This window comes from Seriola aureovittata, chromosome 23 (genome assembly GCF_021018895.1).
Source record: "Seriola aureovittata isolate HTS-2021-v1 ecotype China chromosome 23, ASM2101889v1, whole genome shotgun sequence".
Taxonomy (NCBI): Eukaryota; Metazoa; Chordata; class Actinopteri; order Carangiformes; family Carangidae; genus Seriola; species Seriola aureovittata.
In genome coordinates, this window is record NC_079386.1 from 13457450 (window position 1) to 13526299 (window position 68850).

The 68850-nt window shown below is 41.2% G+C and overlaps 8 protein-coding genes and 1 non-coding gene across 11 annotated transcripts in view; 5 read left to right on the forward strand and 4 right to left on the reverse strand.

Annotated features, from left to right (window-relative positions):
* Positions 1-10500: 10500 nt before the first annotated feature.
* Positions 10501-19286, reverse strand: si:dkey-185m8.2 (trichohyalin). Of its 2 annotated transcripts, none has more exons than XM_056368762.1 (3): positions 19074-19286; positions 17942-18718; positions 10501-17540 (listed from the first exon to the last, which is right to left on the reverse strand). In XM_056368762.1, exons 1-3 carry the CDS (start codon positions 19120-19122, stop codon positions 12010-12012), a joined length of 6357 nt encoding a protein of 2118 aa, XP_056224737.1. In that variant the 5' UTR covers positions 19123-19286; the 3' UTR covers positions 10501-12009. The 2 variants fall into 2 exon arrangements, with proteins under 2 accessions (XP_056224737.1, XP_056224736.1); XM_056368761.1 differs by having other exon boundaries at positions 17942-18766.
* A 3604-nt stretch (positions 19287-22890) lies between these two features.
* Positions 22891-33300, forward strand: f13a1b (coagulation factor XIII, A1 polypeptide b). Its single transcript, XM_056368764.1, has 15 exons — positions 22891-23002; positions 25722-25945; positions 26829-27017; positions 27344-27592; positions 27726-27844; positions 27930-28037; positions 28420-28594; positions 28912-29050; positions 29597-29700; positions 29865-29953; positions 30131-30284; positions 30427-30702; positions 30849-31009; positions 31244-31380; positions 32178-33300. Exons 2-15 carry the CDS (start codon positions 25759-25761, stop codon positions 32317-32319), a joined length of 2229 nt encoding a protein of 742 aa, XP_056224739.1. The 5' UTR covers positions 22891-23002; positions 25722-25758; the 3' UTR covers positions 32320-33300.
* A 55-nt stretch (positions 33301-33355) lies between these two features.
* On the reverse strand, positions 33356-40840 carry LOC130164203 (protein mono-ADP-ribosyltransferase PARP14-like). The gene is made up of 14 exons (XM_056368763.1): positions 40558-40840; positions 40373-40479; positions 38637-40157; positions 38304-38540; positions 37897-38121; positions 37739-37793; positions 37450-37596; positions 36868-36930; positions 36602-36778; positions 36319-36501; positions 35576-36205; positions 35001-35137; positions 34512-34689; positions 33356-34005 (listed from the first exon to the last, which is right to left on the reverse strand). The coding sequence occupies exons 1-14, from the start codon at positions 40727-40729 to the stop codon at positions 33719-33721; spliced, it is 4119 nt and encodes a 1372-aa protein (XP_056224738.1). The 5' UTR covers positions 40730-40840; the 3' UTR covers positions 33356-33718.
* A 681-nt stretch (positions 40841-41521) lies between these two features.
* On the reverse strand, positions 41522-47116 carry LOC130164884 (protein mono-ADP-ribosyltransferase PARP14-like). The gene is made up of 13 exons (XM_056369877.1): positions 46637-47116; positions 46202-46516; positions 45880-46116; positions 45377-45601; positions 45190-45244; positions 44695-44841; positions 44494-44556; positions 44188-44364; positions 43777-43959; positions 43038-43646; positions 42813-42949; positions 42492-42669; positions 41522-42098 (listed from the first exon to the last, which is right to left on the reverse strand). Exons 1-13 carry the CDS (start codon positions 47114-47116, stop codon positions 41812-41814), a joined length of 3093 nt encoding a protein of 1030 aa, XP_056225852.1. The 3' UTR covers positions 41522-41811.
* A 5438-nt stretch (positions 47117-52554) lies between these two features.
* LOC130164677 (interleukin-8-like) lies at positions 52555-54549 on the forward strand. The gene is made up of 4 exons (XM_056369561.1): positions 52555-52689; positions 52839-52947; positions 53106-53186; positions 53766-54549. The coding sequence occupies exons 1-4, from the start codon at positions 52629-52631 to the stop codon at positions 53860-53862; spliced, it is 348 nt and encodes a 115-aa protein (XP_056225536.1). The 5' UTR covers positions 52555-52628; the 3' UTR covers positions 53863-54549.
* A 2027-nt stretch (positions 54550-56576) lies between these two features.
* Positions 56577-60388, forward strand: cxcl19 (chemokine (C-X-C motif) ligand 19). The gene is made up of 3 exons (XM_056370006.1): positions 56577-56716; positions 58272-58407; positions 59844-60388. The coding sequence occupies exons 1-3, from the start codon at positions 56665-56667 to the stop codon at positions 59968-59970; spliced, it is 315 nt and encodes a 104-aa protein (XP_056225981.1). The 5' UTR covers positions 56577-56664; the 3' UTR covers positions 59971-60388.
* Positions 60389-61274: 886 nt separating this feature from the next.
* On the reverse strand, positions 61275-65827 carry trmt10b (tRNA methyltransferase 10B). Of its 2 annotated transcripts, XM_056370005.1 has the most exons (9): positions 65791-65827; positions 65243-65406; positions 64863-64971; positions 64600-64733; positions 64246-64398; positions 63898-63976; positions 63349-63416; positions 63106-63229; positions 61275-63024 (listed from the first exon to the last, which is right to left on the reverse strand). In XM_056370005.1, exons 2-9 carry the CDS (start codon positions 65372-65374, stop codon positions 62888-62890), a joined length of 936 nt encoding a protein of 311 aa, XP_056225980.1. In that variant the 5' UTR covers positions 65375-65406; positions 65791-65827; the 3' UTR covers positions 61275-62887. The 2 variants fall into 2 exon arrangements, with proteins under 2 accessions (XP_056225980.1, XP_056225979.1); XM_056370004.1 differs by lacking the exon at positions 65791-65827 and having other exon boundaries at positions 65243-65437.
* A 1459-nt stretch (positions 65828-67286) lies between these two features.
* On the forward strand, positions 67287-67503 carry LOC130165000 (small nucleolar RNA U3). Its single transcript, XR_008826692.1, has one exon. It is a non-coding gene; the product is annotated as a small nucleolar RNA U3 (small nucleolar RNA).
* The window catches only part of intu (inturned planar cell polarity protein), an 18660-nt gene continuing 17115 nt past the window's right edge, over positions 67306-68850 (forward strand). Inside the window, exon 1 of the mRNA XM_056369203.1 lies at positions 67306-68673. Coding sequence (XP_056225178.1) covers positions 68408-68673 — 266 coding nt within the window. The 5' untranslated portion in view covers positions 67306-68407. The remainder of the gene's footprint in view (positions 68674-68850) is intronic.

Sequence of the window (68850 nt, forward strand, 5' to 3'; positions counted from 1 at the left end):
TTAAGTATTAATTTGTATAATAGCTCAATTTATTTGCCAGTGGAGATATGGTAATGTTTCTTTTCAAACTAGTCTAGAGGAGAGGTGTTTCAACAGAGGTTACAATAAAACAATAATGGAACTAAAATTATAAACAAATTCTGATCAAATTATTGGTTTTATGTGTACTGCTCTATTTGAGAAAAACTAGAAGTTATTTTTCTGCAATAGTCAGATAGTTGTCATTAAATCCCCTCTATTGTACTTTTTAAAATTTCATGTCCATTGGATATTTTTTTTTTTTATGAATTCCAGTTGTGCACACACAACAGTGGCCCTTACAGCTGTGTGTGTGTGTGTGTGTGTGTGTGTGTGTGCGCGTGCATGTGTGCTCCTTTAAAACAGCCAGGAGGAGAGTGTGCGCCTTTACAGTGAAGCGGTTAAACGAAGGTTAATACGCACTGAGGCAGCATACAAACATAATTAGGTCACATTAAGTTCATGACTGAGTAAATATTTTTCCCTAAATGTATTTTCCCTCCTTTTGGATTTCTCAGATGTCATCGGGGTGTGAGGTTTGAATCCGGGTCAAGGTTGTTGAAACAAAAAACACACTTTGAAGTTCCATTTAAAATTGATGCAACACTTACTACTTCATGCTCAAGGCCCACTGGTTTACTACCTCTTTCTGCATGCACAGTTAAACAACTCACTAGTTGCATGAATTTCGAAGTGTATTCCAGCCTTGCTAAGAGTTTCTTATTCTTCATTAATGATGCCTCTTTTTTTTTTTTCAACAATAAATAAATAAATGGTCCTGTAGTGTTGTAGTATCATCTAAACACAGACTGAGAAGTTATCAGATGCTAAACAGACCTCATTTAGAGCTCATTTAATATTCAGTTGCAATGCACAGTGTTTTATGTGTGACAAGGGTCACGTAAGTATTTCGGTCAGTTACTAGGACTGAGTGTTAAATCACGAAAAAGATTTGTTCAGTACTAGATGCTGTTTCTAGAAAAGTGTCCAAAGTTCAAGAGCATTCATTTATATTTTATAGAGTATTCTCAAATGGAAGTTCTACAGTATTCTGAATGTTGTACAACTGTATCCATGGTTACAACGGTGTATTTTAGATAAAGACGGTATTCTAGAATAAAATCGTTCAGGCTGTTCCATTCTAGAATACTCGATTCTATTCCAGAGTATTCTAAAATTAAATTACGTTTTCCACAATAGAAATTCTCATGTATTTATTTATGTCCTACAGTACTCTACAGCGCAGGATAACAAATTCATTGATCACATTACCTGCTTTAATATACACAGTATGGCTACTCTCAATCCACTGGTCTATACTGCTGTGGTTCCTTGATGTTCAGGGCTGTGCAGAGTCACGGAGGTCACCTCTGGACGCCTCTTTCCCCCAGGAGCAGGTGAATAAGATGTGTTCCGATGTGCTGGAAAAACACTTGTAATAGTCCAGGTGTGTGAGAGAATTGAGCACGGAGAGGACTGAGAGCTGCAGGGCTCCTGAAAAGCAGACGTCGCTGCTCTACAGTTTGCGTCCAAACGCGTTTAAATTCACCTGTAGCGATTTCAAAAAAGACAAACTTTCTCTTTTTTGCTTCTGTCTCCATCTGTCAGGCAGCAGCAGTGGCAGAAGGCAGTTGCCATGACAACAGAAGCAGATGTTGAAGGGGTTTCTCCAGTGTGACAGGACGTGAACTATTGACCTCTGCCTTTAAGAAAGGAAAAAAGAAAAAGAGAAACGGCAGTCATGGATATGGATTTATGAGAGTATGGACTGAAGCTATATTGCCTCTAACGTAGCTTGGCACACCATATGCCACAGTATGCATTTTTTATGAAGAGGGCCGACTTACTTGCAGTGGCAGGGCAATTTACTTCGCTCAGGAGCTCTGGGGGTTTTGCAGCAGTACACATACAGACTATGTTGAAACTACACAGTATAAAGTGTATCTCTACCTCCTGTGTATATATGTTTGATGATATTTCAACAGTTGTGCATCTTTTATTAGCAACAGGTTTCACAGGCAAGACAAATCTCACTGCAGACAGGAACTAACACAAGAAAGTATTTACAGATATTAAATAGAGCACACTGCAGTCCTTGCTTAACCTACATATGAATAAAATGGCCTAACCTGCTGAACGTGACTCATTCACACAGCTGAACCAGCTGTAGATTGGATTTGACAGACAAGGATGCATGTATGCATTTACGGCTTCGGGCACAACGTGAGTCACGCTAGTGCCACAGTAACCACAAGGGCGCAGTTCTGCATGCTCTCCACGGGCTACAACATGCAGGCTCTGACGCTTTACATACACAGACATCTACTTGACCAGCTGTTTTTTTGCATGGCTGCCTCCTTTTTGTTGAGCGTTTATGTTGCTGTTTTTGCAGCAGACCAACACTGTATTCTGTCATGTAGCACTTTATTCTTTTCTACAGAGCGTTCACCTGGTGTTGGCCTCAGGCTGCACTATAGATATAAACAACGGATGAACTAATGACTGAGAGAGTCCTGGCAAATTTTGCACAGCAAAGCAGAGACAGCTACTTCATAACAATAATACAATGAACAGTTTAAAGGCATAAAAGTATTAAACACATTATTTCTCATCAAAGAACTAAAACTATAATTTATAAAAAAAATTAAAAAAAATCATGTGACCAGTTGTCCATGGTCACTGGATGTAACGGACTTTTGTCTCTTCTTTGTGGCTGAACAAAATCAAATGAACGTAAGTGAGTTGCTAAAATGTTCATTTGAAATGCTGCATTCATGCGCTGAGCGGTAGGATGGGTGCTTGTCTACTGAACGGGTCCTGTTCTGGTCGCTGGCCCACTCGTGCGGTCAGTATGTTCGTCTGCAACAAATGCACAAAGAGACAAACAACCATCATCTCGGCTACTGAGCCAATTACATCGTCCCTCCCATCAGCCGAAAAATACAGGACAGGCCACATGTGCCTTTCAATTTAAACTCGGTGGTTCAGGGATTTGTTTTTATATTCTTTGAGCTCATGTAGCGGAGCAACATCTTGAGCAAGGACAGGAGCCGCTGCAAAGATTGGAAACAGTAATCTGACTTTACAGGATCCTTTCATTACCCATGAGGTCACCCTGCTAGATGTGCTAAACATGACTTTTAGTTCTTTTTTTACCTTCCTGACAGTGGCCTTGTCCTGGGTACAGATCCAAACGGGGAATGAAGAGTGTGGTGATATTCATCGGGGGTGGGGGGTGGGGGGTGGGGGGTGGCATTGACTCAAAAGTAGTTGATGTCATCAAATTAAACTCAGTTGAATCATTTAAACGTGGAGGATAACTTAAAGTCCTAGTTTGCAAATTCTAACATAAACCCATATTTGTCTAGGTCAGGTTTAGTCAAGGTTTACAGTGATTTTACCCTGGAATATTTGAATAGCATTTACATTACATCTCAGGAGGAGGAGAGTAACTGAAACACTCTAACAGTATATGAATGCTAAGCAGCTCATAAGCATTAAGGTCACTGTTTTGCCTGCAGAACAGCTTCCGTCCTAATTGAATAGTGTAAATCAAACATGAACTGTGTGTAGTTGGACATTGGACCTTTCGCCTTGTAGAAAAAGCCTCCTGGTGTTTGAGGAATAAAGAAAACTTCTGTCATTTTCTGTTTCTTTCCATGAGTAAACCAATCTGTCGCACATATGAAAAGCCTGATAATCTTATAGCAGCAACAAGTGTAGCAGCAACGTAAGGGAAAGTGTCATGGAGTCCTGAAAAATGGCTGCACACACAGAGAAATCATCTGACCTGATGGCATCCTTTAGTTCTCCGAGGATGCAACCTGTTCTCCAGTTGGGAGAAACGCTGAACAGCTCATCAGATCGTGTTTCTGTATTTTTACTGCTCGAGAGTTTCCAGGTTTTTGCTCGACAGCGCAGGTTGTGTTTCAGGTTACGAATCTTTGTGGCTTTGGATTCAAGTTCGGCTCAAAGCGCACAGTTTTGATGCTGAGACACAGAGGTGTAAGGGCAGCGCTGCGGTTAATCTTGTGAGTTCAGTCCATTGACTGTCTGTGTCTGTCAACTTGTGATGGCTGAATAATGCAGTTGGTTTATGCACTGGTCAAGCACTGCAAAAAATTCTTCACCTGTTGATATAAAGTCATTTTTAGTTGTCCAGCAAGAAAGTGAAGGAATCTGTTCGATCAATAAGATTATTTCAAGTTGGTCACAATAGTTGCCTCTTTTTATTTTCACACACACACACACACACACACACTCTAACACACACACACACTCCCACCCACCCACCCATTGATGCACTTACTTCTACAGACAGCATACAGGCTGCAAACGTGGCCTTTCAGACCGGTATTCACACACACACAAACACACACACACACACACTTGACCTAAGTAGGAGAAAAACAGTCCTTCCAAGACTTGACTTCATTATACATACACAATTAATCTTTAATCTGCTCATCACCTCCATCCAGAGCTGGGGCTCCCGCTCTCTGCCAGCCCATCAAACTTTCATAAGAGTAATTGAGATAAAGCTGAAATGGAATAACTGCTCCTTCCATATAATCCCAGAGGAAAGGTGAAAGAAAACGTTTCCAAGGTGTTACAAGGTGCCAGACGGCACTCTGAATGAGCCTCTCTGCCCAAATGTGCAGCCTGGACGGCCTTTGAATGGTGTGGAGTGTAAGTGTGTTTTCCAATAGAATATTCTACAGGGGCCTGAGGGAGCGGTTGAGGTGTGTGTGTGTGTGTGTGTGTGTTAGTATGTTGTGTAGTGTAGTGTGTTTCAAGATGTATGGAGTTAAGTCTATCCTGCATAAATCTGGATATGTTGTACTTGAGAGAGATTGAGAAAGTGAAGAGTTCAGATAAGGTAAAAAAAAAAAAAAATCTCTTGTTCTATTGCAGCGGTTGACCTGTGTGTGTGTGTGTGTGTGTGTGTGTGTGTGTGTGTGTGTGTGTGTGTGTGTGTGTGTGTGTGTGTGTGTGTGTGTGTGTGTAATAAGTTTGTACGGCCATGTAATTCGCTGCTAGTCCGTCATACAAATCTTTTTTTCTCAGTCTTATATAATGTAGCTCACATAAGGTGAACAGGTCATTCAAGGATCTCCTGGATTTGGCTCCATGTGAGCGTTGTGTTTGTGTGTGTGTGTGTGTGTGTGTGTGTGTGTGTGTGTGTGTGTGTGTGTGTCAGCACACAGGAAGACGCAGTGTACAGAGGAGAGAAGAAGAATACATGGAGGAAACACCAAAGCATGATGCAAATACACCAAAGTAAACATTGCCCGAGGTTGTGCGTTCATGCATCTGTGCAGTGTTTACATCCGTATGCATTGAATAATGAGCAAACCGCAGCCCAGAGGACTGAGAGGACAAACTGTACAGACACTGTTCACCACTAGAGAGCGCTCATCCTCTGTGAACTTCTGACCCCTGCTGCCGGGCATTCAGATGATATCACATCTGCTACTACATGATCTAGCATTGATTAATTAGACAAGTACAATGGCACACACTGACTGTATGACTATCTAAACGAGGACAGAGCCTCCGCCGGACAATTAAAGGAGCAAAGCAAACAGAGCGCGTGAAGTGATGCAAATTGACAAACTATGAAACGGAGGAGAAAGAGAGAGAGAGAAAGGAGAGAGATGGGGGACGTGGGAGGAGAAGGGCGAGAGGAGCTGACAGGAGTTGTAATACATGTGAACGTGTCCAGTCGATGCACTTAATGACTGTGTGGATTAATATACACAGCAGCTTCCTGTCTGTCAGAGCTGACCCCCACATCTGTGTATATATCTTACCCTCTGCTTTAATCAGTCTTTTCCTTTTTATCCCTTTTTACCATGGATGGATGACTGAATGGGCCTCAGGGGCCCAAAGGGGTCGGGGAGTCCCTCGGCCTGAGCCTCTTTCTCTGTGTGACTGAACATTTCTTGTTGGAAATTCAATCAAATGACGACAAAGAGATGCATAAATGACTGCAACCAAATGCAACCTGCTCCTATGAGTGAGTGAGTGAAGGGATTTTAACACGTCTCAGAACCTGTAATCTGTCCTGTCCTGCTTTCTGCCCCATATTCTTCCCTGCCAGGCCGAAGTCGTGGCTTCGATTTTCCCTTTCCCTTTATTTCCCTCTCGGTTGTCGTTGTACCCTCCTCCTCTTCCTCTTCCTCCTCCTCCTCCTCCTCCTGCTCTCTTTTTTTTCCTGCCGTTTCACCAGCCTTCGGGCATCTGCCACCATGAGCTGATCAGAGGGCCCTCACTTGCGATCAGATAATGTTCATCAACCGCTCTTCTTGCGTCTTGACCTTCAGCTGAACTCGCCTCACGGCTCCGAGGCCACTGAGACAGAGAGGCAAGATGTCAAAGATGGGGTGAAAAAGCAGAAGGTTTGACGCATCCCTTGTTGGACTGTAGTACTTCTCTAATGTCTTCAACTTGTCTTGCACCCTTTTGGTTGTGCTCTTGGGCAAAATACTGAAAATGTGTGTTTAAGATAAATTCCATATAATGTATAAGATTTTCAACATGGGTCAATAAGGCTGAAGATGACGCTCCTCTCTGCAGGGAGTGTCCACATCATGTTTAGGACAGCTCATCTCAGTCAAAGTGCAACTAAAAATATTTGTAGGACATTCCAGATGAGTGGATCTGCCTTTTGCACGTAGTAAAAAATACAATATTTTATTCATGCTGCAAGATACACAGCTTGTCATTGTCAAAGCCTCCGCTCAGATATCTCACTGAATAAATAAAATCTTTATGTATATAAATATATATATTTTTTTAACAGTGAATGGAAGTTGGCAATCATATCTGGATGTTGTGATGGGACCTTGACAAAAGAGTGAATTACAGCCCTGAAAGATGATTCTCTGTGGAGGCATCATAACTCATTCAGCCCTAAGAGGAAAGCTAAACACATCAAAGATCAAGTACAATAATTCTGCTGTAGATGCAGAGTTAAAGGTGATGTGTGAAATGTATTACACGGGATGAATAAAAATGTAAATGTTTAAAATACGTTAAAAAATGATGGCCTGAGCGTAAGGCAGATTCCCTCACATACATCATCACGTGAAAATCCTTCATCATCTGCACATGTGGTCACATCAAATATATGTTATAGAGATGCAGCTTCAGATTCAACCTGTAGTTTTTGTAATTTTAGGAAATGTTAGTTTGAGTATAGATTTCACTCCGCTCATTTAGCTTCTTTACTGCATGCCATGCTGGATATGAATACTGTGACTTTGATTTACAACACACTCAGACAGCTGCTCGCACAGGACTCCGTCGGCCAATCGTCTCGGCTGCCGCCAGCCTCTCAGCCAATGGGACAGCACGGAGCCCTCGGGGGGTGTGTCTCATTAGCTAGATTCCAGGACCTGGCTCTGGCCCACTGGACGCACTCAGCCGGAAAGGATGCAGTCCAGAGGGGGATTCATCATCTACTGCGTCGTCTCCTCTTCCTCGCTCTCTCTCTCTCTCTCTCTCTCTCTCTCCCTCCTCCCTCCTTCTTCAGGAGAGGACAGAGCAGGCGATGCGAGGAAGTAAAACACACAGAAACCCCAAACTGCAAGAATCCGGTAATAAATCTTTCAAATCCTAATTGAAAGGAAATTCTAATATTTGTTGAATTTTTGTTTGTCATCTTCTAATCATCAGTCGATGCTTCTTTCAATATTCAGCTGATCTTCTGGCCTCCTCTTTACCAGGAACATGCACTACAGTTATTGTGGGCACAGACCGAAGAATTGTTTTTGAGGATAAAACAATTTCTGTTTTTCCAAACTACGGCTAAATAACACCGCAGATATTTGTCCTCACAGTGGATGTGCATTTTTTTTTAACTTGGACAACTGTTTTGAGTTCAGTCTCCAGAGGGCAGGTTTAGGACCATGGGTGGTTTACGTAACTGGTTGAAATGGGCTATCCAAATTCTGAAAGGCTAATGTTATCTAAATACCCCTGGGACGTGGTCGAGTTGGAGAAGGGGGAAGGGATTGTGGGACAGATCTAGAATTCTTACGGTCCATCAGGTCCAATATAAATCTCTGTCCTCGAGGGACGATTGTTGACCATGGCAGCCACGATCATGAAGGTTGATGAGATTTTATTGACACCAATGCCTTTATCAATTCAGTCTGATTCTTTATTGATTGTTTATGTGTGTGTGTGTGTGTGTGTGTGGGGGGGGAGTAGGCATCAACACAACTGTTTATAATCTCAGTCTGAACGCTGTAGAAACTGAGTTGTGGAAAAGGTATGCATGAGACTCAGGTGTGCAAAGGCTCCACTGTTTAACCCCTGTGTTAATTCCAAGCCTGTCTGTGCAGCACTAATGTTATTATAACATAGGATTTATACCCTTGGTGTAATGGTTGTGCTGCCTGGGAAGCAGCGGCACTTCTTTGCAGTGTCAAATGGTATCAGGTTGTTCGTTTCCTCGTCTCCACCATGACTCCTTCTTGTTGAAAGTTTCCAGCAGCATGGACGCATGAGTTGGACGTCATTGTTTTTGCAACTGTCAGGAAAAACATGCCGTTATCGATTTATAGGACATAATAAACTTAGACATACCGATTCCAATTCAGAACCGGTTCTCGATCCCCACCCCCTACCTGTCCTTGTGACCAGACGCCACCAAAGATGCGCCGCTTTATTAGCTGGAACTGATGGCTTTTCTTTTTTTTTTAATGGTTAATGGATCATTTACTGATGCTTTATGATCAGTTATAAGCTATTAATAAGAGCAGATGTGGGGTTTCCAAGTTGTGGAAAACCGTCATCCAGCATTTCATTTGCCTTTTTCTTTTCATCTGGTGCTTTATTTATTAGTAAGTGCCACTTTCATCTAAACCAAAATCCATTTATTAACAACTTATTAACATCAACTTATAAAGTGGTTGAACAGTCCACTTGAGGGGACTTGCTGATGAATTAAAGAGCTGTCTAACACTATATGTAGCCCACATAGTTTAAGGCTAAATCAACAACTCGCATGCGACGAGAGCAGATTTTGTGTTACACTGAATCAACCTCAAACACAACATATATTATAATTGTGTCTTTCATGACCAAATCAGTTTTGTTTTTTGAATACTGACTGCTATGTAGTCTCTCCTAACAATAGCCATGCATTTTTTTTTTGCAATGAAACTCATTCATTTTCCACCACCACCCATACGCACAATCAGAACATGATTTATCATAAACTAGCGCCAGACTGCTGTGCTAATTATGGTGTGTCAGAAATAAACCTGGAGTATTAAAGCCACTTGTATATTAATGGACGTGTTAAAGCGGAATCACATTTATTTCCTTCCTGGGTCAAGTACTGAAAAGAAACAACATTGTTGGAAAGACCATTATTCAAATGAGAGTGCACAGTCCTTAATAAAAATCAGCCCAACCATTAACTTCTGTTTTAACACAGCCCAGTAATTTTGTTTCCAACATTTGTAGACATGATTGACTGTGATGTTCCTGTCTATTGTGGTGCATGTAAATGTGGCCCCATCCATATTTCCCAAAAAGCCTAATTCAGGACCTTAAAAGGCTTCAAATAAAGATAAATTAGGGTTACCATGTTGCCTTAATCTGAACTAATGCCAGCTAAAACCGAAATGAGTGCCCAAGAGTGGTTTTATCATTCACTGTTTGCACCATTCAGCGTGACAATGTTGATATGGAGCAAGGATTCACCTGTGAACCCACACATATGGCAGTGATTTTTTTTTTGTTTCCTGAATGTCCTTGAATGGAGAGAAGAAAGTGTGGGATGGATTTTCGGATCATAGTTCACTTAAAACACACATTTTTACACGCTTGTACTTTTGAAATCCTCCTGCCTGAACCTGTGCGACCTTGGTATTAATGAACTTTGGGATGACCTCGCCGGGGTTAAGGAATGTGTTTTGTTTTTGTTTTTTTTTCTCAAAACAACTTCTTAAAATGTTGTGCAGTTTAAAGGTTTTTTTTAGATTAAATTAAATTCTCAATACCTAATGCATCATTCAAAGAGGTAGTTTGACATTTTGCTAAGATGATGATACGAACACTGTTACCGCTCTCCTGCCTGTGCATTAAGTTACACCCAGCAGCCGGTTAGCTCATCACAAAGACTGGAAAGAGAGGAAAACACAAATGTAACACATTCATTTTGTTACGCTAAGCTAACAGGCTACTGGCTGTAGTTTCATATTTACTGTACATACATGAGAAAGGTATTAATCTTATGTTGTTGTTAGCAATACAGCAAATATGCATAGTTACAGAAATGTTGAACTATCCATTTAAACACATTCTATCTATATATCTGTCTCCACAGCGATATCTATATATGTATATCTATCTATAACATTTCTAAACTAAACCATTAGTAACCAGGTCTTTGTAATCAATCCAAGCTTATAATAAATAAATCAAGTGTTGTGATGCTATAAATGAGCTATGTAATGATAAATCGACGGATTTAAACATGAAAAAGGCCATTGCTTATGACATATTATGGCTGAGTGAGTGTTGGATACCTGATATCTTTAAAACATTATGCTTAAAATGAATGAAAATTATGTCTGCATCAACTGCAATTTGACAACTTTTTTTTTTCTTTCTTTTTTTTTCTCTTAATTTCTCCCCAGACGCTTTGAAAACAGAGATGATCAAAGAAGCAGGGATCCATCTTGACACAACACCCTCTCATCTTGCCTCTAAAGGCAGCTCACATTGAATGGACAGATTAAAAAACATTGCTGCCATGTGAGATACAGACCAGCACTCACAGTCCATAATTATTAGCCTGATGATTGCACACGAGTGTTTTTGGATGTTGCATCTGGCTCCGCGGATGATGGAAGTTGTTGTATGTATCCACCCGCATTTTCCTGGCTGTCAAAAATTGCATTCTGAGAAAGCCGTACTCCTCTCATCAAGAGTCATAATTTACTTGTCAAAGCAGGAGTCCTCTCAGCATGCGGGAGGCTCCCTGGGGTTATAATTGCGAGATGGTTTGGTTCTCCTGAAATACCTCCAGTCAAGACGGAGCACAGGCCTGCTAGTCGGGCTTTGTGTACTCTTCCTTTTTTAAAAAGTAGCCATTTACACAGAAAATTGTAAAACACGGTTTTAAAAAAAATATATATTTGACTATCTTCACTATACTTTCACCATCAACTCCTTGTCATCAGTGACTTTCAACACTGATTACTCAGGCAGCTCCACACTGACACAAGGTCCCCATCTTGTGGAAGAAGTATGAAAGTCACCCTGACGCCAGTGGTGACAGCGCAGGTCAGATGAGGTTTGTCTGAAAAATCATGTCGGCGTTGCGGCTCATTCGGAATCTTAAATTACTGTTTTTTGAAGTAATAATTAATTTATGAGTGTTTACATGAATCATTCAGTAAGCAGGATGTTAAATGCAATGCTCGAGAGGTACTTCCACTTGTATTTTGTATTTTCTGCTACTTTGTACTTTTGTTTTACAAAATTTCAAAGTAAAATATTATATTCTTACTCCACTACATTTATTTGACAGCTGTAGTTACTGGTTACTTTTCAGATCCGCATTAAAAAACACATGATAGGCTTATAAAATACAATATGTTCTTCGAGATTAAACCAGCCCCTTGTAATTTTTCAGACGTTTTAATTGTTAGCTGTTTAACCAAAAAGTGATTTCCCCTCTAAACTTCTCAGATGGTTTTACTTTTGATATTTTTTTGATGCCCAAAGAGGTTAATGTCTCCAATATTTCAACAAAAAACCATGTTGAGATCCACTGGACTAAAATTGTTTCTGTTAAAATTCAGTACTTTTCCTTGCAATTGGGGATTTTTACACTGTTATTAATACTTCTGCATAAATTAAAAGATCTGAGTACTTCTTCCTTAAATTTATTAGACAATATTCACATGACGACATGAAAAAACACAGTATTTACACAATAAATTCAGACACAGTCTGATCACAGAGCTACACCAAACACTGCTCCCTGTTGTTCAAAGCCACTATTTCCTCCATCTTTTCAAACAGTCCTTCAATCACAGAGTTGGTTCTCTTGCTGGTCAGCACATGGTACCTGCCGCCACATCTCTCTACGAGCCCCATCAGCTCCCCGTTCCTCAGGATGTGCTGCTCTGCGCTCACCCCTAAAGTTTCCCCCCATGTGAACAACACCAAGGCGCGCTGCCAGATCTCTTCCCCAAGCAAACTCATGTGCTCCTCCACAGCTCTCCTGTACCTCTGCGTGCAGGTTAAGAAGGCCGGCATGAGCAGGAGGACGACGTGAGGTCCTGGGTGACACCAGGAGATGCTGTCGAGAAGGCTTTTCCTCAGCGATATGTTTGTTGGGTCCGGTCCATCTCGCCACCTCAAACCTAGCGGCTCTACAACCGCGAGGTGTCTCCCGGCAATCTGACCTCTCCAAGACCTGAAGGTAGATCCATCGAGTTCGGACGCTTCCCCACCCAGGATGGTGACTCCAGCGGGGGAGCGAGATGACCAGCACTCCCCTAACACCATCACTTTGAAATCCAATCCAGGAGAGTCTTTGTGGTTTGAGCGTCCTTGACCCCGACTCTGAGAAAACAACCTCATATCCTCGATGACCTTTTCCATTTCCAGGTCCCCTCTGCCTTTCTTCCCTTCCTTAAAATCAGCCATGTCCATCTCTTTTAGTGTTTCAAGATGACAGTTATTGCTCTCCGCGGCTGACGATGCAGTTTTCATCGTCTGATCCTCCCCATTCTTTGTGCTTTCTGACTCTCTTCCTCTTCCCTCTTCCCTTCTCTCTCTGACCTCTTGGTATCTCATATGGATGTCGTCTCCCGAGCTCCCAACTGCAGCTTCGAGATTGAACGCACTCACCTCGTTCTCCAAATCCCTTTGCTCCCTCTCACGCAATCCTGCCTCTCGTGCTTCGAGACTCTGCTCCCAATCGTTGAGTCTTTTGAGTGAGATCTTTAAGTTTTTCTCTTTTTGGTGAAGTTCTTCTTTCAGTAAAGCCAAGTCTCTCCCCATCTCGTCTAACTGCTGAGTCGTCGAGTTTACATGCTCGTTTCGTATCTGCAACTCCGACTTCCAGTTGATCAACTCCTGTTCTTCATTTTTTAAATAGTGCTCCCTATCTTTTAGCTCTTTCCCCTGGTCCTTCAGACCTCTTACCTTCTTCTGAAGGTCTTGACCGTGACAGCTTAACTCTTTCTGTTTCCCTTCCAGAGCTCGAAGCAAGCTTTCTAGCTCCCTCTCCTTTTTCTCAATAATCTGCGCTTTCACTCTCACATCTTGCTCGCACTGATCTCTTCCCTCTTGTTCTTGTTGTTGTATCTCTAGATTCACCTCCAGTTTTCTAAGCTCTTGTTCCTTACTTTCTAGCTTTTCTTCTCTTTCAACAAGTTCTAGCTCTTTCACATCTAACTTACTTCCTCTTTCGCTCAACTCTTCTTCGTTTCTACTCAGCTCCTGTTCCCTTTGCCTTACTTCTTTTTCCCTTTTCAAGAATTTCTGTTCAATCTCTTCATCCTTAATTCTGAACTCATTTTGTTTCTCCTCCAGCTGCCTCTCAAAATGCTCTCTCTGCTCGTTCATCAGCGTTTTCGCCTCATCGTCCCTTTCCTTCATCCTTTCTATCTGTACTTGCAGTTTGTCATTTGCCTCTTTAAGTTCCCTGACCTCCAGATCTCTCTCTTCAAAAACACTTTGGATTTCAGATTCTTTGCTCTTTGCCTGCTCTTCCCATCCACTGAGATGTTTCCTAACTTCTTCTTCACTCTCCGTCTTCAGCTCCTCATACTTTATTTTAAGATTTTCCGTCTCCTTTCTCATCTTCTCATTTTGCTCCTGCAGCTCCTCAACTTTCTTGAGACTTTGCTCGTATTTCTCTGTAATGTTCGAAATACTTTGCCGACTTTCCTCCTCCAAAAGACTTAAAGCGTCGTCCTTCTCCTTTGCCAGTGATTCTATGTTCTCATTTCTTCTTGCAATCTCCTTTTCGTATTCTTGGATCATGCTCGTCATCTCCCTTTCCATCTTGTTGGTGAGATCCTTCAGTTCGGACTTTGTCTGCTCGATCGTTAGCCTCAAATGGACGATCTCTTTCTCGTTTTCTCTGTCTCTTTGCCTCAGTTGCTCAAGCTCCGCTTCTTTCTCCTGCAGTTTTTCCATAATTTCACTATCTTTCTTCTTTTCCTGCTCTGTGTGACGTTGTTGTATCTCAATGATGCTGGAGGTCTGGATTTGATTGGTTTCTTTCAGATCTTCAATATCTTTTAAGTAGTTTGCACATGTCTTTCTTGCCTCATCCACCTCACGGTCTCTCTCTGCAAGAAGACACTTTGCTTGTGTTATCTCTTTAGTTTTTGCATCGATGATTTCTATCAGCTTGTTCATCTCGTTTTCTCCTCTCTCATCCTTCTTCTTCTGCTCTTCCCTCCATGTCATCTCCCTGGAGTCGGCCTGCTGTTTAATGCTTTCAATCTCACTTTCCTTTTCTTTTACCATTCTCTCCATTTCATTTAAAAGCTGCTCTTTCATCTCCTCCATCTCCCTCTCTCTGTCTAGCAGTCGCTGCTCTGCCTCTTTCTTTTGGTTTAGAATAATTTCTCCTCTCTCGTCTTCTTTCCTTTGCAGGATCTCTTCGATATCCTTTAAAAGCTGGTTCAACTTTTCTATCACTCGCTCTTTTTCTTCCAGTTTTTGCTCCATCTGTCTCTTGTGATTTAATTGATCCTTTTCTCTTTGTTCAAGTTGTTTTAAATGTTCTTTGGTCGCCTCTATTTCTCTTTCTTTTTCTTCCAGTCTTTGCTCCGTTTCTTTCTTGTTATTTTCGTGTACTTTTTCTGCCTCTTCTTTTTGTTTCAGTTTCTCTTTAATCTCTTTGACATTTACTTTAATCTCCTCAATTTCTCTTTCTTTTTCTTCCAGTGTTTGCTCTGTTTCTTTTTTGTAATTAGCGTGATCCATTTCTTTCTCCTCCTTGTGTTGCAGCTTTTTCTTCAGATCTTTGACATTCAGTTTCACCTCCTCAATCTCCTTTTCCTTTTCCTCCACCTTTTTCTCCATCTCTGTCTCGTATCTTTCTTTTTCTTTTTCACTTTCGTGCATTTTTTCTTCAATTTCATCAGTGTGCTGACGTTTTAACTCCTCTGTTAGTCTGTCTTTCTCTTGCAGTTTTTCCAAAGTGTATTTTTCATTGGATTGATGAATCATTTCTTTCTCTTTCTCATTCTCTAGCACTTTTTCTTCTATCTGTGCAGCATATTTTTGTTCTAACTCTCTTATCTGTGTTTGTCTTTCCTGCAATTGTCTCTCAGTTTCTTTTGCAAACTGCTCTTTCAGCTCTTCAGTCTCTCTTTTTCTTTCTTCTTCCATCTCCTTCATTTTTTCCAGGTACTGTTGTTGGACTCTTTCTACATCTTCCTTGTTTTCTTTCATTTTTCTATCCATCTCATCCTGTTGTTCAGCTCTCATCGCCTCCATCAGTTTTTCCATTTCATTCGTTTTTCTTGCCATTTCTTCCCAATGCTGCAGTTTTAAAGCTTCTATTTCATTTTCTTTCTCTTGCATCTTCTGTGCCACTTCTTTTTTGTGATTTAAATGAATCTGTTCCTTGTCTTTCTCATTTTCTAGCATTTTTTCTGTTATTTGGGCGTGATACATTTGTTCTAGCTCAGCTATCTCTTTCTCTTTCGCTTGCTTATGTTCCTCGTTTTCTTTTGCAAACTGCTCTTTCAGATCTGTAATCTCTCTCTGGTTTTCTTGCTGTATGTTCCTAATTTCGTTCTCATGCCGCTGTTGGATGCTTTCCATATCATGTGCTTTTTCTTTCAAATTCTGATCAATCTCTTCTCGATGTTGAACTTTTGTTCTCACCATCATTTGTTCTTTCTCACTGATTTTTCTAGCGATCTCCTCCTGATGCTTCACCTTCATGTCTTGTATTGCTGTTTCTTTCTCTTGGGTTTTTCTCTCTATCTCTTTCTCGTGTTGTGATTTCATTTCCTCAACTTTCCTTTCCATTTCTTTTTCATGTTGTTTTAAATTATCGAGAGTTATCTGCTTTTCATCCGAGGCTTTCTTTCTCAGCTCATCCTTCTCTTTGTCTTTTTCAAACAGTTTTATTTCCATCTCTTCTTTTAGTTTTTCTTCCAGCTTTGTCATCTCTCTGTTATTTTCTCGTTCTTTTCTCTCAAGAACATCATCATAGTGTCTTTTTGTCTCGTCCATTTCTGCTTTTAAAGAATCGACTTTTTCCATCCACTCTGCTCTTTCTCTCTCCTGCAGCTTTACAGTTTCCTCCAATTTCTCCACTTTTTTCCTCCACTCTTGTTTCTCCGCTCTAATGGCGTCCTCCCTCTGTTTTCTCTCATGTTCATTTTCTACACCGGCACATTCAAGGTCGAGCAGCTTCAGTTGCTGCTCGTCAATTCTTTCTGTCAGCTCCTCAATCTCACTCTCTTTTAGCTCCAGTTTAAGCATCACCTCATCCCTGTCTCGTCTACTTTGGTTTAGTGCTACTTGGATTCTCTCGTTTTCTATGCCCATATCCTGAATTTCTCTCTCTTTATCCTCAGTCAGCCATCGTATCCTGTCCTCTAGTTCGCCAATATCATTCTTCCTCTCCCCGAGGCTCCTCCTGTCCTCATCCTCCTCTTCTTCCCTTTGAATGTCGGCCTTCCCAGGTGATTTTACCTTCTTCCTCCTATCAAAGAACCATCTGATGCTCTTCATCTCTCTGTCTCTCATATTCTTCAACTCCCCCTCCTGACGAAGCATCTTATCTCCCACCTCCTTCAGGCGCTGGTTGAACTTTTCGTTCCTTTGTCGGCTCAGATCCCTGACCTCCTGAACCAGACAGGAGAAAGCCTCACACCTGTTTGTTGTCGCCATCTTTTCCACTTTTTCCAGGAGCTCTGTCACCTTAGTGGAGCCTCCACTTCTTCTTCCTCCTCCATCTACACTGCTGATGACATGGTACCTGCTCCTGCATTTGTCCAGCAGCCACTGCAGGTCTCTGCCCCCACCCTGGACGTGCTGTTCAATATCCACCCCCTCTCGCAGCTGATCGCCGTGGGTGAACAGCAAGATTGTGTGTCTCCACACACCCTCGCCCAAAAGCTCCAGATGTTCCCTCACATGTCCCACCCTCACCAGTGTGTCCACTCTCAGAGTCAGCAGGAGTGCGTGGGGCCCTGGTGGACACAAAGCCACGCTACCCGCAATTTCCCTCTTCACCCTCTCCGGTGTAGCACCCGCCACACCTGCCTCCCAGCCCGGTGTGTCCACCACCGTCACCAGCCGCGCGGCCACCTCTGCTTGCTGACGGAAGCACTCCTCTGTTACTGCCCCGGCTTGGAAGAAGCCTGTTTTCCCGAGGATTGTATTCCCAGCAGAACTCTTCCCAGTTTCGCGCTCACCCAGGAGAACCAGCCTGACCTCGGGGAGACGTCGCGGAGCCTTGGAGAAAGACTGATGAGCATCGAGCTCGGAGCCCTGAGGACCATCACCTGGCAGGGACAAAGGTGCAGATTTTCAGTGAAACAACAATTTTTACTCAGTCAGTCAACTATTTTGTGTTTGATGAAATAAGTGAAATTAGACGATACAGAAAATATCAAGATATAAGACTAAAGTAATGAGGTTAAATGAGGCTAAAGAAGCTCTGTAGAGTGGTCCTTTCAAATTACAGTCTCGTCCGTTTGATTAAGTATTACAATAAAGAAAATACTGATTACATGTTTGCGTTATATTTACATATTCCTATAAAGATGCAGTCAACATGTTTTGGAGAATCCGATTAAGCTGCATGGCACCGAACACTGTCTGCGCCTTATTATGAAATGAAATGATTGCACGTACTTGAGAGGACTTGAGAAGTTCTACAAATCAAACAGACTGAAGAACTCACTTGTGAGAGCTGCTTTGATGGTCCCTCTCTGCATCTGTGCCTCCATCTGCCTCTGTTTCTTCCTCCTCTCCCTCGCTCTCCTCTTCCCGTCTGCTTCCAATCCCAGCAGCAATGTGTTGTCCATCTCCAGATGACTGTTTCCACCTTTCTTCGCCTCCACCATCTGCTCCAGCTTCCTTATCAGCTCTTTGACCTGCGTCCCGTCTCCTTTGCTGCGATTGTTCACAACATGGTATCTGTTCCCACACTTCTGGAGGAGTCTCTGGAGAGGTGGGCCGCTGGTCAGAATCCGTTGCTCCATGGTGGTCAGGCCCAGTTCGTCTCCCCTGGTGAACAGCAGCATGGTGTGCTCCCAGACTCCTTTTCCCAGCGGCTCCAGGTGCTCCTCTATCTCAGAGATGTAGGCGTCAGTGACTGAGGCGCAGGACCGAACCACCAGAAGCACAGCGTGGGGTCCGGGAGGACAAAGCGATACACTCCGTAAAGTTTCTCTCCTCACCCAGTTGGGGGTGCTGTTGAGCGGGTAGTACCACTCCCACCCGGGTGTGTCCACCACCGTGACTTTTCTCGCTGCCACGTCAGCTCGTCTTTTCACGCACTCCTCCGTGGGCTTCCCGCTCTCGAACCCTCCCACTCCTCCCAGGATGGTGTTGCCTGCCGCGCTCTTCCCGGTTCCTTTCCTGCCCAGGAGGACCAGTCTGAGTTCTGGGAGAGCAGGAGGGACGCTGGTTGAAGCAGGAGGGCGTCTGGAGTCCATTGCAGCCTGCAGACTCTCATCTGTGAAGAAAGGGAGAAGTACTTCCTCAGTGCACCGCACCGGATAAGCTGAATGACACAAAACACAGAGTTACAGAGCAGTCAGTCGTCTAGTCTCTGCTTTATACTTGAATTTATTCCATTTTTTTTATTGTCTTATCTCAAGAACTGAAACTAGATGATTATACTTTTCTTGTCAAATATTTTTTTTAATTTTTTTTAATGTTTTTATTATGAAAATCCTCAACGTACAATTACAATTTGCTGTCAGAAAGTACAAACTTACGAAATTATTCTCTTTGCTGTAGCCAAAGCTTATTTCAGATTTAAAGAATTTAAATAAACAGATAATGGAAGAGCTCAACAATACACTCACCACCATTCGCCACCGTGACTAGACTGCCGTTCTCATCTGTCGTGTCCATCGCCTCTCTCTGTCCACTTTTCTTCCTCTTCCTCTTTTTGGTTCCTGTGCGACCTTTAAAGGAAGAATTTCTTCAGCGTCATTGTGAAAGAGAACAGAAACACTCTTGATAGTTATTTGATTCAAAACGAGGATCCGTGCTGCACAAGCTGCAGACAGAAAGTGGAAAGTTTTTCCGTGTCATGTGACCCACCTGTGGTTTTCTAACGTATGTTCAATGAAGATGACAGGAAGTTAAGAGGTGGCACAGTGAGGCTTTTCTGACACAGTTGAATATGCACATGCTTCCAAAACACACCAGTGCATACACTCATGCTGCACACAGCTGCAAGGATTCATTCATTCATGCACATGTTGTACATACACAGAACAAATGGCTGAAACACACATGCAGGCTTCATGTTGAGAGCTGCAGAGCTCTTTACCGTCAGACGCTGTCCTGTGGTAAATGTGTGGCAGCTCTGTTTCCTCTCCCAGCAAGCAAATTCATACAGCGCTAACTTAGCCCTGTGGTGAAGAGTTCCTTCCTCACATCGCATTGTCTGCGTGCTTGAAAGGACCGTGTGACTTCAGTGAGAAAACAGCACAGAGAAGTCGGTTTTATACAAAGTGCAAATGAAATGAGTGTTTTTCGAAAAAAAAAATGCAAAACTCTTAATTTTGTGATGAAAATTTCCCACAATGTAGAAGCTGAAAGAAACATGAGCGTCGAATGAGGAAGAACATCTGGCAATAAGTTTATCTGAGCATCAAAGTACACACTGCATGTTCCTTCATTTATTGACTGTTACATAATAAAATCATGATTCTCACAAACGGCAGTTTGTCACAATGTCCATTTAGTAACTGTTCTTGAGTTTTTGATCATATCGCATGATCTTCACCATTTGATATGTTGATTTTCATGGTCAAGAATGAACTTTTAAACTCGTCTTTTGCATCTACACTTCAGCTGATGAGGATGATGATGTACAATAGAAAGATCCAGAACAGCTACAAAATGGACCGCGACCTTGGTGAGATTATTTTTTCCAATTACTCAAATTGCATGCCAAAACGTGTTGATGTGTTCATCATTATGTAGTGAAGGGATTAAGTCCAATATTTTTCACTCCATCAGTTCTGGTTTTGTGGTATTTGTGTTGTACAGAAAATACTAAATCAACACCAAAACAGAACAAAACAGAACAGCTAATGATAGATGAAGTCTGTGGTTGTAACTCATCGTAATCTAAAATAGAGATATATGTGTTGTGCAACAGACGTCGCATTGTGTGAAGAGCCAGCATCCTTTCATCATGCTTGTGGTCAGAGCTGCTTGCTGTCACCGCCACACCTTGGCTGTGTGGCGTCCCTGGCTGCATACATGGTACAACACGTTCTCATGTCCAGCCCAGTGAGTCTCACAAAAACACACACACACGCACACACACATTAGATCACGTCCTTTATGATTCACCCTTTCCTTCAGCACCAGTCAGGGTTAATAAAAACAAACCCTGTTTATGGAAAGGACTGAATCAGCCGCGCTGATTTGGCGCCATTAACCCAAGCAGAGTTGTTTTGAGGCCTGTTAAGTGTTTGGTGAATATTACCATGATGGATGCCTTTTCACATGTGTGAGGCTTTTTGTAAATGTCAAATGAATTACTTTTTTATTGGATTCCCTGCAGCACTTCCCTCCAAATGTGAGGCTGCCTGGCATCTAAAAGACTCCATATCATGAATAAAAAAACAGACACCCCCCACCCCACCCACCACCACCACCACCACCATCACCACCACTTCCACCACCATCAGCACTGAAGCTCACAGTTATTCTTTTTAATATAACATATACATTCGACTTGGCCTTTGCTGATCAGTTTGTCCCTGAAATTAACTGGTCGATAAAGAAGATAACGCTAGTGGTGGAAAGGGGAGCCACAGAAACTTACAGTGGTGTGTGTGTGTGTGTGTGTGTGTGTGTGTGTGTGTGTGTATTTGTAGCTGTAACAGACTTAGAATCAGGTCTGAACTGAAGGTTGTACACACACCTCTCTGCTTCAGAGGGAAATTAAACTCTTTTATGTTCTTGTATTGGGTCGTGCTGATGGAAACTCTTGGTCGCAGCAGATGATTGAGGGGAATCTGCTGCACTGGCTCTTCAGCAGAGGGACTTTTTGTGTCCTTTATTATGTTTGGACTCATTTCTTGCTCTTTACTACTCCTTCAACACCGTATCACTGCCAATATGGAAAACTGTATACATGCAAGAGTGGATGCAGAGAGAGCGGTCTGAGTATCAGCGGCGGTAACGCAGGTGTAATGATACGAGCAGTGAAGCTGTAGCAGGAAAGGTGGCAGCAATACATGTAGTAATACTGGCACGAACAGTAAAAGTAATAGAAGTATAAAGTCATTTTAACTCCAATCATGATCTGTCCCTGAACCGAACTTTAACCACAGCGTTGCCACGATATTCGACCGTGATTTGTGACATGATGATTTCCTGTCAAGAGAGGCGTCCAATGGGAAAACGCCTCTCTGCGTTGCCTCTCTGCAGTGGAGTTGTTTGATTTGGAGGACTTGTTGCATAATTGGCTATTTATTAACAACAAAAACCAAAACCATGACCAGAAGCCAAACAACCCAGCGGTGAAGCGCTGGGAGTGTCCTTCCCCATGGAAACAATAACACAAACCGAAAACCAACCCTTAAAATAAAAATCACTGCGTTGGTAAATAAGTAATGACAAACCACAGCAACCATCAAAAGCGAGTGGACGGCCAGCGCACCAAACACACACCTGTGCCCGGTATTCAAACAGAACTAAAATGAGCAGAACTACAAAGAACGCTGAGATAAATAACGCTTAGATCAACAATAGTGAAACCAACACACTGAAATAGAGATCAGTCAGCGCTGCGTCTGTGAACAAACAATTACAAAGATAAACACGAATCATTGGCAATACTAAATGAATACATCACATACCGTATGTTGCACAATGTTACAGACAATTTTCCTTTTCAGCTTCTCAGAATTGAAGCACTGGCAGACACACTTACAATAATAATGAATTTAACAAGAATAGCAATTCAGTGAGGCTTTGCTTAAGGACAGGGGAGTTAATTCGCTGACATGCAGATGTTTATCAGTCATGATGTTCTTGGTTTGAACCTGCCGACTGACCGGGGGCCTCTCTGAACTCCAGCTTCCTCCCACAGTCCAAAGACGAGCAGGTTAATTCTGAATTGCCTGTAAGTGTGGAGAGGAGCATGAATGGTTGTTTGTCTCTACATGTCAGCCCCTGATCGAAAGGATAAGTGGTATAGCTAATAGATGGATGTATGGATAAGTTACTACAATTCATCCTCAGGGGAACACGAACACCTGAACGACTTTTCATGGCAGTTCATCCAACAGCTGTAAGGATGTTTCAGTTCAGGCAAAAACAGTGAAACAAAACAAAGATGTGAAAGAAAGGAATATAGGAGTGAATTAGTAAGATGTAACATAATCATTTCATCTGACAGAGACGTCTGGAATGAGACTCCATCCGTCTGTGACTTTATCTGTCTGAGCCCCATCCAGCTGTGGTTTGTGCAGAGATGGTAGATTCCACATCCTGTTCCCAAGTTGGACTGACCAGTTACACCCAAGACAACACTATTTCCCCACAGAGCGCGCACACACACACACAAACACACACACAAACACAAACACACACACACACACATAGAGATCTTCCCTGCCCCTGTAGGGTATATAAGCAGGAGCAGAGGACTCCCAGTCGGAGAAGCGGCAGCAGCCTGACTCCAACCAACCAACAGCAGCTCCTCTCTCCACCGGCGTCTGTGCTGCGTCCACTCTGCACCGACACACATACGAATTCATTCGTAAGTAAAAACTCTCACCATGATTTCTTAGCAGTTTGGTAACTTTGTTTTGTTTATATCTTCCAGATGTGAAGATGCAAATTAATTTGCTGACACATCTGTCACCGAGTTTTGTAGTTCCAAACTATTTGGAGTAACGCCTACAAAACCTTTTGTACATCACCATATGTCGTGCACATTGGTGCATTTCATCATCTTTTTTGATGCACTTTTCTTTCACCAACAATTTGTTTCCATTTCCCACTCACACTCACAATATTGAAATGTATATTTTTTTGTCTCTAAATGTTTATTATATATGCAGACCTGGTCTATTTAACTCATGTTTTGCTGTGAAAAGTGGGTTTAAACAGTCAGCACAAACAGGCCGTTAAACCTCTGCCGAGGTTTCCTGCCTCAGCATTTGCCAGAACTGTGTTAAGAAACATGTGTGTGTGCATACATCACTGAATTAGAGCCCAAGAAATGGAAACTTTTTACCAGACTTGTAGCTCAGGGATGTGAAATAATTAAGTACATTCACTCAAGTACTGCACTTAAGTAGACTTTTGATGTACTTGTACTTTACTCAAGTATTTCCATTTTGTGTCGCTTTATAATTCGAAGTATTATACTTTTTATTTCAGCACATTTGCTGCTTCTATTCTAATGCATCAGAAATAACTCTAGAATATGATCACACTATGAAAGGGTCTGTTGTACTTTTACTTTTGATACTTAATCAAGAAAATAGCTGTTAATAAGAATGACTGTTAGTCGTAGCCCTAGTGGAGACATGTAGTAATAATTAATCCACTACAATAGTAGTAGAAGTGCTCATGATAATAATAGGGTGCATTATAAATAGTAGCAGCACCAGTTGTTCAAGTGGAAAAGTCAGACCAAACAAGTTGTTTCCATTCAGGGTGAACCACATAAACTCAGTTAATGAAGAGAGGCTATAAAGGTGAAAACAACGAACTGAATCAACTAAAACTTACTGACTGACCTCTATGGTAATGAATAAAACTTAGCCCTGGGTGTGAACACATCAAATCCATGTAAACAAAGAGCCTCAGTCTACTCACTGTGACTCATTAAATCCACAAAACACAAAACAACTAAAATTACATCAACCCTTCAGCCCACATGGGGTCCAGCACCTAAAACCTGCTTCCAGGGGGCAGAGCGGGCTGAAGGCTCTGCCGTGATCATTATGTAAGTATTAACCATTAAACACACAACATCTGTTTTCATTACATGCTAGCAGGGGGCGCAGTGTGGCGTGAGTACGTTTGTGGTTCACACACCTGCCTGAGAAAGAGGCTCAGTGTTGCACATTGTGGGAGTGCGCTGGACGAGGACAGACCTTTGAGACCATGTTTGGCTGCGTGAGTCATTTAGCACAGTGAGCGCTCTGTTTTCACCTCGACCAGCGGTGGCAGAGATGGACATGTGTAGCCGCTGCAGGCGTAAATACTTACACCGAAGATATGCAGATGTTTTCACAGTTACTGTATGAAAGCAGAGAAGAAGTATCAGAAAAATGCACTTAAAGAGTGAAAGATAAAAGTACTCATTATGCAAAAAAGTTATATTATAGGATTTTTTTAAACTGTTGCATAAACTCATCAGCACTTTATTGTTGCAGCTGGGAGAGGAAGCTCTCATTTAACAAAAAACTGTTGCCTGGTACTTTAATCTACAACAATTCATCATAGTTTTATAAGATTAACATGTTTTATATGTAAAATCTTCTGAGAAAAAATAACTTTAAAAAGTAGCATAGTAAGTACTAAAACTTTCAAATAAATGTTAATTAATAACTGAGTAAAAAGTACATTATTTAAGAGAAGTACTAAAATACAATATTTGAAGAAATGAACATAAAAATGACATTTCTTTCACACATATAAGTATTATTTACCACTACTACTACCACAACACAATATCTACTACCACTGGTACTACTGCCACATCACTACTCCTGCCTCACTTATATAGTTCCTGTTCCTCTGCATGAACACACCACTTTTAAAAAGGGTTGAATTGTGTTTTTATTTATTTCTGTAAAAACATAACGTCACAATTACACGACATCACACCTTTGAAAACCCTGTGGGAATGAACGCTGCGGCTCCACGACTGGGAGTGACTCTTCTGTTTGTCAGATGTACATAACTGTGTCTTTTAATAGACATGATTAATGCTCTGAGTTTAAAACTGATGCTCCTCTGTGTGTGTGACCACGAACACACAAGACAATATTTGGAAAAAGTGAAAATAAACACCCAACACTAAGAGCATGTTTCCTCACCAGCGTCTTACAGGAGGGGGTGTGACTGCAAACTCCCCTCTACCCCAAACCACAAGCACACATGGAAACCACTTCTCTTCGCGTTTGACAACTTTACTTACTCCTTCATGAATAAAAGTTACGAGGACTCTCTCTTACACACACACACACACACACACACACACTCGCGTGTTTCCACTCTATCCACAGATGTAACGCAGATGAGTGTGAGAACTGCTCGCCCACTGTGCAGGAATGAAGAGCATGATGGGAACTTGGGAGCTATTAAAAACTGCATAAAACTGGTGTACAAACAAATCTTAGACTTGACATCAAATGTTGTGTTATGTAATATGTTATATCAAATACTGTGAAAACAATGGAGAAATAATGTGTCCAATACTGCAATTAAAACATTGTTCTCCATCCTCTCTCCTCTCCCAGACCTGCGAGGGATCATCCACCCTGAGCTATCACCACCATGTCTGATCAAGATGCCTCCCCGACTCCCTCACCTGCCCCTCCTCCACCCACCGGACCCCCTCCCAAGGTGACGAACCGCGGCCGCTCCGCTGGTCCCATCGCCAGCTCCAACTCTGACTCCACGGACATCCCCGATTTCGAGTACTATGGTGCACCGCACCCGAGAGGAGTTCCCCCTCTGACTGGTGAGGGAGGAGTATTGTGGTGTGTTTTGTGTGTGTGTGTGTGTGTGTGTGTGTGTGTGGACAGTAATTGTGTAATTATGTTTCAACAAACACATGCAATCAAATGCAAGTGGATGAAATTCCCCACGTGGGAAAGTCATTTTAAAATCATAAGGGTAAATAGTGTTACACAATAAACTCATGAATAAGAGCTTATCGTGTAACAGGCCTCCATATTTTATTTTTTTTACATAATGGAGAAAAAGTTGTTTGTCAAAAAAGCAGACGGATGTCACAGTGTGTCTTAGTTGGAGAAGATAAAGTCCTTTTTCCCAGCAATGACACAGGTTCCAGTTCTGTGAGTGACTGACACGTGACTGACGTCCAAACTGGATAAACTCTGTTCACTTCCTGCAGCGTGTCGCTAAAACCACAGCCTGAGCTGCACACACACAGATATCCAGATGTGACGGGAACTTATGAATGCATTGTCCGTAATTACTGGAGTAAATCAGATTATCAGCAAATAACAACAAATAAAAACCTGACGGGTTTCTAATAAGTTCCACAGCTGCTGACACTTCACCACTAAAAACACTTAGTTTCTCCATCACAAGGTGGAATTTAATCACTTAAATGATCAATTGTTGATATGAGAGAGATACTTGTGACATCAGAGGAATGTTCTGGCCTCTATATATTAGGGCAAAGGTTTAGCATAGCAGTGTATCATTAAGGTAGTGAAGCTCCTCAGGTAAAATATCATCAGGTAAAGTATGTGAAGGATGAAAAATGATTTGTGCATAATGACATATTCACATCACTTCCAAAATCTGCTCTGTTGTTTTCTGCCTGCAAAGTTTTTTGAGACATCCTGTTCCTCTGGTCCCTTCGTCCCCTTCAGAGTTTCTCGACATCAGTAGCGTGGACATGATGCGGAGGCCCGACGAGAGCAACAAGCTGGAACACCACACCATGTTTTACAACTCCGACAATCTCATCGTCCGCAGAGCGCAAGAGTTCCAGGTCAAGATCACCTTCGACCGTCCCTACGACTCTGCGCGGGACAAGATTGCTTTGGAGTTTATCATCGGTGAGCGCAAGAACACTGTAGTGTTGATGTTTCTTTTACAATCTGCAGAAAATAATCTGACTCTTAATTCTGGATCACGTGTTCAGTTCAGTTCATGTGTTGAGAGATGGATAGACGCATGAAATGTCTGCAGGGCAAGTTTTATCTCTGAGAAATCTTCCCTTCTCTTTATCGTATTTGACAATTGATGGAAGTTAGCTCCCATTCAGTAGTTCATATATCTATCTCTAAGTATGTTCTTACCACCATTTTAAGAAATATGTATTTTATTCTTGTCACAAGTGTTTTCACTCACTTAAATAAGCCATGGCTCGCTGTCCACCCAGGCTCCAGCCCCCAGTACAGCAAGGGCACCTACATCCCTGTCTTCCCCACGCAGGAGCGTCAGAGCTCCTGGGCGGGCCGCATCACACACAACTCGGGCAACGAGGTCACCATGGGGATCACTCCTGCGGCGAACTGCATTGTGGGGAAGTACCACATGTACGTTGCCGTGGCGACTACTTACGGCATCCGCAGGACCAGGAAGGAGAAAAGCCGGGACCTCTACATCCTCTTCAACCCTTGGGCCCCGGGTCGGTTTCGGCCTCACAATCACAACTTTTGCGTCATTTATATTTGAACCATTGATACGCAACATGAAGTTTTGACTTTTGTCTCGGTTTTTCACGTTGGTAAACTTCCACACGACCTGTTGTTTTTCCTCAGATGACGCCGTGTTTCTGGATGATGAGAGAGAGAGGGAGGAGTGTGTGATGACCGAGATGGGGATCATCTACCACGGCTCCTACGACGACATCGCTGAGAGAGACTGGAACTACGGACAGGTAGGAGGGAAAACACCAATCAACCACCCCGAAGACTCATTTACTGATTTTAAAATGTCTAATTCAACTGTTTTATCACCCCTAGTTTAACTATGGAGTCCTGGATGCCTGTCTGTACATCATGGACAGGTCTGAGATGCCCATCACCAACAGAGGAGACCCCATCAAGGTGACCAGAAAGGCCTCAGCTATGGTAAGAAAATATTATAGACATCCTTTTAAAACACAGGAAACTGGGTTTTAGATTGATTGGATATGCAGTTAAATGTTGCATCAATACATAAAGAATATTATTGCACAATAAAATGTACAATGTCAATGTCTTAACTTAGTGTTTTCTTTCCATAAGACTCCACTTAAGCTGTGAAATGCTAATTCTTTAGCTTCCAGACTTCAGAGGGAAAGGCTTCTGGCATTTAAACGCATATAGGGTTATATGCTTATTTATTTTTATGACATTATGATTTTCGATTGCAGTCAATATGAATATGCAGAAAGGCTTATGATGTCAGTAATGTGCTGTGCTGTGTTTCATCAGAACAATATGTCTCAAATCTGCTCTTTGCTGCACTCAGATGAACTCTCGGGATGACGATGGCGTGCTGGTGGGGAACTGGAGCGGCGACTACACCTACGGAGTGGCGCCCACTTCCTGGACTGGCAGCACAGACATCCTGCTCACCTACGCCAGCAGCAAGATGCCCGTCTGCTACGCTCAGTGCTGGGTCTACGCCGCGGTCTTCAACACCTGTGAGATCTTGAATGGATCCAAATAAACTTAAAATTCACATTTTCCCCAATTAACGATTTTTGCTTTCTTGTGGGGGGACAATAAATTCACTTCCTCCTTTCATGAAGGATGGTTGTTGTAAATCTTAAGCTCCAGCACATAGGAAAGGAATAATAGAGGCACCTTTTCTCCACATTTACAGAATTTAACCAACTCTAGACATGGCTGATACTTTGATATTTTGGGTCCCTTCACTCAGTTGAGAACCTGTGGCCAGTTTTCTTTTCTGTTCCGGTCTATCCACTATTTGATTTCTGTCTTTGCCACCGTGTCCTAGTCCTGCGTTGTCTGGGTATCCCATCCCGGGTCGTCACCAACTACTTCTCTGCCCATGACAACGACGGGAACCTGAAGACTGACATCATCCTGGAGGAGGGTGGCAGGATTGACCGCAAACTCACCAAAGACTCTATCTGGTACCACGCCGTCCCCGACATGTTAATTTCAATTTGTAATTTTTAAACTGCTGTTGGTACAAATGTCTGATCGATTAATGGTCTTTAATACGTTTAGTTACCACCAAAATTTGACTTCCCTAACAATCTGGTTCCTGACAAGGTGTTTTAAAAAATGGCGGGACGGTTCATGGCGTCAGTTTGCGATGAAATTTATTGAGCACATTCATGCTCCTCAGAGGATGAACCTTCCCATTTTGAAAATTTCCCTCTCGTGCCATTTCAGACCAAAAATCTCAAGATATCTCATAACCAATCACATTTGCTGGACACATTCAGTCTTCCACAGCTGAACTATGATTTTAATGACCCCATGGCCTTTGCCATACAGCGCCAGGCTCAGGACAAAGCTAACGTGTTTAACCCCTGTGCTACTAAAGCTATAACAGTCACATCCACAATACAGGCTGTAGACAATTTTAGGGGCATCTATTAGTAACACACAAGTTTAGATAATGATAATGATGACTTCCCTAATGATTGTAAAATAATGTTTGTCATTGTCAGGAACTACCACTGCTGGAATGAGTGCTACATGACCAGGCCGGACCTCCCAGCTGGCTTTGGAGGCTGGCAGGTTGTGGATGCAACACCACAGGAGACCAGCGACGGTAAATAATAATAACATGAAATAGTTGCCAGCTTCATAATAACAACTTATGAAATGAATAAAATAATTTTCACTATATGCAATGCAAAGAATGGAGCATTGTTTTCTGTGTTTTCAGTCAGGATAAAACGTCAATATTTAATCTCTTCCTCCATTATCCATCAGGCATGTACAGATGTGGCCCTGCATCAGTCCAGGCCATCAAACATGGGCAGATATGCTTCCCCTTCGATGCCACCTTTGTGTTTGCTGAGGTGAATCTTTATTATTATTTCAGTGTAAATGTCAGTAAAAAAGTTTCTGTTGTTATTGTCTGCAGAGTCTAAATCTTGTTGTTCACACTGTACCTGTAGTTTTTCTTTGAGTTATTGTGGAGGCTCAATCTCTCTCTATCTCTCTCTCTCTCTCTCTCTCTCTCTCCCTCCCGACAGGTCAACAGCGACGTGGTGTTTTATTCCCGGAGAAAAGACGGGACATTGGAGCCAGTCAAAGTGAACCGGACTCACGTAGGCCGCATGGTTCTGACCAAAACTCCTGGAGACCTGACCCGCCGTGAAATCACCGATCAGTACAAGTTCTCTGAAGGTTGGTGACGCCGTCCGACGCAAATGGCAGTTTTCTCTGCTGCAGCCTCAGATTATGACTTACACAAACGCATGAATATATTTACACTGAAAACAGGAAAAAATGTGCAAACACACTCGTTTATTTCAATCATCCAATCCAGGCAGTACAGAGGAGCGCACCGTCCTGGAAAAAGCAGATGAGTATGGCTGCAATCGAGAGAAGTCCAACCCTCCCCTGGCTGACGTGGACCTGGTCGTGCCCACCCTGGAGGTCAGCGTGGGAGACGACTTTGAGCTGAGCGTGGAGTTCATCAACCGAAGCAACCAGCAGCGCACCGTGGACACCTACATCAGCGGGAATATGGTGTATTACACCGGAGTCACCAGGTCTGAGTTCCTGTTCAGGGATCCCACCGTGGAGATTGACCCCAACCAAAGTGAGTGTTTATTTATTTACTTTTGTCTTGATCGAATAAAACTCTGCTCCGGATCATAAATATTGTGGATTTAAAAGAAAAAAAACAAAAACACATGCAATTAAAAGAAAGAAGAAATTGCAGGATTGTATTTTTTCACTCTGCAGCTGTGAAGGAGTTGGTGGCCGTCAAGTCATCAAGCTACATGAGGCATCTGGTGGAACAGGCCAACCTCCACTTCATTGTCACTGGGAAGGTTAAGGAGACCGGCCAGATCATCTCCACCATGAAAATCATCACCCTACACAATCCCAAAATCCTTCTTGAGGTCTGAAATAACGCTCGCTGTCATTGTAAAACTTTCAACACAAATCAATCCATTTCGTCTGTTTGTACACACCCTACACGACATACGACAACTTTGTTCAAAAGTGTCTATTATCTACAGTCCAATCGCACAGATCCGGCGATCCAAGGACTTCACTTCAGTTTATGAACGCAATATCTCGTGGGTTGAATTTGTGAAGTTGTTCGTATAATGAACGTCCCGTGTGAACTTCAGGTGTCCGGTGTAGGCAGAGTGAACGAAGAGATGATGGCGAGTGTGCAGTTCACAAACCCCTTCACCTTCAGCCTGGAGGGCGTCTACATTCGCATGGAAGGACCTGGGATCATGGCGCCCAAGTCCAAATACTACAGGTGAGCTCAGCACAGAAGAAATAGGTTTTTGTGTGTGTGTGTGTGTGTGTGTGTGTGTGTGTGTGTGTGTGTGTGTGTGTGTGTGTCAAACTCAAGATGGTGCCCTTGTCATAGCTGACACAAACCTTCAGCTGAAGTGAAAATCGCTCGTTTTCATTTAAAAGCACCATTTTTCATAATGTTGCAGCGTTCATTCATCTGTTCACGTCTGTGTGTAGGTTGTGTAGCACAAAAGTCTCATGATGGCCTGTAGATATTTTGCCAAATTTGCATTATAAAAGAAATCCATTACCTGAACTGAACTCCTGTTTTGATATTTAAATTACATAAAAAAAATAAAAAAAAAACTGTATTTCTTTATGTAAGTTGTGGAACAGATTCTTTTTATGCATGTCAATTTTCTTTCCTGAATATGCCCCAAAGAAGAAAAGGGCGTAATAATGGTACAAAATACATGCTTCACTTATACATAACCAATGTATCGTTCATGTTGATTTAATGAATGAATTCCATCTTTATATTATTATTATAAGAAATGTTCTGTTAAATGGGCTAGAAATCCTATTTTCTATGTAACTAAATCTAACTAATTTGTTGGTATATAAATGAATATATGAAGTAACTGGGAAGTAATGAGTCATGCATTACTAAAGCATTATTTACACCTGTGTTTTGTGCCTTTATTGCATAATGTTACTGCTTCTTGATTCTATATTTCTGACTTGTTTGACCATCCTTTAACAGGCAAAAACCAGCCCTGTCCTGTCGGTATCTAACTCTAACCCTTCTGTTTTCAGGATGATCCCAGGAGGCTCCTCTCTGACCTGGACCGAGTTTTTCACCCCGCAGAGGGTCGGTACCACCAGGATGATCGCTACTCTGGACTGTCCTGATCTCAGGCAGGTGTACGGCCAGGCCACTGTCACCATCAAGCCCTGAGGATCACCACAGGATGCTCTACTTCATTTAACTCAGTTACACTTCAGCACAAATATAGGCCTATAACATAGTTATGTAGCTGTAGGTTTACAACAGGTATAGCTTCAGCACTTATAACAACGGTTATAGTTTTAAAATACTCTGCAGAGGTAGTACTCATAACAATTGCATGTGCATTAAGATCTTTCCAAAAAAACAAAAAAAGATTTTCGTAACCTATTAAACACAAGAAAGCTATGAGATTTTTTTACAATCAAGTAAGAAAAGTTTCACAAACAGTGTTATCTCACATTGTTTTTTGTTCCAAAAATCGTAAGTATTTTTAGCTCAAAAGTATACAAATACACAAGTATCTCTATTTTCAAGCTGCAGTAATGCATTTCCAGCCACTAGGGGGCAGTATTAGCGACAGAGCAACATTACCACTGGATTTGTTTTGTTTTCTTCGTGAATTTTAGCCCACTTACCTTATCTTTTCGACTAAGTTTAAAAATAAGAATGTCCGGCTCTTTAGCTGATGGATGATTGATTATGTTTTCTCTCTCCGTCTGCCATTTGGCACCGGGCAGGCAGCTTTATCAGAGCCGGGTTTTCTAAGAAAGGCTTTCTGACACTGCTAGAAACATGGTTGACAAGGTCAGTGACATAAAACTAAACAGTAAATGTGCCATAAAATCAAAACAATGAGCTAAAAGATGCTCAGATGAGCTTCAGAGTTGGGTGATAATTCTCTGTGATTATGAGCGATCCCTTTGATCTTTCAATTAATTTACCAAATAGTGATTTTTGCAGCTTTAACTTTACCAATTCAACACTTTTCAAAATTTACCCCCACTTTTCACATCGATTAAATTCAAATATCAACATGTCTATTCGAGTGAAGTCTTCCTCTTCATATGAAGCTATAAAATCAGTCTCTTCTCTTCTTCTCTGTACAAGAACAAACACAAATATCAACCAAATAAAAGATTAACAACAGCAGACTTATGTGACTTGTTCCCTGTAACTGTGCATGTATGTGAGTCAGTGATGAGACTTCATCTTGACATTTTTATTTTATTAGAAGCAAACTATTAAACTTTACAGCAGCACCATCAATGATTTAACATCAGTGAACCTGAAGTGAGGAACCTTTGTCTCCCCCTTTTGGCAGTGAGAGTAATTACACTTATAAATAGCAAGATAGATACTTTATTTATTCCCTGAATTGACCAAATATTTACATGTTTTTTCTTTAATTTATCCTTTATATTAGGCCTTACATATTTCATTTGGATTCTTCTTACTCTCCGAACAGTCTTACTTATAACTATAACGCTATATACGTCAACATCTCTTTTACTTTATTCTTAAGAATTTCTCTACACCCATGAGCTTGCACATAAACTTTCCCTGACAGTCACTTGAAGGTGATGAGGTATTCCGGGTACGCTTGGCTATCGTGAAACACGACATACATGCTGGGGTTGTTTATTTTATCCACCACGCTGTCGTAGCGGTCGTGTGGCTGCTGGTCGTTGAGAGGCGGCGGCACCTTCATGCCTGCTTGGCCCGCGGTGTAGACGCCAGTCAGGACTCGAGCCACGAACATTAACTGAGAGCCGTCAGCAGCCGGCTTGGAGTAGGTGGGGTGGGCTGAGTAGCTGGCATTTACGGCAAAGTAGGTCCCATGTCCAAACGCAGTTGCTGGGAATGAGAGAGACGAGGCAATAAACAAGAAGAACCCCAATACGGACATGATTAGGGAAATGGTCACTGTTATAAATAAATAAAAATCTGGGATTATTAGTACTTTCAAACACCTTAAGGGAATACTGTTCAGGAAAATGAAAACATGCATCATTTAAACATTTAAACTAAATAGCAGTGCTTGTTGCTCATCATTTTTCTGATAAAGACAGTCCGGATAAAGGGAAATGAAAGTGGAGGAGAAAAAGTGGTAAAGTGAGGAATGCAGCACGAAGCATATTTTTCAAAGTAGTGATCCAACAGTTTTCACAGAAATAAATGCCAGTGTAGTTGCTTTCAATCAGGCCTCTATAGCTACGACCTTAGAAACACTGAGGTTGTCAATCCAGATGAAAACAAACACCCAAAATAGATCAACCCAAGACGACAGTAAGCAGCCACAGTCTGCAGATGTCACTGTTGCATTATTTTTCTGGGCCACATCCTTCACGGCAGATCATTACCATTTTGTCCAGCAAAGCTCCTGTTGAATCCGGTCTTCATGATGGAGTCACAGTTGTCCTGGGTCGTCCCGTGGTACAGAAGCTTTTCACCTGCGCCCTTATGTGTGTTCTTATCAGAAATCTGCTTCTTCTTCACTTCGTAGCCCCGACGCAGATGGACATTCTGCAAACGCTCGATCTGATCAGAAAGAAGAAAAGAATGAGCTGACAAAATTACCTTGGAAGGATTTAAATATCATATGAAATAAAGAAGCATTTGTTACATGTCAAGGTCAGATTTACTGCAGTTATAATACACTTTAGATACAAAAAAAACAATTAATCTACATGAAAGTTATTAAGCTATTACAGATATAAGGTACTGCACACACTGCAGTCCTGAAGTAAGAATATATTTGTGTAAAAAGAAATGGAAGGAGACCTAGTGCCTTTTGTGTCTACAGACAATCAAAACTGTCAACTCTGTTATCTCCAGGGAGAACCACCTACCTTTATTACGGCCATGGGGACAGTTCGTTTGAACGTCTCCTTCACTGTCTGGTACTCTGCAGAGGAAGGCTGAAGTGCAACCACCTTATTATTCTCCCCAGCAGCCATGTTGTCCCAGTACAGAGGGAGGGTGAAGTCTGAAAATGTTAGAGGAGAAAATTAATAGAAAATGACAGATGTTGCATTTGCAAAAATAAATTGCAATAACAGCAGCTTGTTTCTTCATATTTGAGATTAAGCAGAGTATGTTTTTTACTTTACAAGTCAAGTAGAAACCAACATGGATGCCTCTGAAGGCCCAGAAAAAGTGCTTGAAAAAAATTACAATTTGAACATTTGCATGAAAATTGAACAAATTCAGTTTGCGATTGAAATTTGGGGTGAGATTTTTCATTTAAAATAAATTGTTTGAGTGACTTTTAGTGTTTAAAAGTTAACTGTTTTCTTGCATTTACAGTTACTGTCATCTCTTATAATGACGTATGTGATTCAATGAAAAATATCTTCACCACAAAATGTTTGTTTTTGTTATGATTTAATACGAAATCATTTTCATATAAAAGCAATCGTCTCACCTGACGGATTCTCAAGTCGTTTTAGCTTCGCCACCTGTCCAGTTCCTCGTCTTGTGGCTTCCATCCTCTGCAGATCCACAGTCCACAGAGTTCTCTGTGCGTCCAAAATCCCTGATGCTAAATCACTCGTTTCCAGGTTGTGATTGGCTGTTTTGGGGAGTCGTTCCCAGTTGCCATTACGTCCCAGGATGCACCAAGACACACGGGTGTACAGATCATCCTCCTCTCTGAATCTCATCTCTCTCCTGAGGCTGCCGTGCAGTGACGCATTGATCATCTGCATCACCTCGTTGACCCCATCTTTTAGCCCGCTCACAATTAAGCTGCCCTGGCCAGACTGGTCCGTCTGCATGTACAGTCCCTTGGTCTCCACCAGCTGCTTCAGATCCTTAATGTCATCGTCGGTGAGGCCTTCCAGCTGCTCCTTTGTGAAGGTTTGTGTGGAGCACTGAGCCTGATACAGATCCTTCACCTTTGTCATGGCACTGTTGACATCCTGTTTGCAAAGACCCAGGAACAGGAAGGCAGACTTGTGGTTCGTGAAGCTGGTGTGGAGGATGCTGAGGTCTGCGTTCACAGACCTCGGTGGCTGTTGTTGTTGTTGTACATGAGGCAGCTGAGGTACTGGCACTGCAAGACGGGTCAAATCAAAACGATCAGCGAAAATACTTAACAAAAGAAGAGAATTCAGGTTTTCTAAACAACCACAAAAGAAGAAGGATGTTTGTGAAACTTCCTGTCACCTCTGTTGAATAAAGTAGTGGGGTACTTCTGCAATGCCTCCTCTTTGAACTCCAAGAAGACATTGATCTTAAACAGGATGAGGCGGATGTCAGTGAGACAGAGGAAGGGAATGGTCGATGTGGCAGTTTTGACTCCTTTGAGGATGGCATCTGCCACGACGCCAGGGTCCAGCCCACCAGCTCCTGCACGAAGAGGTTGATTTTATTTTTTACTGGCAGAATTAAAACTGACACTGAACTGAAAAACAATGAGACAATACTAATTGTCTAACGCAAAACTTACCAGCGTTGATCGCAGGAATGGCCACAGATTTGTATCCAAAGGATTCACAAAGTTGGATGATGCGACACACCAACTGTTCAGTGACGCCTGCATCTCTTTGTCCGCACACGTGCAAAATGGATTTACAAGGGAATGATCCAGACTGAGTTTCGAACACCTCACCACTTTTCACGTTTGCTGCACCCAACAAAACAGAGGCAACATGAGTACGAAGCTGTTAAATGCGTGTTGTTGTCGCTGAAAATTTCTACCTGATCTTTTCTCACCTGTTCTCAGTTGAGCCTCCACCGCTGATCCAGCTACAGTCAAGATGTCTTTGCACACGCCATCTGTAGAATAAAGACAAACAAACAAATAAGAGCAGGTTAAGTGTCTACAGCCATGACGCATCTCTGTGAGGCTGTACTCAGGCACAGCTGTACTTTGAGCTAAATTCTGCTGTCAGCATGCTAACATGCTCACTATGACAATTGCTAAGATGTTGATATGAAGTCAATATCAAGTTTAACATGTTCACCATCTTAGTTTTAGCATGCTAACATCAGCTAATTAGCACTTAACACAAAGCAAAGCTGAAGCTAATGACAGTGTTATTAGTTTTGCAGGTATATGGTATAAACCACATAAATCAAGTTCTGGATAAATTAAAATTATGACCTAATGATGTCACTATATAAAAAGTTAAGGGGTTGTGAAATTTATTATAATTCATCCTACTGGGAATAAGATTATGTGTACCAAATGTCTTGGTAATCACTGCAGCAGGTGTGCCAGATATTTTGCTTTAAGTGCAAACTTTGACCTGTCAGGAGATGTCAGGGACTAAAGATTCATCCTCTCTCACCCACCGTTCTGAAAATTGACGAAGTCGGTCGTATTCACAATGGCATCCGTAGTCTCGTTAGTGATGTCACCAAACACCAGCTGTAGTTTAACCCCACCTCCCACTGTCATTGTGATGTCATCAAGGTCAGAGGTGAGGGACCTGAAGATCACTGAGAGGAAGAAAGATTTGTTTGATATTTTAGTTAATACTGGAGAATGCTAATGGCAAAAAGAAGTACGTGTTTTACTAACAAATTCTTTGCTGTATTTGTAACAGTTAATCAAAGTAGTCTGAATAACTGTTTAGTTTACCTTGGCCTCCGTGGTTCATATTCCAGCTGAGTTGTCTGTAGACATCATGGTAGCACTGTAAATAAAAATGCAGATATTAAATGCTTTCATATCAGTAAATCACGCATGCAAGCGACTTATAAATCAGATACCACAGTCGTCCAAGTGTTGATAGTCACCTCCTCGGAGTCAGGATAGCCAGGTTTGATGACGACATGGATTGTGGTCAGATAACCAGGGGATGCAGATAATCCAAACTGGTGAATGCTCTCAGTCAGGAGTTCAGTGGCTTCTCTCAGCGGGTATTTTAACACGATTCCAGGTCCGATCACCGGGAACGCGACTGAACTCAAGCCCTGCTGTTCACAGAGGTCCAAACACTTCTTCAGCCCATTGCTGAGAGCCTGGAAAAACAAAAGGTTGGCATTTAGTCATGATGTTTTCAAAGGTCAGTTAATGTGTAACCTAAGTAATCTAGTACAGAACAGATCCGCACACTGTTTTTCTGATTAAGAAAAGTTTGACTGAAGGCCCCTGAGAAGGCACAGGGCCTTTGTTTGTAAATCCACCAGGTATTTTACTTTACCTGCGCACTCTGTCCTCTGGCTCCATCCCAAGGCAAACACTCAATGAAGAAGAGCTTGGAGCAGCCGAGAGTTGGAGGCCCAGTGACCTGCAGAACATCTCCAGGGCTGATGGTACAATTCGCTGCCACCGAGTTAAAATTGGACTGGATTATTTTCCCTGCTTTATGCAACAGACTTTTACCGATATTAGTAGAAGTCAGCTGTTTGTTGAGCATGGGAACGACCAACACGGTCACCTGTGGAAATAATGTGAAATGATATGATTGTGCATGTTGCATTGTTGCTTTACTTAAGATTTGATTGAAAGTAGAATAGAAAAGAAATCGTCGAACCTGCTCATCCTCCAAACTGCCAAGCTTGATCATCAGGTTTGTTTTGTTGACTGCGATGCTCCCAACAGTGTGGCTGCGCTGTCTGGGTGTGACACGTGGGCTGGGGCTGGGTCTGCTGATGCTTAGTGATTTGGTTTTCACATCTGGTGAGTGCACACTTTGTTGTTCCCTGATAATGACCCGACAGGAGCTCTCTACCAGATCCTTGCTGACTTTACCCTCTGCCTGGAAGTACCGCTGAGCTCCTGGTCCGTCTAGAACTAGTGTGTCTAACGTCAGGCTGGCTAGAGTTGACGTTAGGGCCCGCTGGACCTCCTGGACATGACAACGGGGACCAGACACAAGCACACAAGGACGCGGGGAGTGTGAGGGTTTTAATGTCACTTTCGTCTCCTTCATCCCAATCAGGCTCAAGAGATTATTAAAACAGTCAACCATCCCAGGATGCGGTAGGTTCAGCACTTCTTGTATCTCAGCCTGATTCATCTGGTAGTCATGCAGAACCTCTTTCAGCTTGTTCACATTTTCAGTGTAGCCCACCAACCGTACTTTGGTCTCTGAGGTTCCACCGGGTCCTGGGATGAAGCTGACGTCCACTCTTGAGTCTCGACAGTTTGCCTCGTTCTTGGCCTTGATGAGGATTTCCTTCACTCTATTCAGATCTGGAGGTGCAGCTGAAGCGCCCTGCAGCTTCACAGTGTCCACACTCAGGTCTCTCTGCACTGCTGCCCAAGCCTCATCCAGGGCACCAGAGGACAAACTGGATAAAACCACGTCTGATCCCACCTCAATGGAAACGGGATTCCTGAGACTCTGCTGGAAGCGAGCCTCGAACTTGGAGATGGCACCGCTGGTTTTTATGAAGTTAATTAAATCTGTTGGGAGCTTAACTCTCTTTTCTTTTATGCTTTTCATCAGTTCATCAAGTTTTGTAGCTCCTGACTGCACCCCTTTATCAAGTCCCTCCATGATGATCATGTTATTGCTTTTGAGGATCTTAACTTCTGGGTAATGTGCACGCATTTCTTGATTGAATTCTTCTTCCACTAGTGTGAACTGCTTCACTGCGATTGGCAGTTCCTTCCGGGATGGGATGCTCTTTTCCAGCATTGCAATCTTCTCCTTCACAGCCGCAGCTTCTCCCACAACCACAGAGTGACAGATCTCTGAGTACACTTTGATATCCTCAGTCTCAAACGAGCGGTCCTGCAGTAGCATTTTGATTTGCTGAGGCTCAAACACATGATAGGGGAGGTAGCTCTCAGTGAGGCCGATGAAGATCCGATCCACCTGTATCTCCCATTTCTCTGCTGCGCCAAAAGCTCCTCCTGGCCCCTTCTCAATATCCCCCCTAACCACCGCTTCCTCTTCATCAAAGTTTAATTCCAGTGTGCAGCCAATACAGGAGAGTTGTTTCTGCAATAATTTATTCACTTTAGAGTTGTCTCTCAGGTAATAAAGGAGGTAAACGTCCATCTTGAAAATTTTCTCGAGGGCTTTTGTGTTTGTTTTTGTAAATGTCTAAAGAAAAAAAACAAAACAACATCAAACAAACTCACAACTTAGAATTAGATCTTTAACTTATTAAAAGATAAAAACAAAATTATAATCTTTTGTGATGTCACAGCAGTATCACAACATCGCAAATCCGACATCCCCTCAAACCGGTTTGACCAGATCATTCGGCTCAAATGTTTGTGACCAGCCAACATTTCTACAGCGTGATATTATCTCACCTGCGTCAATGGCTGATCTGGTGAAGTGGTTCGGCTCACAGTAAGACGCAGCTCTCCACTAGGAAGTGAGATGGTGTGGAACTTCCTCTGCAAAACCCTTTCCTGGTCTGTAATAAACAGCCGAGTACAAAGTCACAACAAGAGCCTACGTAAAGGACTGATTTTAACACAGAGTGATTCCTCACCGTCTTTTTCTTTGAAGCAGATTTTATAGATGTTGCCTCCAGCTTTTTCTATCAGTCCACATTCACCTCCCCCTGAATCTCGTCTTTTCTGGAAGTGTCTCCTGATCTTCTCCTTCTCTCTGTCCGTCAGCTCTTTCGCCTCAAAGAACAGTGGGTGTTGATGTTCATCCATACTGCCGACAGCTCTGAAATTGACTCAAAACTTTCAGTGTAGCACTCCTCTGTCTGTTTCCCTCCTGCGTGAACAGACTGAGATGCTTTTTCTTTCACTTTCACTTACTGTAAATTACGCTTCCTTTCTCTAAATGGACGCACCCTCTGACCCAAATACTTCCAGCTCCAGATATTCCCCTGTCTGTCCTGTGCAGATACTGTGACCAGTGATACTGTGAGAACACCGACAATGGTGTTACACTTCAGGTATGAGGATAATTATTCTACCAGTAATAATTATTAGGTTTTGGAAATTTATTCCATTTCCTTTGTTGTAATTTCACAACACAGACAATAAATTACAAAGAAACAGAAACCAAAGAAACACCGTCACACATGAAGTTGGCGTGCAAACCTGCCGTGCTGCAGCTCTATCAACCGACCCACTAGTTGTCATACTGACACTAAAAACCTCATGCAGTGGCAACAACAACCCAGGAAAATGTATAGTCTTACCGTTTCCCTGCATCTCTTGCCTTTTTTTTTACTGTGTACACTGTGTGTGCTATTTAATAATGTGATGTGAAACTAATTATCTCGTGGCTCCTTTCATACACCCAACAGGGGTGTAGCCATTCCTGGCTGCCTTCAAGGGCTTAATAACAAGCTTTAGTCACTACTGAGCAGGATGAAGTGTTGTCTTTCCCACTCTTACAGTCTTGGGTTTAGCTGCTGGCCTGAGCCATTGTTTGCAGAACTCAAAACACAAACAGAACATGTACTGGTCACTGATAAATGCCCTCCACATTGCTCAATTTGCTGAATAATTTATTATAGAACAGACAGATGCAATGGATATTTAAAAAAAGAAAAGAAAAAGGGGGGTTTATTGACCCAAAATGAAAAAAATAACAATTTACAAAATATGCAATGAAGTTCTGGGCCCACAGAAAATATTATAATAACAACAAAAACTGATAAGAATAAAAAAAGTGTTGAATCTGAAAATGAGAGTAATTGCAGTAACTGACAATGACGTGGGTGAGTGTGTAAAAGGTCAAACATTGATATGGCTGTAGCCTATCATTCCTTCCCTCACAGTCACTTGAAGGTGATGAGGTAGTCCGGGTACGCTTGGTTATCGTGGAACACGACATACATGCTGGGCTCGTCTATTTCGTCCACCACGCTGTCGTAGCGGTCGTGTGGCTGCTGGTTGTTGAGAGGCGGCGGCACCTTGATGCCCCTGTAGCCCCGAGTGTAGACGCCAGTCAGGACTCGAGCCACGAACATTAACTGGGAACCGTCAGCAGCCGGCTTGGAGTAGGTGGGGTGGGCTGAGTATCTGGCATCCACGGCAAAGTAGGTTCCAAGGCCAAATGAAGTTGCTGGGAATAAAAGAGAAGAGGGATTTAACTGCTGCGAGCAGGGAGACAACCGAGCATTGAAAGTTTTGGAAATATAGATTGGAAATTTAGCACATCCGTTGAAACGAATGCAATTTTCTATTGTAAATAAATATCAGTTTGGCTGCTTTTTATCACCTCATCACCAGCGGATATGGTGACAAAGTGCAACAGTGATTACTCAAAAAGTCCCGTAAACACACACCCTTTTTTTCAGGGAAATTCCTCTGCTGCACATGAACTAAAACATTTACAATGTAAGGAGCTAACAACAGCAATTTGCTGTTATAATAATTAAAAAAAACTGTAGAAAAAAGGAAAACCATGAAAAGCATATTCCTTTGTTGTGGATTGGACAAAAAAAACATTCATTACCATTTTGCCCAGCGAAGCTCCTGTTGAACCCAGTTTTTATGATGGATTCGGTTTTGTCCTCTGTCGTCCCGTGGTACAGAATCTTTTCACCGACCCTTTTCTGTCCATTCTTATCAGAAATGTGCTTCTTCTGCGCTTCGTAGGCACGAAGCAGATGGATATTCTGCAAACGCTCGATCTAATGAGAAAAACCAGAAAGGTTCAGCTGCCAGAAACCTACCTGGAGGACACAAATCTTATAGATTAATACAGTTTATTCATATACAATTCTGTAAGGTGCCTTTGAAATCTACAGATGATTAAACGGTTAAAGCCACCCACCTTCAGGATAGTCATGGTGGCAGTTTGTTTGAAGGACTCTTCCACTGTCCGGTACTCTGCAGAGAAAGGATTCAGTGCAACCACCTTCAGACTTTCTATCTCCGCCATGTTGTCCCAGTACAGAGGGAGAGCGAGGTCTGAAAAGTAAGACAAGTTAGTCTCAAAACAACTCAGATGCTCAGAGGATTTATGTCTTATGTGTAGATGTTGTTTCCATCTTTTCACCTGGCAGATTCTCTAGTCGCTTCAGCTTCGCCGTCTGTCCGGTCACGTGTCTTGTGGCCTCCATCTTCTGTAGATCCACTCTCCACAGGATGCTGTGTGCGTCCACTATCCCTCCCAGTACTTCACGGTTTTCCAGGTTGTGATTGGCTGTTTTGGGAAGCCTCTCCCACCTGCCGCTTTGCCCCAGGATGCACCAAGCCACACGACTGTGCAAATCTTCCTCCTCCCTGGCTCTGGCTTCTCTCCTAAGCCGACCGATGGTGTGAATGATCTGTATCACCTGGTCGGCCCTTTCTTTTAACCCGCTCAGCGTTAAGCTGCCCTGGTCCTGATGCATGTACAGACCCAGGTTCTGTACCAGCTGGTTGAAATTGTTCATGTCATGCTGGGTGAGGCCCTGAAGGTCCTCCCTTGTCCAAGTTAGTGTGGCGCACTGAGCCTGATACAGACCCTTCAGCCTTGTCATGGCATCTTCAACATTTTTTTTGCAAAGACCCAGAAACATGAAGACGGACTGCTCGGTGGAGCTGGTAGGGAGGATGCTTTGGTCTGCATTAATAGACACTGGGGACTGTTGCTTCGGTACATCAGGCAACTGAAGTGCTGACACTGCAAAATGAATGAAAATGTGACAATCAGTGAAAATACAACAAGTTGATTCCGATAGAGACTTTTGAAACCACCATAAAAAACGATGGACCTTGATGTAAGGATTCGACAAAGGTTGACTTCTTCTCACCTGTGTTGATTACAGCAGAGGGAAACGTCTGCGTTGCTTGGTGTTTAAATGCCAAGAAAACCCTGATCTTAATCAGTACAAGACGAATGTTGGTGAGAGAGTAGAGGGAAGCAGATGATGTGGCAATCTTCACCCCTCGAAGGACGGCACGTGCCACGACACCAGGGTCCAGCCCTCCACCCCCTGCGTAAAGCAAGAATTACGTTTTTACAACTAGGGTGTAAAAACCTGTACAGGTGTGTCTATCTCTGTCTTTCCTGTTTTGACACTTCCTTGCTCTCGAGAACCCCTTTCTACTTTCTGTACCTCCTCCTAGCCTTATCCTGGAGGAAAGATAAGGTTTAGATACCGCACTGAGACATTACCCCCACCCTGACTCCGTCTTCCTAGATTGTCTTATGCAATATTTACCTGCACATATGGCAGGAATCGCCACAGACTTGTATCCAGATGTTTCACAGTGTTGAATGATGCGACACACCAGTTGTTTGACGATGCCTGCATCGTTTTGTCCGTACACGTGTAAAATGGCTTTACAAGGGAATGATCCAGGCTGAGTCTCAAACACCTCTCCTCTGTTGACTTTAGCTAGACACAAGACGGGAAAGACAGCAGGTGTAAGAAGCTGTTGAGTTGTTTATTGAGTTGAGTTGTGTGTGTGTGTGTGTGTGTGTGTGTGTGTGTGTGTGTGTGTGTGTGTGTGTGTGTGTGTCTTACCGCTTTTCAGTAATGCCTCCAGCTGGGGTCCAGCCTTAGTTAAGATGTCTTTGCACACACCATCTGTGGAATAATGACAATAGATACATATAATTGCAAAAATGATTTACAGCACAGTTGCAGTCCTCTTGCTCAGTGGGACACCTTGCAACCACGCTACACAAAAACCCTCCTCCTGCCTTGGTGTGCCGCCACACCTACCTCTTTGAAAATGAACAAAGTTGGTCGTGTTCACCACAGCATCTGTATTCTCACTGCTGATGTCACCAAACACCAGCTGTAGTTTAACCCCACCTCCCACTGTCATGGTGACGTCATCAAGGTCGCTGGCGAGGGAGCTGAAGATTACTGAGAGGAAGAAAACACGTGTCATATTTCATGTTTGATGCTTAATCTAATGGCTGGGGATACTACAGCAGTGGAAAGGAACTAAGTACATTTACTTCACTACTACAATTATTATTCTTACTCTTCTTATTTCCATTTTATGCACTTTATACTTTATGAGGGTGTAGCACTGTGTATTTTGCATAGTGATAATACTTCTGTACTTTTTACAGACTGCACTTTGAATGTAACAGTAAATATGTGCTGTGATATTCATTTTGCTTAAGTTAAGAATCTGCCCTCTGGGATACTAATGTGCTGTGTGTTATTAACAATTATTAATGGAGTGTGAGTATCCGTCTAGTTTACCTTGGCTTCCTTGATTCATGCTCAAGCTGAGGTGTCTGTAGACATCATGGTAGCACTGTAAATACAAATGCCTCCAGTAAACATCATCCTCTTATAAAGTGAATCAAATGCACCCTACAAACACATGTTACATATTACATTACAATCGCCACTTTAAACTATTAAAAGAAGATGAGTTTTATTTCACCTGCTCAGAGTCACGATAGCCAGGTTTAATGACGACGTGGATGGTGGAGAGAGAACCAGAGGATGTGGATAATCCAAACTGGCGAATGTTCTCAGTCAGCACTTGAATTGCTTCTCTCAGCGGGTATTTTAACACGATTCCAGGTCCGATAACTGGAAAGGCCACTGAACTCAAGCCCTGCTGTACGCAGAGGTCCAAACACTTCTTCAGTCCATTGCTAAGAGCCTGGGAAACAAAAGTTGGACATTTTTATTAAAGAAAGATAATAAATTATGAAATAATCATGAATATATGGAGTTAAATATATAAATAAACCATTAAATTGTAAAATAACTCTTGTTATTTAAGTTCATCATGGCAATTTAGCGAATCACATGCTCCCAGCTACATTAGCTTTTAGCTAACAAGGTAAACCCAGCTCCTGTTGATCAGAGAAAACACTAGATGTTGCAGAGTTTTATGTCTTTACTATCTATTATGAATCAACCAAATATTTACTTCACCTGTAAACTCTTTCCTCTGACTCCATCCCAAGGCAAGCACTCAATGAAGAAGAGCTTGGAGCAGTCCAAAGACGGAGGCCCATCAATCTGCAGAACATCTCCAGGCCTGAAGGTATGCTTTGTTGCCATCAGGGCAAAGTTTATCATGATTCTACTACCAGCTTTACTCAGCAGACACTGACCAATTTTAGTAGAAGCTAGATGCCTATTCAGCATAGGGATGACCAACACATTCACCTGTGGAAATGATGTAAGGATGTGAACAAGGGGTGCACTGTTAATCCATTTGAAGTAGAATAGAAAAGAATAGAAATCGTCGAACCTGCTCATCCTCCAAACTGCCGAGCTTGATCTTCAGGTTTGTTTTGTTGACTGCGATGCTCCCAACAGTGTGGCTGCGCTGTCTGGGTGTGACACGTGGGCTGGGTCTGGGTCTGCTGATGCTTAGTGATTTGGTTTTCACATCTGGTGAGTGCACACTTTGTTGTTCCCTGATAAGGACCTCATAGAAGCTCTCTATCAGATCCTTGCTGACTTTACCCTCTGCCTGGAAGTACCGCTGAGCTCCTGGTCCGTCTAGAACTAGTGTGTCTAACGTCAGGCTGGCTAGAGTTGACGTTAGGGCCCGCTGGACCTCCTGGACATGACAACGGGGACCAGACACAAGCACACAAGGACGCGGGGAGTGTGAGGGTTTTAATGTCACTTTCGTCTCCTTCATCCCAATCAGGCTCAAGAGATTATTAAAACAGTCAACCATCCCAGGATGCGGTAGGTTCAGCACTTCTTGTATCTCAGCCTGATTCATCTGGTAGTCATGCAGAACCTCTTTCAGCTTGTTCACATGTTCAGTGTAGCCCACCAACCGTACTTTGGTCTCTGAGGTTCCACCGGGTCCTGGGATGAAGCTGACGTCCACTCTGAAGTCTCGACAGTTTGCCTCGTTCTTGGCCTTGATGAGGATTTCCTTAACTCTGTTCAGATCTGGAGGTGCAGCTGAAGCTCCCTGCAGCTTCACAGTGTCCACACTCAGGTCTCTCTGCACTGCTGCCCAAGCCTCATCCAGGGCACCAGAGGACAAACTGGATAAAACCACGTCTGATCCCACCTCAATGGAAACGGGATTCCTGAGACTCTGCTGGAAGCGAGCCTTGTACTTGGCGATGGCACCGCTGGTTTTTATGAAGTTAATTAAATCTGTTGGGAGCTTAACTCTCTTTTCTTTTACGCTTTTCATCGGTTCATCGTGTTTTGTAGCTCCTGACTGCACCCCTTTATCAAGTCCCTCTAAAATTATGGTATGTGTGTGACCTCTGTGGATTTCAGTTGCTGGGTTATGAGTAAAGTCTTCTTCTACCAGTTTGAACTGCTTCTCACCAACCCGGCATTCCCTCTGTAATAATAGTAATAAAAAAAAAAATAGAAGAACACAGATAGTAAATCTAATCAGGATGTAAAACTTTCTGACACTTTCTCTAAGGTTTTATTACGCAAGTATCAGCAGTATTCCCAGCACATTACACCGTTAACTCACCTGTGATTGACCAGTGGACGGCTGGTCAGTGGGTGTAGGGTGGTCGAGCAAACTGGTTTGGCTCATGGTCAGATACAAGTCCCGACAAGGAAAAGAGATGGTGTGAAATTTTCTCTGCAAAACTCTTTCCTTGTCTGCAGAGAACAAACAAACAAACAAAAGGACTACATTTAAACCACGCATGTGGCTCTAAGGGTGGTGGTGCTTCACCTGTAATACCACCATGACGCTGACTGTTGCAGATCAATTAGCAATAATACCACTATCAAATGTCACTGTGGTTAATCACATTGAACATATCGAAACAGAAACATTTTCAGCCTCAAAAGAGTCTCACACTCCTAAAAAAAAGTTAAGAACAACTTCATGCCACATTTAGGATGAGCTGTAATTTCTTTAACTTTTCATCTTGTCCCTTCATAAAGTTAAATTTTCAATTGTCATGTTAAAGCTATCACATTCCCATCAGCCTCTAATGCTAAGCTAATATGGTGAACATCGTAATCAACCCTGTTGTCATCACTCTGTCATTGTGAGCATGCTCAGGCTGGCATTGTTTTACCTGAGTACAGCCTCACACAGCCGCTAGCGTGGCTGTTGACATGACTGAGTCTTGGTTACGCAGCTAATTTTAACACCAAGAGACAACTTACCTTCTTTTATCTTGAAGCAGATTTTATAGATGTTGCTTCCAGCTTGTTCAATTATTCCACATTCGCCTTGTTTTGTCTGGAAGTGTCTCCTGAGCTTCTGCTTCTCTCTGTCTGTGAGAGATTTTGCTTAAAAAAACAGTGGCTGTTGATATTCATCCATTTTACCAAAAGTTCTGAACTGAAAACTGAGAGGAAAACCTTTGGCAAAGTAAAGCACTGCTCTGTCTGTCACCGTGAGCTGAGTTAAGCTTAATCATTGAAGTGTTTTTTATTATGTTTCATTTCCAGTAAGTCCTCATGCTTATGCGGTTCTATTAGATTTGCAAATGGACACACCCACAGACATTAAACCTTTGGCTTTGAGTGCATTTCCTTGTTTGTACCTGTGCAGGTATCACGGTCAGTAAAAGCCTACTGTAACAATGATGATTACATTGATGATTAAGTCTTAATGTGATGTTGATACATATAAAATACTTGCATGAAAATCTAATTCATAACTGGTAATGTCACAGGGGACACTGACAGCTCAAGGAGCAAACAAGACACAGCAGCAGTGAGTTGTCACAGCATTTATTCCCATGCTCATGTTTCAATAACAGGTATTTTTTTAAGGTTAGTAAGAGAGTTGTTTCCGTAATACTTCATACGCTTCAGGGTAAATGTCCACCTTGTAAATCTTCTCAAGGCCTCTGTGTTTGGCTTAGTGAATGTCTAAAGAAAATTTAGGAAAAAGTTTATAGAAATTTATGATTTATGATATAAATCTAATGTGATGTAATGATGACATATCAGTGCTGAGAATGGCATTAAATGTTTTATTTGTTGTTTGTTTTATTTGGTAGCAAACTGTAGAGAGACCACAGGAAATGAGAGGAGAGAGAGATGGGGAATGATATGTGACAAAGGTTGCTGGACTGGATGCAAACCAGGACGTTGCGGGTCATGGTTGGTCCCCTCACCTCTGGTCCACCAGGGCGCCTCAACACCAATGCTTTCTGATATTTCCTTAATGTCATGTGTCGTGATTTCACACACCTTCACATAAAAATCCCTGGTCTAAAACTGACATCCTGCACCAACGCGCCAAACCAGTAGATGTCACTCTAAGACTAAAAATTCTACTGATGCGCACATAAACAGTAAAACAGCAGTTGTTTATCGTGTGTTTACAACTTGCAAGAACTTGTTTTAGTCTTGCAGTAAATTCTTAACTACAGTTTACATTCATTACGTTTGTTTTGAGATATTGTTAGTTTTAGTCATTGAGCCTTTGTTATTCGTTCTGTAGCAGCATGCATGCACAGTCCATGACCCGAAATGAACTCCATCCTCCAACTCCAGCGCGGGAAAAGGTGGAAGATAAAGCATCATTTGGTGTTTTATCTATTCACTGAGTTGAACTGAGTTAAACTGAGCTCAAAGAGTCACCTGGGCCGACTAAATGGGCACTTGGATTAATCAGAGGATACTGATGTTAATTGAACTGTCCAAATGGGATCTTAGGGGCATAGACTCACCAGAGGGACAGTGAGGGGCACTTTAAGATACATGGGCTCATCACAGGTGCCGCAGGGTAGTTTGGGCTGTCCAAAGGGTTTCTTGACCAGAGGGAACTTGGACTAAACAGTGGGGAGCTTCGAGGCAAGAGGGGACACTTCTCTAGTTCTCTAGTGTTGTGCAATAATTTCTTTTTTTAAATTTTTTCAAAAATTTCTCTTTTATTCTGATTCATGCAACCACACATAAAAAAACTGTGGTTTTAAACAGCCTGCTCAACATTACCGGTAGCGCTGCATGTTTTGAAATGAGATTAGAAAGATCTTGAGCTGCTGAATGTGAAGACCCTTAATATTGTGGTTTTAATGAAATGAATACAAATACAAGTTGCTGATTTTCATCACATTTAGAGGTTAAAAAAGTAACACCCCATGATAAAATCAAAACTGCAGGCATAGTCATGAAAACCATTCATTTTTCCTCTGTATTGTCAGTAATGTTGCCACGTCTGTAATTAAGGTAGCATTAATCATTATTATCTCTGTGGGAGGATTTTACAGTAAATGGCCTCAAAACCACAAGAAAAACTTTAAATATGGCAATATCTCCCCCAAAAAACACACTGTCTAATGTCCATATTTAGAAAAGGTTTTAGGAATGAGAGCAGAAAAGATAAAAAAAACAAGGCCTTTTAAAAGTTCCCTCACTATATTCAAATGATTTGTTTAATTGAGAGGTCTTTTCTTTAAAGTTAAAGTTCAGAGTTTTGTTCCGCTCAGTTGATCTCACCTGACGAGGCTGAGATACAAAGGTAAAACAACAACAACACAAACATAGACTGCACCAAATGTCACGAGGATTGTCTCATTTTCACACTCACCGAAACACGCACCATCAGAATTTGATCGATGCTGAAATCACATAGATAGTCTTCACACTTCTGATGTTTTACCAGGATGTAACAAAGCATTTAGCTTAACTTAAGACTTTGTATTGGACAATACAGTGTTACAAAACTGTTGTTGTTTTTTGTGTTTACTGAGAATATGCATTATAAAATCCAATGTCACTATATCACATCTGTTTTCTTGGTCTGCAAGCACCAGGCAGCGCACACTTGTTTGTTGTCTAACGTCATCAAAGTGCGACAGACTGCAGTTGCAAACTAAAACCTTCTGTCCATGGTGCTGCTGTTGTGCACAATTTAAACACTGAGCATCAAAACAATCGTTTGGATAATTGTGGCCATTGTGAATATGGGTCATGCTAACTCAGCACTCACCATGCATCTCTGTGGCATATCACAGGTGCGCTGAGCCTGTTGAATCTTTCCAAATAAACTTCACTTTCATGTAATTCATAATTCATTTCAATTTTTTCTGTTAAATTTAAAAGCAGACGACTTAGATGAGCTGCTGTGGCTAACTGCGTGAGGATCTTTTGGGAAAACTTACTGGCAAACCAAATTTCAGTTTCACATAAATCTTTTAGGGACCATGCAGTCACCTTCTCCTCCACCATGCTGGGGACAGTAACACGATCAGAAACTTTATTTTTTAAAACTTTGATGATTCATTTTCTTGGCTGTTGCTGCCGTGTGGTCTGCTCTTCTCTTCCAGTCATGATCATGACCAAAGCTATGAGGTGTGAGCTAAATCTTGGTATTTGTCACACAACTAAATACCTGAATATCATATTCATTTATTTATTCATGGTCAAGTGACATTTCCCTGCAACTGATGAAGTTGAAATACTGTGTGTCTCTTTGTCTGCTGATTGATATCTGCACTGAGTTGCAACATGATAACCCCCCCTCCTCCTCCTCGAAACACACACACTCAGACACACACACACACACACACACACAGACAGACAGACAGACAGAAACATACTTAGACCTGTTGACTACTATTTCACACCCCTGCGTACCACTGCAATGAGTCAGTTACTTGGAAATCTTGGAGTCTGGCATAAGCTCACAGTCCACGTGGGACAGCAACTTCCATCGAGAATCTGGGTTTCAGGCTGTTTCCGGTTTATATGTTCTCATGGTGAAACGTGCGATTACACAACTTGACTGAGGGTGGCAAGGCTCAAATGAATTAGAGAAATAAATAATTTCCCTTTCTAAAATTCTTACTTAACAAAGTAATTTTAATTTAAATTCACAGTTACGTTAAGGTGATCAACCACAAGCCAATAGTGATGCAAGGGAAATAATTTGCATTCACCTGACGACAGCTTTAATTCAACACTTTTGCTAAGTAAATAAATAGTTTATTACCATCAACACAACGGTTTGGGGAGAGGCACAAATTGGATTGATTTTCACATTGGAGCCTAAGATGCACAGTCACTGTTTGGAAACTGATCTGTTCAACAAAAATGATCGTGGAAACATTTTGTGCTCCAGGGAAAACAGGAAGACACCTGTCCAAAAGAAGATTTCTGAGGGTAGTTTAAAAGCTTTGGCTGACAGAGGTAAAATGAGTTGGGTCAGATGAAGTCAGCTTTATTGATACAGCACCAAAACAGAAGTTAGAGGGCACTTTTCATATAGTACTCCTTATAATATTATTAACAAGGACCCAGTATTCTTCCATTAGTAAGTGCTTGGGAATAGTAGCAAGGAAAAACTCTTTCTCTATCAGGTAAGGAAACCTCAGACAAAAGCCAGTGCCATGTAACTTGTGTCTTGGGACTATCAATCCTGTGAACACTGATAATGGAGGCACAGTGCCAACAGCAGATGTGTCTCAACATGAGGAACCCATTCATACACATGGAGGAAGTCTTTAAAGGGAAGTGAAAATCGAACCTCGTCAACCTGGATTCTCTGGAAAGAGGGAATGGACTATAAATGTTAGCAATAGTGTGGGAAGCCAGCGAGGGGGGGGGGGGGTCCAACACTTCTCTGGAAGTGTCTTCACCTCACTGTGATTGTATAAAAAGGAGGTCCAGAAAGCATGAAGCAACCAGTCTTGCATGCTCAGGCAGCACAAGGAGAGTAAAGTTAAGATTCTGCATATCTGAGGAGCTAATTCTTACCATTTAAGACAAGGATGAATACTGCAATCCAGTGCATCGTTCTCCTGGCCTGCGTGGTCATCTGCTCTTCAACATGTAAGTGTGCTAATTTATTGGACTGTCGAAAGCTTTTTCTTGTTGTTTTTCTGCATTTATGTGACTTGAAATGAGCTAAATTCTGACACTCTGCTTCTTCTGTTGGGTCAAACATTTATATATATATATATATACTTTTTTTTTTACAGCTATTAAGCGCTGCCAGTGTGTAAACACAAAAAAGCAGATGGACCCAAAACTCATCGCTGATGTCAAGGTGTATAAACCTCGTCCATACTGCAGCAAGACAGAAGTGATGTAAGTACCTGCAGTACCATGAAAATAAGAAATAGACCTAAGAGTAGGTTTGTTTCTGATTTGTTATTGCTTGATTTGTGTTGATTTTCCAGTGACAGTAATTTGTAAATGTTCTTTAGAGAGTTGTTTTACATTAAATCTTTCTCTTTCTCCCACAGTGTCTCACTGAAAGACAATAATCTGATGTGTCTCGACCCCGAAGACAGATTCACCAAAACCATCCTGATAGTAATGAAAATGTGAGTCCAATGACATTTTTTTTTAATTTTTATAGATGGTTCACTTTCATATGCCACTGGGCGTGAATTGACACTCACGTAATTAGATATGGGAGAGTTTGCCAGTTGAAGTGCTTGGGAAGAAAGTAACATTTCTGCATCCCTCCAGCTGCTCGAGTAGAGGCAGCCGATGCCAAAGGAAGAAAGAGGTTTCTATTAAGCATATTTTAAGCTGCAACCCAATCAAACATTTAATGCATTTTTAGTTGCACGCTAGAGTTAGAGTAGTGGTTCCAAATCTGGAGACACAGACTTTTTGTTTCAACTCATATCTGAAGTCACATTCCAAGAAGAAAGAAAGCATCGTTTTGCATTGATTTACAGTGTTAGGAAAATATCAGATCAGACTTTTTTCCAATCGATTCTTTTTGCTTTTGAATAATTGAATAGATTTACATATTAAAACTAATCATTTTCAAAAAAAAAGTTGAGAAGAAAAACAAGCATCTGACATGACATTTGATCAAATGTTGAAACCAATGTTTTAGATTGATTGAAATTTCAAATTAAAAGTTGACCATGATATGTTTTTATTCACAGGCAGAAGGCACGACGAGCGGCTAAGATGAACAACACTGTCCCAAATACCATCACAGCGGAAGCCACAACGCCAAACACAATAGCACCAGTATCATAAACACACTGGGTGTTTATCATTTCAGTTTATAAGCAGAGAGAGCAGCGCACCTCCTTGAAGTGCGGGTACGACTTGGTTCACATCCTGCTTGTTTCTTTAGAAAGGTGGCACAAAACTGACTTGTTTTACTTCGCTTGTTCTGAAGAATACGGGAATAAGTTTTCCACACCGGCAGCTATAACTAAAAATAAGATGTAAATGTGTTAAATATTTAATACTCCAGCAGCCCTAACTGAGTGTTATGTTTTATATTATGGCATATTTAGAAACAGTTTGTGAAGCCAGTGAAATGTCCTTAGGGACAGAGACAGACACTGTTGAGGTGTGTGATGTGTAAACATTGATGAGACTGTTGTTTTCTTATCTAAATGTTGCCTTAAGGTCGAATCGATGGTTAATGGGCAGAAGGTTTTTCTACTACGCTGATCTAAGACGCAACGTGAAAAGTAAAAGCAATGTGCAATTTCAATTAAGATTTATTTGCATTGCATTTGTTTGTATAATTTGAAGGATTTCTTTTTTTTACAAATGTGTATTTATGTGTGCATATATCTGTATGTGTGTCATGTTTGTTTTTGTCTTTTATCAAGACTCAAATCATAATCTGCCAAATTATTTCTTGCCATGTGATGCTGTTGATGAAGAGCCGAATAACTGCAATAAATCTGATATTTTAGAAAAAGAAAATTGTGACATCTTGGTATTTTATTATGAATAAATAACCAGTTCTCAGCTCAGAAGCTGAAGGGGAAGTGGTTTTCTTTCCTTTCTTTCCTCTAGGTGGCTGTATTGTTCAGTATTTGCTACATACGTTTTCACTGCAGTCAATCATCTGTATTTGTCTGTTGCTGGTGTTTTGCTCCACCTTGACTCATGAACACGAAGACTGAGCTGTAGGTGATAATAAGAAAATGTATAGACACCACAGTCAACGTTACAACTAAAGGACGGAGGCTATACTTTGCTTTTACCTTAATGCTAATGTCACAGTGATAAGTTGAGCAGGTATAATGTTTATGATGTTCACCATCTTGCCAAAAATATTGCACAGAATCACATTTGTTGATCCATCCCATACTGCTGGTTGGACTGACATTCCTTCTTTGTTTCTTTCTTTCTTTCTTTCTTTCTTTCTTTCTTTCTTTCTTATCTATCATCATGACTCCCTAACCATCAACATATTTTACTGTTTGTTTCTCTCACACTACCATTTAATTGGACCAGTATTGTGTCTTTTCTCATGCCTTTCTTGGAGGGTGGGTGAGCTGGGCAATCTCTCTTTTACAAGAAAACCCAGATCACATTCCCAAAACATGTTTGTTCCTCGAACCAACAAACTAGACGCAGGTTCCTCATTTTGTGTTATTTTATTTCCTTTTCTAGCTTTTGTTGTGTTCACTCTCCAGCCTCCATCACTAACCGGCTGGTGTCAAACAAACACAAACTGGAAAAAGAAATTCTAGTATAAATTTGGTCACAGGTATTATTTGTATGTGTAAATACTTTGTTAATATCCTTATCAACCCAAAACAGACAGTATATATACAGTGTTATGGTCTTTTTGTGTTTTGGTAAGTAAAAATCCCATTAAATATCCCCTTGTTTTTCAAAAGGTCACAATTTTGTAAAGTCATACTGTAATACATCATTTCATTTCTTACATGTCATGTGGGCTTGAGGCTTTGCATGATGACCCACTTTTATTCCACATTCCCGGCCCAGACGTCACATGCTGTCAATCATAAGGGAGCAATATTTCTCAAGTCGAACCAGAAGCACTCTGTCCCTAAAATAAGTCGGGTAAATGAGTCTTTACCAGCTGCCGAGGTGGCTGTGGTTTCTTTCTGTCTGTCTGCTTATTTGTTTATTTCTGTCTATGGTTTCAGACGTTTCCACAGATACTGACACAGAACAAGTTTTCAACTAAATTTGATGATGATTCATCACTATTCACTATGTGTTAATACTTTGTGTAAAATTAACTTTGATGTTGTCTTTTTAAAACAGTTTAAATATCTTCATCTTACACCAGTCCAACATTACACACTTAGTGGAGATTATGTTTATTAAAAGACAGCCTGCAAAAGATTGACTAATTCTGCTTTAATACAATCAATCAATAAATACAACAGCCGGTCTAAAACAACTTTTCACCACACATGGGAATGAGAAAATAAAGAAAACTGTGCCAGAAGGTTAGAGCAAGGTCTGAAAAAGCCCCTGGGAATAAAACCTTAAGACCATCAACAACAACACGGTGTCACAGAGTCATATGTACTGCAGCCACGGGTAAAATTGAGCTTGTTTACAAAACAGTATCTGATGATCATTATAAATTTCCTCTTTAGTAGTTTAGAGTTTAATTGTTTTGCAGAGTTATGTCAAGTAGATGAGGAATAAGACTGGTTGTGTCCATTGTCCAGACAGGCACACTTCATCTGTGTGATACAGTTCTGCGGCCGCTGACCGCGAACGTGTCGTCCCTTAACCTCAGTCGGGCCTCTGGTCTGTCCCTAACCTCACTATCCCATGACTATCTTCTGCTGCACATGTGGAAATGTCAAAGTGAAACCTATACACACACACACACACACACACACACACACACACACACACACACACACACACACACACACACACACACGGACAAGGGTTTTATTCCTCAAATCTCCCACAGCCAAGTTGATGAGGAGCACATGACCACTGTGTGTTTAAATACTGGTGTGCAGATGTATGTAAACAGTCTCAACAGCTGTACAACATCTGCCTGTGTTCAAGGAAGTCAGCTGCTGCATTAACAGGATGAAGCTCTGCGTGGTGGTTGTGTTTCTGGCCCTCTCTGTTGTCATTAACGGTAAGAGCTACACAGCTACACAAGGTCAGGGTTTTATGGAGCATGACTCAAGCAGCGTTTAATGAGGGGTACAGGAAACTGAAGCTTCAGAGATGTATGTAGAAATGTCAATCTGGTAACAACAGTTTGTATCTCATGGGTACATTAAACACATCCAGGTTCGTAGATAGTTGGAGTTGTTTACAGTTCTGACTGACAGGTGAGGAGATCCAGGCGTTCAGCCTCTGTGGGGTCGTTGATGTCACTTGGTTCGTTAGTGCATTTGTCATTACAGTTGCTGGGAGTCACAAAAGGCCAAGTGTGAATGTAATAGACAGATATCCTCAATGTGACCCCAACCAACTGTCGCTAACGCTTTGCCTCAGGTGACTCTAACGGCCGTCGTTACACAACCAGGTGCGCCAGCCAAGCCCGGCTGCCCTTTATTCAACTTTCCTTGTACATTAAACATGCTATTGAAATCCAGAATAGGGAATTCTTTTAGATAAACCTGTGAGCGAACCACCACTGTTTTGCAACATTAGACGAAACTCCAGTATGTGACAATATATAATAATAATAATTAACCTCTTGAAATCTGGATTGCAGGACATTTTAAGTGCTTTCGCACATTTCAGGCAGCCATTCGTTTCTATTCATTTCACCACAAAATGAAAATCAATTTTTGCTCCATCATGTGAAGATTGCGTCTGCTTTTATTGTCATTAAAGTTCAGCTTTTGGTGCACGGTATTGCAGCTGTTAGTGGTCACTAATTTGAAATGTCTATTATTGTGCTACATGACTATACAGTAACTTGTGCAAACATAAATGCAGATTTTTATATTCTAGTCAAATGAAATGGAAAGCAGTGGCTGCTTGGACGGTGGTGCATAATTTTATATGCATTTTTTTTTTTTTGTAAGATTAATTCATTGTCTTTGGAAACTTTCAGATTTTTACCAGAATTTAAAAAGAGCAGTGGATCCACTAAATGGCCCAATGCTCAAAAACATGATTGTGTAACACAGAAGCGTTGAATATGCAACATTTTTATGCACATAAAATTCATTTGAATGATGATCACTGACTGGACATCTCAGTGAGTCTTTCCAGTTTGTTGTAACAACACAGAATATGACCGTTACCACAATGACTCTGAGTATTTAACTTGTAGTGAACAGGAAGATGAGTGGGAGAGAAAATGAAGAAGTGCCTGTTTGGAGAACAGGGCATGTCAGCATTTTATTCATGAATAATATTGCACCTGATAACATCAAGATAAGGCAAGATCTCAGTAAAACTGAACAAAAGGTTGCAGTAAAATTGCATTTGTTGTAGGGTCCAGGTCCAAATAATAACGTTTGCAGGACGAAGCCAAATTAAAACTTCTGCCAAATTAAATCACTGCTGAGGCGATAGTGGAAAAGAAAACACAAGATAATCAGCAACGGCTTCTGCTCTGCTGGACTTGAAGTTTATTTTCACAATCTACAAAATCTTTTCCAAAGAAGAAAAGCCTCTAGCGATATGTCTGTTTTAAATCTGTGTTCTGACTGAATGTCTGGTTATGGCAGGAATGCCGCCGATCAGCAGGGACTACAACACACACTGTCGGTGCCTTCAGGTGGAGTCGAGGATCATCCCTCCAGACAATCTGAGGAGCATCAAGATCCTCCCCGAAGGGCCTCACTGCCCAGACACAGAAGTAATGTAAGTGAATTCTTGACTCAAAGGCAAACGGATTATTCATTAACAGTCAATTAACAATGTGATAAATAGCCATCAGACTTTCCCAAAGCTAAAGGTAACATCTTGAATTTGGTTATTTGGTCAAATTGATGTTATAAAACCCAAATATGATCCTGTGTTGTGGCTATTAATGAGGACAGTCATGACTTTGATGTTGTTTATGAGAGTTTTATTGACCCGACAGGAGTTTACATTCAGCAGTTTCACACAAATACATTTGTTTTGACATAATACATTTGAATATTGCTTTTAGGAATAAAAATTAAGCTGAACAAATTAAAGTCAATGAGATGTAGCGTCTTCATCTGAAACAGTATTTGAATATTCGTTTAGGGAAAAATTACAGGAAATAATACTAAGCAGTTAATGGTACATCATTTAAAAAATGAAAGATCAATTGTTAAAGTATTCAAACTTAAATTTAGCTTTTCCTCTGTCAGTGTTTCTCAAAAACATCCTTCGTGTTGGCAATTCAATGTTCTGTCAATCAGCTGATGAATGAATTGAGTAATTGTTTCTCTAATAATAATAATAATAATAATAATAATAATAATAATAAGCTTTATTTATATATCACCTATGCACTATAATTACATGTAAATTACACTTTGTAGGTGTTGTTTTTTCAGTCAGTATTTTTAATTTGACTACTTGTAAGCCAAAAATATTCTAAAATAAGGTGATTTTGTCTTTCTCCACCTGAATTATGTTCTGGCATTGGGGAAAATACTTTGTTTACATGTACTCAAACATAGACCACTGCAAAATTTCAGCCTTAATATTATTGGATCTTGTCACCATCGACCAAAACTCGTTAGTAGACAGACTGGAAAACTGGGTGGGACAGGGTGGGACTGGGTGGTAACCCTGCTTGGAAGACAAAACACAATCATGGATTGTCAAATGATATGGAGTTCATCGTGGCTTCATTCTCTGGCGGTCCATGCTTTCATCTTTAGTTGGCTGAATTACTGTAATGGTGTCCGAGCAGGTGTCTACTCAATCAGACATATCTGCTCCCAGAAAACTCGAACTCTGAGATGCTTTAAATTGAAGTTTAAAAGTTTCATCTCTGCCACTGGCTTTTAGTAATTTTGATAATGACTTTTAGCTTATTTTGTCTTTTGTCTTATGTGTCTTTTAATATTACCGTTTGTTTCTTTTATATCTTGTCTTTTTGCCTTCTCTGTCTCACATGACGCACTTTGAATTGCCTTGTTCTCAGAGGGTGTAACGAACTTATGTTGGCCGTGAAACAGCATTTAGATCAGAGAGTGTTTTGATAGAAAAGAAGCTCTGAGAGAATTGTGTGGGTGGATTTGCTCTAAAGACTTCATGACCTCATTATTTCTCAAATCCCAGCTTCAGCTCTAACTGTGATACGTCTTTTTAATCAGAGCTGGACTGGCAAGCGGGGAGAAGGTCTGCCTGAATCCTCGGTCCTCCTGGGTCAAGAAGCTGATCCACTTTGTTCTCGAGAAACAGTTACATCAACAAGCGCCACTCCCCAAGAATCGGACATAAATTCATTATGTTAAAAACATACTGTAACTCCTTTCTGCCACAATGAGCCGTGCTGTTTTACTTTAAAGAATTATTATTAAATTTAACCAGTCTGTGTATCTTTAATTTCTTTTTATTCTTTATTTTTGTGTCATTATATTTCAATGCAACCAGCTCTAATGTAAAAGTGTTGGAAGACTACTGTTTGTAAAGAGTGAAGTGTGGCCTGAAATGGAAATCTGATTGTGTGACTATTTTAAAACTGATATTGTATGAAGAGCCTCTTCTTCTCTTCTCTGATTGGCTAACTGAACAGTTGCCAGAGCTCCAGAGAGGAGCTTGAGACAGGAAATGTAAAACTTACGTTGAGATATTTTTTGGCTCTAATATATCTTTCTTCTGGATCAACACTTCAAATAAAATGCATGCTTCAACTTTTTTTGAGCCCCACAAATTTGTCTTGCAGCCAAATAAAACACAGAACACACAGCCAAATTTTAATGGCTAGCCAATCAATAGCTGCTGATACATTTCACTCTAAACCCCAGATGTGAACCTCACCATCCTCTCCATCCTAAAATGTGAAACAGGACATTATAAAGCACAGTAAAGAAATAAATGCCTGATTTAAAATACTGTCATGACTCTTGAGTGTGTGCATTGATTGACAGGTTCATTTCCCTAAACTTTGCTGCACCGGCTGGACAGATACAGCATCATCATTAGCAATGCATGGAGTTCAGTGACCTCAGGTTATAAACAAGACTGACAAAGTCTTAAGTGACACAATATTACAAAGACATTGATTCATTTTGGTTTTATGTCAGGCAGATGAATTCTGCTTTAAAACTGTTTGTGTCTCAGGAAACAAATTTCAACATCCACATGTCACAATCACTTTTCCACAGAGATTTCTTTGGGAACTCCTCATTCATGTTAGTCACTCAGCGTGAGGAGGTAGTTTCATTTTCAATATTTAATATGTGACTTTTATCGCATACAAACTGTTCAACTGTTTCAGTCCAAATTGCATTAATTTTCTGGTTGTGCCCTCCGTCTTCTGGGTATCCATTTTGAATACACAACATAGAACTTGTGCAGTAGTACTAGTTGTTGGTAAAGCAGTCTGGATTCCAGTGGATATCTCAAAACGTCTTCCTCTGCTGTAGGAAAGTATGTTTCAACCAAAGCCTTCATGAGGACTCTGTGCAGAGAGGCTTATGAAACAGCATGAACTGAGATTTGGCTGGTGTCTGACAGTGCTGGGGCCCTCCTCCAGATATTTATGAAATCACTCATTGATGTCAATGTCAAGAGCCAGAAGGTTTTTCTTCTGCAGATATGCTGTTTATTCATCTTGTCATTGATTCATGTGCTCTGTCATTTAACAAAAGGGTTTCCGTTACATTTCATTTAACATTTTTCCCACAAAAATATCTGTAACTCTTAAGAAATAATGTCAGGGAGTATCAGAGCTGCCATGTGGAAGGGAAGTAGATTTCTTTTCCTGTCTTCTTATCTAAGTTATTTTAGTTATTATCTTAGTTATTTTAGTTATTATTAGAATGGTGATAAACAGTAAAAAACTTCCCATAAAAGGAGGGAATGGTTGCAACCTACAAGAGACATTCATGTTTGTTTAACACAATGCCATCCAAAAATATCTCAAACGTGTGATGAGACAAGTTAAACCTGCATCCAGACAACTACATATAAACACACACACACACACACACACACACAAACCTCAAACAGCAGACAGGTTGTTTCACGCTTCACATGCATGAATACCGAAGGCTCTGTTTCTACAATTTGATTGAAATCTAGGATTTTGAAGGAGATAGTTGTCCTGAGAAATCTGTTACGATTCTCCAAGGAGATCATGATTCAGGACCAGGCTGGAAAAACAGCATCATGGAGCAAGATCAAAATCTTAAAGTGTGTTTTGATATTTATCATTGGAGAAGCCTGAGAACCAGTAGGTGAAAATAAAAAAAACACTGCAGCAATCTAGTCTGCTGAATACACCAGTACAGGACAAAGGATGATTTAAAAAAAAACATCAATGGTGACACTCGGGTGATTCAGGGATTTTGAGAGATTCATTTTAAGATTATTAATAAAGATTTTCAAGCAATACAAATATACAGAAAGACTCGATCAAGCTAGTTGGACCAGAAAATGCAGGAAACACTGCAGTCGATGTTCATCTCTGGTTTCTCTGCCAACAGTCATTTAGGAGCCAGAAGATGAATCGGTCTAGAAAAGATCAGATTGTTTTCAAACAAGAAACAAAACCTTTGAAAAGATGGTGGATAACAAATATACCAGCTATTTGAAGAATCTCTAAAAATGCAGGCATGACCTGAAGGAAGGTTATCCTCCAACACATCCTCGCTCTTTTAAACCATTTCATTGCTAAATTGCACCTGGTAGCAGAGTTGCTGCATTTATTTTCTCAGCTTCTGTTGCAAAATATTTTCTCTGTAATCAATCATGCTGAACACACAAAACTACGGTATATTTATATTAGGATTTTATGTACAAGAACTGATTAGATTAATATTCTCTGCAGGAACGCTCACAGAAAACGATCCATTCCTGGTCAATTTATGAGGACAAACCTCAGGGATTTGTTTACTATAATAAAGTAAAAATGATCTTGTTCACTGCTGCTGAACTGCATAAAAATTACTCTTGAGAAAATGTCACAAATGCTTCTCGGTTTTGACCCTGAAGTCAGATGAGAACTAATAATCATCTCCCAAGATATGACATTATTTGGTTTCAGTGTAAAAATGACCAGATATGTTGAACAACAGTTTGCTGTCTTTCCTAAACAGGCAACATTATGTCAGCTCCCCTTAGGTAATTAACACGTATAGTCTTTCTCTCTTAGTGTCCGTCCACATCAGCTTCTGAAATGAAAACGACGCCATTAATCCAAAGTCTGTGTTACAGGAAGTGGCGAGGAATCATCTGGTGCAACAACGTAACCCTTCCCCAGGGGAAACCATGCCTGCAGGGCGTCTGACCAGCTGCCCGTGTCACAGAAAGTCAACAAGATGTCGAACACTGTTGGAGAGAGAGAGAGAGAGAGACTTCATTAATAACAAACGAAAGAGGTGAGAAAAAGAGTCTGAAATCGTCGCTCACCTTGATTAACTGCCAGGATCTTTGAGTGGAAATTCTTGGCGTTGTTTTTCTTCACCATGAACTCGTCTATGGGCAGCCTCGCCGTGCGGACGCTCAGTTCTCCAGCCCGCGAGAAGCTCAACTTCTGCAGAGGTGAGATGGAAATAATCAACACAGCCATACCTGACATTTATCAATAACAAAAGCTATTGAATTAGCGAGTTGTAACGTCTGTGTTGTCCAGTTATAATCTATGCACAACACCTTCTGGATGCTTTCATCCACGAGGCCACCGAGGACGTACACCTTGTCAGCATCCACTGTTTCCAAAGCTGAAATAAAACAAGATTAAAAAAATTGTATCTTAGAGAATCAAACAGGCAAACACACTCATATGCAAATATATATATATATATTCTCACTGCTGCTGCATGTTTGTTGGAGGTAAACTACTGCAGACATGAGGGAGACTTGTGCACCCCAACAATCTTTAAAAAAATAACACAAAAAAAATGTATATTCTTTTTTATTATCATTATTTTTTTGAGTTTTCTTATCATACTGGAAGTATCTGTGTTTTATTGAGCAACTTTATCACTAACAGCAGTAGTTAGCAATAGTGGCAGAACCAGCAGTAATTTTATTTATGGACAAATGAAAGGGGTTGTGTGGCTCACTCTGCTGGCCAAAAGATATATTTCAACTAAACAAATTCCATCTATAAAATTCACCCCTACTGAAACTTTCAGCAACCCTGCACAAACAGACAAAATTGACTCTAAAGTGCAATTAATTCATTCAAATCCTTAAAACCTTCTTCAGCATCTGGAGAGAGGTAGATGATAGTTTCTGTAGGAAAGAGGTCCAGACAGCTTTCTTCTGTTATGTCCATCTGAAATAAGCAGGAGAAAGGGATGAAAACTGAAAAGAGTCCGAGTCTGTTGCTCAATATAAAAACTATTCCCGGTCCAGGTTCCAGAGGAGGTGAGTGGGACGACTGAGGCAACACTAAGCTCCAAGACTCAGCCTTAAGGTCTAATTGTTGCATTTTACCCTGTTCACAATATAATTAACCTGACAACATACGCATACGCATTGTTCAGCAAAACTGCTCTTAGCAGTTCATATCAGGTTTAGTTGTTTCGGCGGGAGCTGACTTACCATGTAGTTGAGGAAGCCGTCGTTCATCCGTATGCACTCTCTGTAGAGACGGCTGTCCTCTCTCAGGTCTGTCAGGAACAGGTGGAACGGTCGAGCTGCCTTCTTGTTCGACCCGTACAGCCTTCTTAACTGACCAGCCAGCCGGCTTATCTCCTGAACCAGACAAACATACACAAAGAGAAGCAGGTGAACAAAAGCCGCACATAAATATCTCTCTGTGGAAACTAGTACAACTGCAGCACCATTATATGAAACAAAACTAGCTGCATTGTACCTTGAGTGTTTTTAAAAACAGGATGTTTGAGAGCGAATGATGCCGGTTGCTGGTTTGAGGTTTCCTCCTCAGACACCTACCTTGTCAGACATGCAGTCAGTCATACTGAGATCAACACAGAGTTTGGACCCTGTTGTCTGGGCCTCAGCTAAACGCTCTTTTGTGATCGCCTTCATGACCCGTTTGGTAAACTGAGGACAGTCAGCACTGGCACCTATGTGACAAATAACACACAGGAACGGCAGGTGCTCTGATTATAGGAGAAGCCAAAGAAATTTAACTTTCACCTTAAATGTCATTGAAAAACAAAATGATAGTTTAATATTGTTTGCTGGTTCTTTACCTGACTCCTGCTCACGGTTCAGTTTCCTCCTCTGCTTCTCTTCTTTCCTTTTGCTCTTCTTTGCAGCGAGCTGCCTCTCCCAGTTTCGCTGCTTCCTCAACACATTCCTCTTTTTATGGAACAAAAAACAGTAGAAGTGTAGAACAACATGAAGAATTGTGTTTTACCAACCAAAGTAATCTAAGAACATGTAAATGACCTGTTCTCCGGACACTCAGAAAATGCATGTATCATTATTATTTTACATTTAACCGAATTAATAAAGACAATAATCAATCAATACATGGGCAGTAAAAACAATGCTACCATGTAAAGTTATACAAGGTTAGAGATTTTTAAATAGTCCTTATTTCAGATGTAAGCTTGGTAAACAAACTTACAGAACACAGTGCATCTTCTCTCCCAGGCTTGTCTTCCACCTCATCATTCTCCACATCTATGTGAAGCAGATCCATCCCCTCTGAGACTCCAATCATCTGCATGTCACACACTTCAGAGGGAATATGTGCCATTTCAGTCTGCTGCTCTCCTCTGTATCCTCTGACTTCAGATGTATCACGTGAAAATAAATACATTAAAAACACGTTATTTTCTTCTGTAAATGTCCAGATATTTCTCTAGTTTTTGTAGCAAAAAGGAATAATGGGTTTGATTAAGACATAAAGGCTTCCCATGTATGTCTATGTGTGTGGGTGTGTGTGTGTGTGTGTGTGTGTGTGTGTGTGTGTGTGTGTGTGTGTGTATGTGTGGCCAAAAAGTAGATAGATAGATAGATAGATAGATAGATAGATAGATAGATAGATAGATAGATAGATAGATAGATAGATAGATAGATAGATAGATAGATAGATATTTCTGACATCCTCTAAATGATACATTGAAAGCAGCATATAAAAGAGCTAAAGGTAGAAGAAAAAAAAACACATGCCTGAGCAGAGACAGGAGTCGCTTCCAGGTTGCGAACATGTCGCATACGAATGACGTCATCGTAAACAAACGGTCAGGGGCGAGGAAAAAGGGGGGATTGAATCTATAGGAAAAGGGTCAATTAATAAACGAAATGTTTTGTTCAGACCGATATAAATGGCCTGTTTGTTTGTTTTTCTTTATTATTGTTTATTTCATGTATTTACAATCACCAGTAAACGTCATCCTTAACTTTTCGCTTATTTTCCAGAAGAGGGCGGTGTAAGACCGATACAATCCAGTGAGGGTGAGTCAAAGAATGAACTTTTAATAAATGATTGATTATTATAAATTAATCCTAAAGGATTTTACTCCTAAAATATTTTCTTGAGTTATACATGAGTCCATTTTCCATGTGGCTTTTTTTATTATTGCAAAAAGAGAACAGAACAGCTGTACAAACAAACAGTTAAACAAGAGAATATTGTGATAAAACATGTTAGATATCAGCATTCACGTACAAAAATTGTAAAATGAATAAGAGTAACAAACAGTAAGAACAGTAAAATTCAATATAAAGAAAAAAAACGGGGCACATACATACAAATTAGGCAAAATTAAAATAAACGATAATAAAAGCTAATGGTCTTCTACTAGCTTACAACTAGCACAAACGACGAGCCCACGAGCTAAGTTGACAAAGATGATGCTACAACTACTAGCTCTCTAACAAGGTTAAACCAAGATGATGCTACACCTACTAGCTCTCTAACAAAGTTGAACAGGGATGATGCGTTTTACATCAGTACAAATGAATTGCTACATAAACATTTGCCTTAACCTTTACAAAAGTGCATATTGGTAGTTTTGAATATTGTTTTTTAAAATGTGTTTTTCGTGTTTTCTTAGACTTAAACGGGAATGCTCATTAAAGTAAAACATTTTGATGTCAGGTCATACACGGGAACTATCGTATCGTACCGTTTCTGGTCGGAAGTAAAGAAATTGGCGCACACATTTCCTTATGCTAGTTAGCTTTTCATAACGTTGAACTGTAATTTTCTCGCCTTTTCTGAAGTGACATTATCTGTACCCCTTGCTATTTTACATTATGTAACACCTGCATTCAGTAAAAAAACATGTCGTAGGGATTGTGTAACGTCTGGCCTTTAAAAATTATATTTACACGTCAGTTGTTGTTAGCAATTGAAGCTACCACGCTGCCTATAGGACCGCACCAACCAATGAGAGCTAACGGAGGAGGGCTTTGCCACCAGACAGCATTGTGGGTATACTGGATAAAGACAATTTATACATTACTTTACGGTTAATATATTGTTGTTCAATCAGTTGCTATGTGTAGGTTGTTTTTTGTATTTTCGGTGTAACAGATACATATGATCTATTTGTGATAATTTTCGTAATAAATATAGATAGTATACAGCCTGTCGTGTGAGCACCATGACAGTGACACTCAGGATCCTCATACTAGTAGTCTGGCAAATCGTTGTAAGAGTTAAGACTATACTTTCAGGGATCATTTCTATAGTTTCTGACTTGAGAAATGTGTTTCTAAAGTGTTTGATCTCGCTAACCACGATGAAGAGTCGGTGATACTCTTCCCTGAGCGCGAAGCGGGCGAAAAGACTTGATTAACTTCATATGCTTTTCGCTTTTGATGACCGTTCACTGTTTCCTCTGGGGACAATGAGGGGAAGAGTATGATCAGAGTGGTAGTGCTATAATGTCTAATATCAATTGTTTTATTTATTATTTATTTAAGTATAGAATTATAAGTTGTCTGTTACAATTTGATACAGGTGTGGAAGTCTTTATTTTTTATAAAGTATGAATTGCAATCACGTCACACAATATCTTTTATACATCGCTGTTTGTAATTTCATTGTTTACATGCCTCATTTAAGTCCCTTTATTTATTATATAGAGATAGAGGACGCTACGTCTTCATGTTTTTTTTTGTTTTATCTTCTTTAAACATTTCTGTTGGTCTCTGAGAGTTAGCAAATGTAATTTCCTACATGCTTCCTAAATTCCTACAATGACAAATGAAGTGTCTTATGTAGCTCAGTAGGGATTTTTTTTTAGAGGTTTAGTTATTTTGCAGATTGTGATCTAAATATCTATCTACAATAAAGTGCCCAAAGCAGCTCAAAAGACCTCCAGCTAAAACATTACAATGCTTCTTGCTCCTTGCATTGAGTGAGAATAATCCAATAACAATTACACAATAGCTCTAATGGAGTGTCCTGGATTAATTCAGTAGTTTTGCCAAGGATACGCGTGGTGCAGCACCATTATTTCCTCAGGCTTCAATGCTGTTTTTTTTTTTTATGAAAGTACAAATGTGGGCTTGTACACTGAGCTTCTTGTTGGTAGTCCAGAGTAGGCGGGTTTTTACTCCACCTGCCAAGAAAACCGCTGGGACAAATTCCGCTCTGCTGGCCTGGAGAAACACTCAAACCTTGACACACAAAAAAAAAAAAAGAAAAAAAAGAAAAATGTCTCTATTCTCCCTTTGAAAAGCGCTGATGTTGAACTGTTTACTTCTTTCGTGTCACTGATTGACGTGAGAAATTGGAGGAGGATTTGTTCTGGTCCTGGAGACGCAGTTCAGCCTCATGCTGGTGCTCATGCGGTCAGGAGAGGAATTAATTTTGATCTCGTCGGTGGCTGAGTACAAACCGTTTTCAGACTTTTCTTGCAGGAATTTTTTTTACAATGCAACTTCAAAAACTGGACGATTTAATTTAACGCAGCATTGTTGGCCTCACTCATCCCGGCGAAAACATGACACACAAATGATGTTTAACATTTCTATAGATGGAGGTTCATTCTCTAAAAACTTGGAGGACTTCGACTCTATCCGCAGTGTTCTTCTTTACAGGTCAGTAAAGGCTTTATATCATCCAAGGATTGCACAAATATCTGAGTAGAGATTGATTTTTGTTGTGTGCCTGTGTTTGGACAAAGCCACTTTGCCTGAAGTTTGCTGAATACCGGAGGGGATTTAAAAACCTCGTGCAAGCCTGCAGGGAGGTAGGGATAAGGGGCATCAATAAAA

Bases quoted from the DNA above. Each gene is read 5' to 3' on its own strand.
- LOC130164203 (XM_056368763.1), bottom strand. From the start codon at position 40,729: ATGGATGAACATCAACACCCACTGTTCTTTGAGGCGAAAGAGCTGACG. The intron at 40,158-40,372 runs GTGAGATAATAT...TTTTTTCTTTAG, and splicing joins CAGATCAGCCATTGACGCAG to ACATTTACAAAAACAAACAC. The intron at 36,931-37,449 runs GTGGGTGAGAGA...TTTATTCTACAG, and splicing joins CTTCGTCAATTTTCAGAACG to ATGGCGTGTGCAAAGACATC.
- si:dkey-185m8.2 (XM_056368761.1), bottom strand. From the start codon at position 19,122: ATGGACACGACAGATGAGAACGGCAGTCTAGTCACGGTGGCGAATGGT. The intron at 18,767-19,073 runs GTGAGTGTATTG...TGTGTCATTCAG, and splicing joins AGTCACGGTGGCGAATGGTG to CTTATCCGGTGCGGTGCACT. The intron at 17,541-17,941 runs GTGAGTTCTTCA...TGTCCCTGCCAG, and splicing joins CATCAAAGCAGCTCTCACAA to GTGATGGTCCTCAGGGCTCC.
- cxcl19 (XM_056370006.1), top strand. From the start codon at position 56,665: ATGAAGCTCTGCGTGGTGGTTGTGTTTCTGGCCCTCTCTGTTGTCATT. The intron at 56,717-58,271 runs GTAAGAGCTACA...TGGTTATGGCAG, and splicing joins CCTCTCTGTTGTCATTAACG to GAATGCCGCCGATCAGCAGG. The intron at 58,408-59,843 runs GTAAGTGAATTC...CTTTTTAATCAG, and splicing joins TGCCCAGACACAGAAGTAAT to AGCTGGACTGGCAAGCGGGG.
- LOC130164884 (XM_056369877.1), bottom strand. From the start codon at position 47,116: ATGAAAAGCGTAAAAGAAAAGAGAGTTAAGCTCCCAACAGATTTAATT. The intron at 43,647-43,776 runs GTGAGAAGAAGT...TTCATTTTGCAG, and splicing joins CTCTGCTGTAATCAACACAG to TGTCAGCACTTCAGTTGCCT. The intron at 42,670-42,812 runs GTGGGTGGCTTT...TTTTCTCATTAG, and splicing joins CCACCATGACTATCCTGAAG to ATCGAGCGTTTGCAGAATAT.
- f13a1b (XM_056368764.1), top strand. From the start codon at position 25,759: ATGTCTGATCAAGATGCCTCCCCGACTCCCTCACCTGCCCCTCCTCCA. The intron at 27,593-27,725 runs GTCGGTTTCGGC...GTTTTTCCTCAG, and splicing joins CTTCAACCCTTGGGCCCCGG to ATGACGCCGTGTTTCTGGAT. The intron at 31,010-31,243 runs GTCTGAAATAAC...TGTGAACTTCAG, and splicing joins ATCCCAAAATCCTTCTTGAG to GTGTCCGGTGTAGGCAGAGT.
- LOC130164677 (XM_056369561.1), top strand. From the start codon at position 52,629: ATGAATACTGCAATCCAGTGCATCGTTCTCCTGGCCTGCGTGGTCATC. The intron at 52,690-52,838 runs GTAAGTGTGCTA...TTTTTTTTACAG, and splicing joins GGTCATCTGCTCTTCAACAT to CTATTAAGCGCTGCCAGTGT. The intron at 53,187-53,765 runs GTGAGTCCAATG...TTTTATTCACAG, and splicing joins ATCCTGATAGTAATGAAAAT to GCAGAAGGCACGACGAGCGG.
- trmt10b (XM_056370004.1), bottom strand. From the start codon at position 65,437: ATGTATTTATTTTCACGTGATACATCTGAAGTCAGAGGATACAGAGGA. The intron at 64,734-64,862 runs GTAAAGAACCAG...TTTGTCACATAG, and splicing joins GAACCGTGAGCAGGAGTCAG to GTGCCAGTGCTGACTGTCCT. The intron at 63,025-63,105 runs GTGAGCGACGAT...TCTCTCCAACAG, and splicing joins GATCCTGGCAGTTAATCAAG to TGTTCGACATCTTGTTGACT.